Source organism: Nicotiana tomentosiformis, chromosome 1, assembly GCF_000390325.3.
Source record: "Nicotiana tomentosiformis chromosome 1, ASM39032v3, whole genome shotgun sequence".
NCBI lineage: Eukaryota > Viridiplantae > Streptophyta > Magnoliopsida > Solanales > Solanaceae > Nicotiana > Nicotiana tomentosiformis.
The window spans coordinates 34,677,596-34,749,684 of NC_090812.1; the positions used below are offsets into that span (position 1 = coordinate 34,677,596).

Sequence of the window (72,089 nt, forward strand, 5' to 3'; positions counted from 1 at the left end):
TCTCCATGAATTTATTATACTTCTCATCCTTCTGATATTTGGTCAATCTCTGTGGGAATGGTGTTGGAGGTCGCTTCCTTCCTGTGATTTGAGTCTTATCTTGCTCAGGCACTACTTCTACTGTTGTTTATTCTGCTACCTCAGTCTCCTTCGCAACCTCTTTTTCTTTGCTTATTCTCTCTTGTGCATGTTGTATCATCACCTCAGTTAACCCTATTGAATCATCTACCTCAATGGGTACTAGCACAAGTGTTTCAGTTGGTCGGCTTTCGCGAGCAATTTCTTGCTCTAGATCTAGGTCTCTACCATTTCTTAGACTCACTGCCATCAGTTGTTTCGGGCCCTGATCTTTTGGATTAACTTGTGTATCTGTCGATAATGTCCCTTGGGGGCGATTATTCAGAGCCATTGATATCTGTCTTAATTGAATCTCAATACCTTTTATCGCTGATTCATGTGCGTCCACTCTCCCTTGCATTTTACCATTGGACCCAATCAGTTGTTGCAACATTCCTTTAATTTCAGACAACCCATCTTCTTGTATCACTATTTATTGTTGTTGAGGTTGTTGATAGGCTAGCTGCTGATTTTGCTGGTTGTATCCCTGTTGCCTTTGGTACGGCACAACTTGACCCTGTAGTCGCATAGCTCCAGGATTGCTGCTATTATTGTACTGTTGCTGTGCTGGTCTATATTGTTGATTCTGTTGCCCCCAATTCTGACCACCTTGCCTCTATCCTCCATAGTTGGCCACATAGTTCATATCTTCCTAATAGTGTTGGTTGTCACTTTTCGCACTCCAAGAGCATGCATATGGTTGGTTAATGCATGGTGTACATAAGCCCCCATTAGTCGTGTCAACTATGTGTACATGCTGCTTCTGGCCCGATTCAACGATCTTTTTGGTGAGGATACTCATTTGTGTCATCGGAGTGGCTATATTTTTGGCTATGGAGTTGTTTGGGTCCAAAGCCACTGAGTGAACTACATGAGTGATCGTAGAGTCTCTTGTCATCCATCCTGAGTTTTGAGCCATTTTATCAAGTAGGATCTTGCATTCTCTGAATGATTTGCTCAAAAATGCTCCACCTGCTGAAGCATCAGCATTGGCCTTTAAGTTGTCTGCCAATCCCATGTAGAACCTCTGCCCCAACATCTGATCTGGAATTCTATGATGTGGACACTTAACCAGCATACCCTTGAACCTCTTACACGTTTCTTGTAGTGTTTCTGTTGGTCTCTGCTTGAAGCTCAATATCTCATCAATTTGTTTGGCAGTCTTATTGGGTGGGTAGAACTTGTTCAATAATTGCTTGACTAATTCCTCCCAAGTAGTAATGGAGTTTATGGGGAGTGAATTAAGTCAAGTCTGAGCCTCTCCCGTCACCGAGAATGGAAACAATAACAACTTTATTGCTTCTGGTGTCACATTAGTTTGCCTTTGCGTGACACATATCGACAGGAAATTTTTCAGATGCTGCTGAGGATCTTCAATGTAAGACCCTGAGAACAGTCCCTTGTTCTACAACAAATGTAGTAAGTTGTTTGTGATTTAAAATGATTCCGCTTGTATCTTAGGGACTGCAATTACGGTTGCCAGATTTTCGGTGGTGGGTTGTGCCCAATCATACAATGTTGGTTCTGGCACAAGAGGCACCACACCCTGATTGTTCGGGTCATTCGCATTGTTTCTGTTGTTTGGATTTTCTATTACGTCATCCATGTCTAGTTCGATTCATTCTGTTGAGTTTTGTTGATGTTTGCCCTTCTTGCTTGCACGATTCAATGCCTTGAAAACTTTTTCAGGATCTGATAATGCTTCAAACAATTCACCAATTCTTGAGGAGTTTCTAGGCATGCACCTGTAACACCCAAGATTACAAACGTTAGAATTTCAATGTGTTTAGTTTAAATGAAGAAAATTGACTACACTAAGAATTCTAGCACTTCTTTAGCTGCGATTAATAACACCGTCATTCCCCGGCAACGGCGCCAACATTTGATCACACCCAACTATGCCTTATAAAAAGGACTAAGCGGTCGTTGCAAATATATTCCGGTTAACAAGTCCGGAGTCGAATCCCACAGGGAATTAACCTATTAAGCACAACTACTAGACTCGCATAAATTCATGCAATCAATATTCAAAAATATTTAAATAACAAATTGGATGTTTACTAACTAAATATCACGTAATGAAAATACAGTAATTAATAACTAACTACGAACAGGCTGTAGACAAGAATTGGAATGATTTAAGGTTCTAATTTTTCTATTGTCAGAATCCTTTCCGCTACGTTTCCTATAAATTTGCCTAAGTTTTCTCTACCGATCATGAGCTCTCTGAGTGTCGTAATTCTCTCCTGAGTAACTACCACAATTTACTAGATATATTCTTCCGAATTACGCTAGCTAGCACTAAGTTACGGCTCACTCGGATCGCACCAAGGTTTCGTTATTCCTAATCTCACCTTAAACCCTCCGTATTGATTCCTCATATACGTTAGGAGTGATGTTGTTCAACAACTACCTAAATATACACTCTCTTCCGAGTAATACATACTAACTAGGCACAGTCGATTGAGAGCTTTTCAACCAACCACAATAATAACGTAGTTGAACAAATAGAGAAAATACTACGGCAAATCTATATTAACGTAACAAGAAAATCATCCTCCAATAGGTTCTATCAAAACCCTAGATTAGGAGTTTAGCTACTCATACTCATAGTAACAATATCCCAAGTATTTTGCGTAAATAAATTACAAAGTAAAGATGAAGGAATGTAGAAATCGATGATTTTATCTCCCAACTGGTGTTCCACGAGCTATTCTTGCCTCCGGTCGCAAAAACTCCCCAAAAGTGGTGTTTTATGTCTATTTATGTGTAGAAAAAACCTAAACGATATAAGCCAAGTACTAGTCAAAACAGGAGACGAAATAAGCCTTCAAAATCCGGATCAGGCTCGCCTCCGACCGTGCCTCGCGAGGCACAACGCGAGATGCACCTCACCCCAGACCATGCGACGCCTACTCCCACGCGAGCTCGACCTCGCCTTATCCCTCGTGTTGCCTGCTCCCACGCAAGCTCAAAGGCTTGCCTTGCCAGCTTCCACGCGAGCTCAGATGCTTGCCTCGCTAGCTTCTTCATCTTTTCACTACTCAATTCATTCTTTCTTCTTTCCACTATTTTCGAGCACACTTATTACTTCAAATATTCTTTTTGCTCTAATTTCATCTCCATTGTACCTACACATAAAATAAACTCCATTACGCGCAAATAAAGTGTAATTTAACATTAAAGCACATAAAATATAAGGTAAATAATATACTAAAATATGAAATTATAGTCACACATCAGTAGTCCAATTCTGTCTTTATTTGTTCACTTTTGACAAGACCAATCCCCCGGTTTAGAAGTAGGCTTACACCTAATGCACAACAAACCGTCACCGCAATCAACGTCTGATCCGCATGGTCTATTGCACGTTGTTTTTTACCAACTTGAACAAGTTTCAGCTCAATCACTCCAACATCCATAGCTATAATGTCTCGCATTGCCATTACTTGCACTTTTGGTGAGCCAACTGCATATATAGCCAGTACTATTAATCATAAGAATAATTTAAAAAAAGAAATTCAAAAAAGACACATGCTTGTATAAATTTAAATGGTGATGAAAAAAGGAAGGTAAAGTTATCAACCGGTAGTTGCTGAGGTATACAGAGGAAACCGACAAACCGTACCAAATCGATAATTCGAGTCAAACCGAAAAAAAAAAACCGACTATGGTTTGATTTGATTTGGTTTAGTGTTAGAAAAAAAAAACGACCATAATTGGTTTGGTTTGGTATTAACTAAAAAAGTCAAACCGAAACCAAACCAACCAGACATTACATGTATACAAGTTTTAAAACTATTTTATACATAAAAATAATTATTGTAATATAATGTATAAATATTTTTTTAAACTATTTAATAGTTCTCTCTTTTAATGTATTATTTCAAGCTTAGACATAGAACTTTTGAATGATCAAATATGTTTTATAATCCATAAAAGTTAGTAACTCAAATAAAGCCCAAAGCAACAACAACAACAACAACCCAGTATAATCTCACTAGTGGGGTCTGTGGAGGGTAGTGTGTACGCAGACCTTACCCCTACCCTGGGGTAGAGAGGCTGTTTCTGATAGACCATCGGCTCCCTCCCTCCAAGAACTCCCCACCTTGCTCTTGGGGTGACTCGAACTCACAACCTCTTGGTTGGAAGTGGAAGGTGCTTACCACTAGAGCAACTCACGACAATAGTATTGAATATTTATTTTTTAGTTTTGCATTGGTTTAGATAGTGAAAATGCATAAGTTACTTTTAATATTATTTAGTCATGTAATTAATACTTAATACTTATTAGTCGTACTTATTTTAACATCACTTAGTACTTTTAGATTATGTTTATTTTTATTATGGCTTATTAATTAACAATATTTATCTTATGCGATTTGTTGAGTATTTTAGTATAATCATGACTCATCTCACATTATTTTGTATTATTTTATTGGGTAACATCTTTTATATATATATATATATATATATATATAGGACCTAAGAAATATTAGAGTACAAATTATAAATTTTATGCTATGAAGATTTTGTCGGAAAAAACCCCGAAAAACTCGAAAAACCCGAGAAAATATAAAAATCCGAGAAAAATCGCAATTGAAAAACCCGACTTTTGTTGGTTTGGTTTATAAATTTAAAAATCTGAGACAATTAATTTGGTTTGATAATTGAAAAATTCGAACAAACCCGCGCTATGTACACCGAGGACGGTAATCAAGAAAAACTCAAATTTCAGTTGTGGAACCATTTGTGATGCTATAGATGAATGGGGAAGAATATATTTTATGGCAGTGTTGCTATCTCTTGATTAATAGTTGCATTTATAGACACCCATTATAGTAAAATATTCAATTTTACTTAATATCTTTAGAGACAAAAGTATCTAGTGGGACAGAGGAATCAATCCTGCACAAGTCATCACGTTAACATGCAATGCTTTGATTTAACAAATTTCTCACCATTTTCAATGCTATAAATTTCAGGAGAGTTTATGAGTTAATTATTCTAAAATGGGAAAAAAAATCCCTGGAATCATCCACCAGAGATTCCAGGGAAGTTTATTATGGGATAGATGCTTTGAATATCTTGTCAATATAACAAGTGCAAATTTAATTTAATTAAATCTCGATTATTTGAAGAAAATTGCATCTATAGGTAGGTATTTCAGAAAATAAAAAAGCATTTTAAATTCTAGTTTACAGGTGATATGAATAATCCTCAACTTAAAAAATCTTTTTTGGGGGAGGGGGTAATTACCATCTTTAATCGCTTTGCAAAGCATAACTCGAAAAGAAGAAAAACTTGTATCCTACATGGGATACACTGACTTGTTCCCTCTCCCCTCTATTATCTTGGTTTGTATTGTTCTTGAACTGTTTTGAGTACAAGTATTCCATGACTTTACGTCACAGTTGTTATTATCATTCTTACGTTTATGATAGGAAAATAACAATTTGTTGCCACTGATATGGCATTCAATGGATCGCTTTCCTAATGACAACTCATGAACCCTTCAAACTCCTTACGCAATTTGAGACGAATTCAAGAAGAATATCCCTTAGATCTCCAGTTCTTTATTGGACATCTGAAATTGCAAACAAAAGAATAGGTAATAAGCAGCAACACGATTTCTTTTTCACAACCTAAATTGGTGCACAAGGAAACGAAAAAAAGGCCTAGGGGAAGAGGCGGGGACAATGTAGCAGAAAAAAGCCTGAGGAATAATAACTCTTTCCTTTTCTGAAACAATTGACTATAGATCACCTAGGAACTTTAATAACCAAAACCCAGAGAATTGAGTTGAAGATGGGAACCTGGAAACTATCTATTTAGCTCTTTTGATAGATTGGTATAGACACTCCTGATTCTTCTGCCAGCTTTTTGTAAGCATTTTGCAATCTCTGTGTTACAGGTCCCACTCGACCGTCACCGATTATACGTCCATCAATCTTGACAACCTGTACATGTAAAAACAATCAAGATGGGTAAATCTAAGTTGCATGCCAGAATATCTTATACTAAGTGACATGTCAAAAGGAAGGTAAGATTCAGAGTCCAGTATAGAGAATTGGAACACTTTGAGTGATGAGGATAAGTGACAATAGTGAAATCTCTTTATCATTATCAGCAAGGTATTACACCAGAGATGCAATAGCATGCTCATTATTGTTATTTGTTAATGATCCTGGGTGGAAGGTAGCTATTCAGACAGAAGACAATAATGATCCAGGGATTTATTTATAACCCAGAGACTCAAATAATCCACTTTGAAAGGTCAAACGTGTGTGAATTGGGATCGACACCTAATTAAAAACCAAGCCAAGGTTCCTCAGGCACTAAAAGAGACAACCTTTAGCCTCAAAACATATTAATTCAATGGATGAAGGAAACTTGAAAAGGAGACAGAACCAGTTCTGCATACTGAGTCAGCCAGATGACCCAAAAGTTTTAAATCAATCAACGACTTTAACATACCGGGCTAAGTTCCCCCATAGTTCCTGTTGTCCACACCTGCAAGAAGTGCAACATTCATATTAAGAGGAAGCAAAAACAGAAAAATGACAAGAATCATCAACAGTGAAAACCAATAGTGGTGGTGATGGTGGTCATATTTCACAAGTAAAAATGAAGATCACGACGAGAGAAGCTTCTGCTTAACACAAACATTTCTCAAGACAAAGATAGCAAGAAACTAAAACCAAAGAAGAGGGGATCTCTAAAGCAAGTAGTATGACCGATAATACAACAGAAGAAGCATACTTGTGCTGGAATTAACGTTGCTAAAAGGGGTTCTCCAAGCATGGGCACAATCTCAAATTAATGATTTAAGAGTTGTTAAACAGCGCAGTGCAAGAAAATCCTAATTGCTTCAAGTGAGAAAACAACAGAATGAAGAGAACAAGAAAGTGGGCATTTTCATGTATAATCATGGTGTGCCATAAAGTGCGAAAACTTAATTTTCCTGAAAATGCTTAGATCTTTAACTCATTAATGTCAAGCATAAGAATAAGGAAGCTTGTATTTTGAATATCAATGAATTCAAGTAAGGAATCCAAATTGAAACTAGATAAGATGAGCGTCTGAATCATAGATCCCATGGAATGGTTAATGCCCTCATGATTCATGAATCATACATTTGGTAAAGTGGCTCCCTAGTCCCTCAACATAATATACACACTACAAACCTCATTTAATAATTATAAATATTAACAAAATATGACTCAACAAATGATATTATGACACTTGGCACCAGTATCATTGACTTTGAGAAGAAAGGTTGGAAGCAAAACACTGGGCACAATGATATTGTAAAAATTGTTGATGTACATAATATTGAAATTAGTGAATTTACCCCTACATAGATATAACCTCTTTTTACTATTTGTATATGTTTTTACGCAAGTATTTGCACAGAGATGCACAATAAAGAGGTTTTCACCTGATTTTTATATTCAAAACCAAATATGCGATGAAACTGCAAACAAGAAAAGGGCCACAGGCTTCCTCGTTATGGGGGTGTCGTGGTTGTACATTGATAGATTATCAATGCTACCCAAAACATTATTGCAATACTGCTGCTTTATTCAATTATAGTAAAGATGTCGTAGATGCTTTAAAAAAGGTATTCAAGTTAAAGTAAAGTTTGTTAGGAATGGTTTCTCCAGACAACGGAGTAGGTTGAGTTGTGTGATGAGAAGGATGCATACACTAAATGCTCCCTAAAACTAAATTCTTCATTTGATTAATTTCTTAAGAAGTTGCCTTGGACACATTACAAGCATAATTCACAAAGTGTGGAGCGAGTCTTGTAAGAGAAAAGATGTTAGGTAATGTTTGCAACAAATTTCCTAGGTTTGCAAAAGAACAAACTCATAGTTAAGAGTATACACCTCATCGGCAGTGTGAAATTCTGATAAGCTAATTCGTCGCTCCTCTAAAACTAAATTTTCCTTCAGCACAAGCTCCATGACCTGAAAAAGGGATTATTGATCATCAGATAACTCTACAAATTAATTACTTCATCAAAAACTAAAATGCCATGTAATTTAGACCCATGCCACTCTGGCTGCATTTGTAAGTTGTAACAATTAATAAACACAATGGATGGTTTTCAACAAAATTATTTTTGATCCTAAAATCGAAGCGTCATCTCGAAATAAATTGGGAAAGTAATGTAATACCAAGAATCCATCACTAAGACATCTTCGTATCATAAGCTGGTCGGCAGCAAACAGAGATCATTTCCCAAAGCAGTGCTTCCAAACAAAATATTATGTAATGTGGATTAACATGGTAAGATATTTTTGGTTTACTTGATGGTAGATTGAAAATTAGATTTACAGCTCAAATAGTTCAGGGGCACTAATTGTGCCAAAATCCATATTCTTCTGACAGGAGAGAAACGAGATGGATTTTCAGAACATAATTACTCTAATGAAAAGAAAGGGTGGGGGGGATTTTTTTCTTTCTTTGTTTTTTTTTTAAAGTAAGTTTTATTATGACTATCAAGAAAGTACTGCAAGAGTACAAAACAGGAGAAAGTCAACACTTTCTCAACATCTACGTCAAATACATAGAGTCCAAAAAATGAAAAAGCTTCACATCTTCCATATCCCTACCCTTGCGCCAAAAGAAAAGACTCCGTAAACATCTATCTGTCATATAAGAGAGTTGTTGTGTTTTTCCTTCAAGTATCTTTTGTTTCTTTCTAACCAAATAGTCTACATAATACTTAACCTTCAAGTAAGAGAGTTGCTGTGTTTTTCCTTCAAGTATCTTTTGTTTCTTACTGTGTCTCAGATCTGTTTCTCCTTTTTTTTTTTTTTTGGGCCCGGGGGGAGGGGGGGGGGAGGGGGGGTGGAGGATGCGCAACCATTTATAGCCTGAATCTGGAAAAGACTGGGTTCTGTTCCAGTTTTGGTCAAGAACTAACTTTGTATATGTTAAATGCACTAACACGACTGCGCACCTTAAAGAAAATAAAAAAAGGTAGTTTCGCATGATAATACATGATCCATACTGTTTGTTTAAAAAGGGAGAGAGAGACGACAGAATTTTGAACACAACAGAATGATTTATATCAAATGAGAAATCTTCTGAAACTTACTGTTGCTCTTGTTATGCCAGGAAGGCAATAATCAGCATGAGGTGTCACCACGCGCCCTTTCTTCACTAAGAACTGCAAAGGGTAAAAACAGATTTTATCGAAGAGAGGAAATTGACAAGAAACGCAAGATTTGATGGTTGGTAAAAAGCAAAAGAAATACTCAAACCATTAAAAGGTGAACTAAATGACCATAGAATTGTATGATAACACTTTTGAGTTTCGTGGTTATGCCACCAAAAGCAGGAAGAAAGTACAGAAGAAAAGGAGAATCTGTTGGACAATACATGCAATGAGCTTCCCCAAAGTGTGGGTTGCCTCCTGAGGGATATAGACTGGGAACCTAGAGTAAAAGGAACTATAGGAGGTGAATGAGCTTACTATATTTGTAGCATTAGTTTCTGACACATAGCCATCTTTATCAAGCATGACGGCATCATCAGCCCCAGCATTATTTCCTTCTATCTGCACCAGATGAGAAATTGAAGTCAAATACAGTCAGGAGACCATGCAATAAATCATACAGTGTGGTAGTGCGACAAAGACAAGAAACAACTGCAATTTCTAAGGTATGTGCCCCCACCCCACCCCACCCCCACCCCTTTTCCGGACTTCTCCAAACAGGAGTTGCATTATTCTTCCTCCGTCTCAGTTAAAGTAAAAGAACTTCACCATTGAAGTCTAAATTTTTTTACTTACCATGACATTTTTGATTGACATTTAAGAGTTTCATAATCTTAATTAGGGAGTGGGATAAGCATTTCATGTACTTCCAACTTTCCAACTGATCCAACAAAATTTTGCTGGATAACCAATCAATTTGACTCCAAAAGCAAATTTGCTATGATTTTTTTTATTAAGTGAAATTGGTATGTTCTAAATGTTGCGGAAGCCGAATATATATAGAGAGTGATTAAATCACAACTACTATATCTAAAGGTAGCTAATAAATAATAAATGAGACAATAATAAAAGGAACACCAGAAATTAACGAGGTTCGGCAAAATTTAATTTTTGTCTAGTCCTCGGACACAATCAACTCAAACTTTATTTCACTCCAAAAATACAAGTGAAATACTACAAGAGAGAAAGAAGATCCAAATGACTTACGAGATAAGAAGGCAAGTGAGATATGTTTACAAATGAACAAAACCCTTGCTATTTATAAAAGGGAAATTGCCTTAATAATGTTATGCATGACATCACATTAAGTGTGATCATACAATGTAAATGCATGAAAACATGCATCTATCAATTTCTTCCTAAAAGGAGGCTTCAAATGTTCACACTGGTTCACATTAATCTTGTCAAATACAACAAATCTACACCTTGGCAAGATTTAACTTTTTCAATTTTCTCTCACTGATAAATTTTGATTGTGTTTTCAACTTCAATCTTCAAAGCTCAACAATGTTGATCAAGTTCAAACAATGTTGAAACTTGATCGCAGTCACTACTTTTGTTAGCATATCAGCAGAGTTGTCTGTAGTCCGAATTTTCTGCACCATGACTCCACCTTCTTCTATAATATCTCGCATAAAGTGATATCGAACATCAATGTGCTTCGTCATTGCATGATAAACTTGGTTCTTTGCTAATTGGATAGCACTCTGACTATCACAAAATAGTGTGATGCTTTCTTGACCAATACCAAGCTCTCTAAGCAACCCTTGAAGCCAAATTGCCTCCTTAACAGCCTCCGTAATTGCCATGTACTCTGCCTCAGTAGTAGACAAAGCAACCATTGACTGCAAAGTACACTTCCAACTAACTGGTGCATTTGCAAAGTGAAAACATAACCAGTAGTTGATCTACGCTTGTCCAAATCACCCGTATAATCTGAGTCACAATATCCAACCAGATACCGACTATCTTCCTGCTAAAAAATCAATCCAACATCTACAGTATTACAAATGTACCGTATAATCCATTTCACAGCTTGCCAATGTTCCTTTCTTGGATCATGCATATACCAGCTTACAACTCCGATAGCATGTGAAATATCAGGTATTGTGCAAACCATTGCATACATTAAGCTACCAACGACATTCGCATATGATACTCTTGACATATACTCTCGTTCAGCTTCATTTTTCGGCAACATAGCATTACTAAGCTTAAAGTGAGGAGCAAGCGGAGTGCTAACCGACTTTGTGTTGTCATTCATGCCAAATCGATGTATTACTCTTTTCAAGTATTCTTTCTGAGATAGATAGAGTTTCTTTGAATGTCTATCTCTTTTTATCTCCATGCCAAGAATTTTCTTCGCCTCACCCAAATCCTTCATCTCAATCTCCTTTCTCAGTTGAATCTTCAACTTCTCAATTTCCTCTTGACTTTTGGAAGCTATCAACATATCATCGACGTATAGGAGAAGATATATGAAGGACCCGTCTTCAAGCTTGCGCAAATACACACAATGATCGTATTTGCTTCTTTTGTACTTCTGTCGCAACATAAACTTGTCAAATAGTTTGTACCATTGTCTAGAAGATTGTTTCAATCCGTACAACAATTTTTCAAGTTTGCACACCATATTTTCCTTTCCAGCAACTTTGAATCCTTCTGGCTGAGTCATATAGATTTCCTCTTCCAAGTCTCCATGTAAAAATGCAGTTTTTACATCTAACTGAACTAGTTCCAAATTCAACTGTGCTACCAAAGCCAACAAAACTCTAATGGAGGAGTGTTTCACAACTGGAGAAAACACCTCATTATAATCAATTCCCTCCTTTTGAGCGTACCCTTTGGCCACCAATCTTGCTTTGTAGCGAACATCTTCTTGGTTAGGAAATCCTTCTTTCTTTGCAAATACCCATTTGCACCCAATTGCTTTCATGCCCTTCGGGAGATTCAATTTCCATGTGCGATTCTGCATTTTTTCATTCATGAAAATCATCCACTTATCTTCTTCTGAACTTTGGATTGCGTCTTTATAAGTGGTATGAACACCATCAGCTACAATTGAGGCTGCACAAGCCACTGTCTCTATGAGACGAATAGGTTTCTTTATTGTTCTTTTTGGCTAGCTGGTTGCTATTGATTCAAGTTGTTGGGGTTCCTGAGTTGGAATCTCCTCTTCCACTGACTCTTCTTCCAGGGAAAAATCTTCCATTGTTTCCTTGTTTTCTCCCTGTGCTGGGAAAATTAATTTTCCTTCAAACTCCACCTGCTTTGAAGCACCATCCGTTTGTTTGGCATCTTCAACTGTCACCTTATCTGTTATGGCAGATTCATCAAAGGTAACATCTCTACTGAATATAGTTTTTCTTGTCTGTGGACACCATAAACAGTATCCTTTGACTCCAGAAGTAATCCCGATAAATATAGCTTTCTTTGCTCTCGGATCCAATTTGACTCTTTCACATGATAGTATGCAATTGAGCCAAATACATGCAAAAAATTATAATCTTCAGCAGGTTTTCCATACCATTTTTCAAATGGTGTCTTGCCTCCAATAGCGGCAGATGGTAGACGATTAATGAGGTGGCATCCATATGTTATTGCCTCAGCCCAAAATTCTTTGCCCAAGCCAGCATTGGACAACATACACCGAACCTTCTCCATCAAAGTTCGGTTCATGCGTTCTGCCACTCCATTCAGTTGTGGTGTATTTCTGACGGTGAAATGTCTCAAAATGCCATCATCTTCACAAATCTTATTGTAAAGATCATTTTTGTATTCTCCACCCTTATCTGTGCGGAGACACTTTATCTTTTTGCTTGTTGGAGTCTCTATCAACGCCTTCCATTTGAGAAAAATTCAAAGTACCTCATCTTTGGTTTTCATAGTATACACCCACACTCTCCGGGAAAAGTTATCAATAAAGGTTACAAAATAGTGTTTCTCACCTAATGAAGGTGTATTGGAAGCACCCCAAACATCAGAGTGAACATAATTCAAAATACCTTTAGTATTATGGATTACTGTTTCAAATTTAACCCTTGTCTGTTTCCCCTTGACACAATGCTCACAAAACTCCAAATTGCAAGTCTTTACTCCTTTTAACAATCCTTGATCTGATAAAATTTTTAAGGAATTTCCTCCGGCACGTCCCAAGCGCATGTGCCATAGCTTGGTTGCTTCTGCCTCCTTGTCATCAATGGATGTCACTGTTGCTGTCCCAATAACTGTACTACCGTGATAGTGGTACATGTTATTATTTCGCCAAATTCCCTTCATTACCACTAGTGCACCAGAGCATATTTTCATTACTCCATTTTCTGCAACGACTTTGAGCCCCTTTGACTTTAGGGCTCCTACAGAAATGAGATTTTTCTTCAATTCCGATACATATCGAACAGATTCTGTTAATGTTCTGATCAATCCATCATGGTTCCTTAATCGGATTGAACCAATACCATATGTGGTAAGAGGATTGTTATTTGCGGTGTGAATAACTCCACATTCTCCTTTTTGAAAATCAATGAACCAGTCTCGGTTGGGACACATATGATAGCTACAAGTTGAATCCATCAACCATATGTCAGATGGTTTGAATGGCTCAGTTGTAACTAGTGAGAAATCAGAGTCGTCACAATCAGCTACATTTGAATCCATGACAGCCTTCCCATTGTTAGGTTTGGCCTTGTTTTTCAACTTTGGACACTTTTTCTTCCCGTGCCTCTTTTCTCAGCAAAAGGCGCATTCATCTTTGCTGGGTCTGGATCTTGACTTGGATCTTCCTTTCTTCGTTCTCATATGATTTTGAGAACGACCTCTCACGACCAGTGCTTCTCCTTCTCCACTCTTTAGTTTTTCTCTCTTTCTTTGTTCATAGTTGTACAAGGCAGAACAAACTTCTTTGAGAGACACTTGATCATTCCCATGAAGTAGAGTAGTTTCGAGGTGCTCGTACTCATGGAGAAGTGAACTTAATAACATTAAGGCCATATCTCCATCACTAAAAGTCACGTCCATATTCTGCAAATCTGTCGCCAACTTATTAAAGCTGGTGATTTAAAGCTGGTGATATGATCATTCATTGTAGTACCAGGAACATATGTGAAGCGTAACAGCCTTTTTTTCATGTAAAGTTTATTTTGACTGTTTTTCTTCAAGAATTTATCCTCCAATGCATTCCACAATTTACTTGCAGAAGTTTCTTTTGTGTATGGGTACTTCTGGTCTCTTGCGAGGTAAGATCGAATGGTACCACAAGCAACGCGGTTGATAATCTTCCAATCTCCTTCTCTGATATTGTCTGGTTTCTTTTCTTCCATGGCAATATCTAGCCCTTGTTGAAAAAGGACATCAAGAACCTCACCTTGCCACATCCCGAAATGTCCTGACTCGTCAAAAATTTCAACTGCAAACTTCGCATTTGACATAATTCTTGTCATAAGCGAAGATGCCAACGACGTATTACTGACACCCGATGTGGACTCTTCATTTTTATTATCTCCCATTTTTGCTACAGATACTATTTATTTGCTGACAGTACAGAACACCAAAGTAATTCTTTTCTGATGTGGAAGTTCAGACTATGTTGCAGCCACAGAGCATACTAAGATAGAACCTTGGCTCTAATACCAATTGTTGCGGAATCTAAATATATAGAGAGCGATTAAATCACAACTGCTATATCTAAAGGTAGATAATAAATAGTAAATGAGACAATAAAAAAAGGAACACCAGAAATTAACGAGGTTCGGCAAAATTTGATTTTTACCTAGTCCTCGGACACAATCAACTCAAACTTTATTTCACTCTAAAAATACAAGTGAAATACTACAAGAGAGAAAGAAGATTCAAATGCCTTAGGAGATAAGAAGGCAAGTGAGAACCCTTGCTATTTATAGAAGGGAAATGGCCTTAATAATATCATGTATGACATCACATTAAGTGTGATCATACAATGTAAATGCATGAAAAAATGCATCTACCAATTTCTTCCTAAAAGGAGGCTTCAAATGTTCACACTAGTTCACATTAATCGTGTCAAATTCAACACTTAATATAACAACTATGCTTCAGTCCCAAACAAGTTGGAGTCGGCGATATAAATCCTCACTTTTTTCTTTAAGCACAACTCATATCATCATCATTACCAAAACAGAATAGAAGTGAAAGCAAAAAATAAAGTTAATACATACATATATATACATATATATACATACATATATGTGTGTGTGTATATATATATATATATATATATATATATAAATAATAATAACAATAATTATAATATTAGAGTTTCCTACCAAGTCTAAAAACTTATTCCCAGTTAGTAGGTATCACATATATGGATCTTTCTCTTCCATTGTGCCTATCTTTAGCTAAATCTGCATTGATTCCAAGGATTTTTAGGTCATTCGAGACAACTTTCTTCCATATGATTTCAGATCTACCATGTCCCCTTTAACACCTTCATTTACCATATTTTCACACCTACCGTCCGATATATTTGTAGGTCTATGCAGGACATAACCAAATCATCTCAAGCGACGTTCTCTCACTTTATCCTTAATGCATGCTATTTGCACCTTCTAGTGAATGTCGTCATTTTTAATCTTATCTAATCTTGTGTAGCCGCACATCCATCTTAGCATCGGCATATGTGCAACACTCATTTTGTAGATATGTCGGACTTTAGTGGTCCAACATTCACTACCATATAACATAACCGGTCTATAGTTCTATAAAACTTACCTTTCACTTTGGTAGGCAGCCTTCTATCACATAACACTCCGGTAGCACTTCTCCATTTCAACCATTAGGTTTTAATCTTATAAGTAACATCTTCATCTATCATTCTAATCTCTTGAAACGAGCCTAGATATCTAAATTATTTGTATTTTGTCACTGCAATCCTATCTAATCTCACCTCAATTTCGCTATTCTCATGCCGACTAGACTTGCAGTGCATGTACTTAGTCTTACTTTTACCCATCCTAAAACCCTTATTCTCTAAGGTGCTTCTCCATATTGCAAGCTATAAGTTCTTAATACGAAGTATATAAATTAAAGAAGAGGTAAGATAAGAATCTGCAAGTAGATATAAGATAAAGCACAGTCAATATGAATTTCACGATCACAATTACGACTTGCTCAGAAACAATAAAAAGAAAAAGGGTAGCCCGGTGCACAAGGTATCCCGCGTTCACGCAGGGTCCGGGGAAGGGCTGCACCCTAAGGGGTGTGATGTAGACAGCCTACCCTAATGCAAGTATTAATGGCTGCTTCCATTGCTCGAACCCGTGATCTATAGGTCACACGGAGACAACTTTACCGTTGTTTCAAGGCTCCCCTTCTCAGAAAGGGTAGGAAAAAAAGATTATGTGAATACTCAAAGTATAGATTTGCATAGCTCAAACATAGAAGAGAAAAAGATACCTTTGCGAGAATGTTGTTGAGAAGGTTGTTATGGTGAATCTTCGAATCCAAATTCTGCCGAGTACAAAACAAGTCATTGATTTAAAACAAAAGGTAACCCAAATATAGATTTATTATTATAAAGGCTCAAAGCAACATAATAGCTCAAGGAATTATATGTCACCTTCCTCAATCTTTGGCTATAAGAAAGTAGCATTAGCATAGAAAGTTATTCAACATCATTAGGTAGGAAGCATAGATCACTTAGATACCTTAACCAAGGATATGACATAATCATGAGCTGAAAACCATGTTACTTGGACTCTCCAAAATGCTGCCACCCGTGTCCGATCCTCTAAAAATGCACTAATTTTGGAGGATCCAACACTCACCCGGCGACATTTTTGAAGTGTCCGAGCAATATAGGCTGAAATTACAATCCTTGGCCAACATCATCTTTTGGGGTTCTGTACATGGTTGGGAAGGAAGCACGTTGAATCAGGGCATCTTTTTGCAGTAACACATCGTCATCCTTACTTGGACTTAATATCAAGTTTGTTCTGAAGGTACTATAGAACATGGTATTGCTAAAGCTAATAGGGCATGATTTTTGAAAAGGGGCTCACGTCTTGGACGAACAGGTACCCACAAGATGATGGTGAAGTTTAGATAAACTAAAAACAGAGGAGAATAACACAATGTCAGATTTTCTCCCTTTCTTTTCTTTTTCCTTAATTCAGGCTAACTGAAGTTCCTCAGGAGACCTCAACATGATAATGCTTTATGATGGTTATCTCGACTGTAGCAGACAAAAAGTCACATTGTCACTTACCATTTTAAGACATGATCACTATTAACTAATCACAGTACCATTAAACCAAGTTACCCGACCGATGAGCGGATAAGCTACTAACTCCATTAGAGAATACAGGAAGCACAAAAACAGGCTAATTGACTTTTTCTTTTTTCAAAAAAATTATAAGAAATAAACAACTGACGGCAAAAATTGTCTCAGTGGAAATGGAGCCTGACATTTGCACTTAAAGATGCTACAGAGTAGTAATCTGATTTGGTTATTACTTAAGAACCAGCGACTTTAACTAATTAAGCATGGAAGGAGAAACGTATAAATTTTTAATCTGGGGTGATATACAGCATATAAAATTGCAACAATTTGATACTGGGTTTAACAAAAATGAACTCGAGTCTTTTCCTAAAGTTTCAGGGTTAAACTCTCCCTCTCCCTGCAGCAAAAAACAAAGGATTGTGGGAATGTTGAGTTATCAACAAAACCACAACTTGCCTCAAAAATGCTCTGTCAATTGTATAAAAGTCTATAGATAAATGGAAATTGATTTAGCAATATGGGTATAAAGGAAATGAATTTTTTTAAATAAGAAAAGAGGATGCATGGAAATAACATAACAATCTCATGAAAATACTATGTTCAACTGGAAGCAATATCTTACATTTGGTGAATTACGACGAGTGGTTGCCGTCACTAGCGTTATGCCCTTTTCATTGTCATAGACTGGAGGTTTCCATTCAGCAAGAACTTCAAAAGAAGGTGTAATAAAAATATGAGAAAGAAGGATGGATAAATTAGAGTTTAGCTACACCAGTAAAATACAGAAAGCAGACATTTAGTAATTTGATCTTTTTTATTTTACTTTTTATTGACAAGGAAAAATCAAGGAGGCAAATGGACACTGGTTTGGAGGAAATTATTCCAAGTTCTAGACAATTCCATACTTAAAAAGAAAAAGAAAATACTTTAGCTACAAAATACATGAAGATTATGACTACAAATTGCAAGATAAGGACTTGGCACACAACAGGACAATATTATGACTAACTGTAAGGAACAAGACTACACAGAAAATATATTCACAAAAAGAACACAGTTTTTAGTCTGCCTTAAAATGAGTTTACCAAGATATTTGACAAGTTCAGGCAACTATAACTTAGATACATAAAATCTTTAACAAGTATAGTATATAATGAAATGATTTTCATTCTTACAAGACGACAGTATAGGCTGAACCCTGACATTGTTCATGCAGAGGAACAACGAGAGAGTTTAAAAGCAGGTATTCAAACTATAAAAATATAAACAAAAGGCATCTTACCAATTAAAGTACACCCATATCGATTGAATGCAGGGCTCATTCCTGAGGTTACCTAATGATAAGAACATGAAAAAATATAAGGTGAGAGTGAAAAGAGAACTAGATAAAAAACATAAATGCGATTAGAAGTCCAGTCATGGGTTTAATCAGATTTAGAAAATTACTACTGAGTACAAGAATAGATAGATTAATAGCAATTCTTAAGATTACCTTTTTACCACGTGTCAAAGTTAGTCGGATATGTGCATTATCAAACATTCCATTTGTTAAAAGAGTCTTGAAAATAGCTTCTTTGACCTGCAAATTCTTGCATGAAGTCACAAGTTGTACAAATACTAGATTTCGTGAAGTAGAAATCAACAGCTCAGGATACCTAGACCCAGAGCCAATCAGGGAATCCCACAGCATTTTTACCTCTTCACGAGTTGGTACATTGCTGAAAGCTAGTGCTTTCGCGGAGTCGAACAACCTGAGAAAAGAAAACTAAAATGTAAGCGAGGGATGGAGTTTGGAGTTGCCAAATATTCATGCATAGCCCAATGAAGCTGTTTTACTTTTTCTTTTCTTTTTTTTTTGGGACCGGGAAGCTGTTATGCATCAGACATATACCACAGCAAACTGGATTTACAAAGAGCAAGACAAAGTGTTTCATAGGCAAGGCTCATTTTTCTGATTCGGATGAAAAAACAAACTGATATTCTTTTTACTACATCTTCATTGATTAAGCATATTTCATCTCATATGCTGGTGGCAGAATAGGTCACTATATTGACGAATCTTATCCTTATGACTTGTTATCTCATTTTCATAATTGTATTTGCTTTATACATTAAGGCGTGCTTTGACAAATCTGATTCTCAAGGTATGCAGTGCATTATCTTTGGAGCTACTCATTCACAGAGAGCTTGTCCATGCTTCATCTTCTTTAGACATTTGATGCTATTTCCTTCAATCCTGCCCCCCGTTATAATGTCCATAAAAACCATCCAAGCCTTAGAGTTTCGCTCTATATTTTACATCTAGACACCAACTTCTGAGCCATTGGAATAGTCGCTACAATAGTTAAACTATGAAAAAGAAGAAAGCTTCAGTCATGTCACCACCTGGCCATACACGAAAGCTACTTAAGTCAACCACATTGTAGAGGTTTGAGATATATGAGGAAAATAATAAAAGGAAAAAGAGAATAAATAGATAACTTAATGATAATGGTTACACCTATTTGATATATATGAGATAAATCCACATACTAAAAAGGGCAGCCCGGTGCACTAAGCTCCCGCTATACGCGGGGTCCGGGGAAGGGCCGGGCCACAAGGGTCTATCGTGCGTAGCCTTACCCTGTATTTCTGCAAGAGGCTGTTTCTACGGCTCGAACCCGTGACCTACTGGTCACATGGAAGCAACTTTACCTACTGGTCACATGGAAGCAACTTTACCACTTACGCCAATGCTCCCCTTCAAGATAAATCCACATACTATATCTAACTAATTGGGATGTAATTTAAAACTATTTGTTGTAACTTGCCTATCTAAATGCTCCTCAAGCTTAAATAGCTTCCCACTGTACACTCGAAGCCCCTCCCATACTGCATCACCACCTTGGACAACTGAATCAAACACTGAAACCTAGAAAATGTAAAGCAGTGATCAGTAATTTAGAGCTAGTTGAGCAGGAAAGCAGAAAGAAGAGAAAATTTTCAAATATCATCAGTAAACTTCGTTACAATTTTACCTTGGCAGTCTCACGGGGCACAATCTCATCACCAACCCATGCAAGCAGCTTCTCATTAGCAGGAACAGGAAGACTGGGATGAGGTAAAGTTGAGTTCAGGATATAAGAAGATCGTCTTGTGTGACGCTTAAGCATGTTGTAAAAGGGTAGGCTTTGCTCCAGCAAATCATATAATGATGTTGGAAATGGCTGAAAAGTTTTAGAAGGAAAAGAATATAAGCAAATGTCTTTCATGGGATACTCCGATATTTAGATATTCTTCATAATTTATTAAGAATGGTGTAGGGAAGAAGATAGCTGTGAACAACATTCGAAACGATTTGAGAATAAGTAACATGTTCAACTTTCATGTGATTAATTTTGCAAAAAGACACATCATGTCACATTGCACATGCAAAAACGGCAGATAATTGGCAGGCATGGGACATGAAAGAGACTTAGGCTAAATAGTTTACCCCACTTCAAATTCACTCAGCGCTAATAGATAACTGGCAGTCAAAAGTATGAGCCGAGGGCTAGTAATGCCAGCAAAAAATCACATGGCAATCATACTTGGTCATACAAACTGAAGTAAAGAGGCAAGTGTCCCCTCTTCTTCACATAGTAACCTAACAGACTAAAGATATTTTTCAAAATGTCACTATAATACCCTGTTCGATCATTACCAAATATGCAAAACCATGTAATAGCAAGTAACCAAAGATCTGTGAACCATATACCGTAGGGTATTTCTTTGCTGGAGCAAAACCTGTTGACTTATGCACACTTTTATACCACCATGGTGCCCATATGCCATCAAATGATTTTGGCCCAGCTTCCCACCTGAAAACACAAAGTCACGTTGGCTTCTTCCTTTTTTTTTTCTTTTTTTTTTTTTCTTTTTTTTGGGTGTAAATATACTTAAAAGTTATCAAAATTTTAAACTACCATCTTCATTCTAAAGAAACACATGAGACAGAGGGGAGGGAAGTCTGTCCAAGTTGTAGGTTCCTCCACGAATACAGTCATAAGAGAGTCACCAAAAATTACCGGGGGATATGCCATTTCCAAATAAAAGATGTAACTCCAACCGCAGATACATGGATGGACATGTGGTAGGATGGGGCAACGTTTGGCTTCCCGGTCCCCCATTTGCCATGCCCTGCATATTTCTTCTTCGTCGCCCGGTCCAAATGATTTCTTCATATCTTTTGCTGACTTAATGTCCTCTTTCTTTCTTTTTCCTTTTTAAGGAACTTCCATCTTTCTTCTAATGACTCGCCCCAACAAACTAGCACGTCTATTTTTCACACAGTGTTCATAAAAGATCAGCATTCAAGAATCAATTAAAACATTAAAACTAGCCATGATATGGCAGTATAATATGATTGGATACTATAAACTATTTTCATGACAAGTAACACCATCATGACCAAAAAGACCGCGCCTTCTTGAGAAGCTTCCCTGCACCCACATCTCCCTGGAGACTTATTCCCCACCCCTTGCACAGCACATCTCCACTTCCATCTGCACAAGCCTGGGTAGGGTTCAAATCTCAGAAAAGATTAAAAAAAACACCATGATTTTTTCCCATCTACCTAGAGCCTGGTGGGTAGAGTCACCCGGTACCTTTGCTAGTGGAATGTAGCACGTACCCGGTTGAATAGTCAAGGTACGCGCAAGCTGACCTGAATACCATCAATTTCAGGAGGAAAAAGGCTGGGCAGGATTGTCACCTGCATTCTCCTCAATATCGCAATCTCTATCTAACTGAGATGCCTGCAGAAACCAAGAGCGAGCAGCAAATGTATTCTTCCCTTTCCATATAATTTGCCAGGGTTCACATTACCACAAGAACCGCCTCTTGAACTCCTTTTAACCTACTCTTGGCTCTTTGGGAGAAGGCTGAGTGTATGGGTTAAAATGTATCCAAAGAAACCTCAATCCATTATCAGCACGGGTTGGTCAAACGGTAGGGGCAATTATAGCCAGGTTTGGAGTATTCTAAGGAGAAGTTAGTTGTGGCCTGTGGGAGGTGGAAGGCCACGTATGAATAAAGGGGAGTAAGCAAATGCTTTTCAAAGTATGAGATTGGGGTATGCCAATATCTATGGGACCCACAGGAAGAAAACAGCATGACAATATGAGTAGTGGTTGTTGGCTATATGAATCTGCATTTCCATTGTGGTGGAAAAGTAAACTGCTACAGATCCAGCAAGATGAATATCTTTTTCTAGTCAATAAGGTAATAACTCCGGAGAGAAGATTATCTAAATAGTTGATGTTGTTTAACTCCAGAGAGATGAGTTTTTTCTTATAAGGTAACATAATTTCAATAATTGAAAATTTTCCGCATACAAAATGTATACCAAAAAGTAGAGAATCTACACAAATATCAGCAACTTTCGCAAATTTTGCTTACCTGAGCATTGAATCTTGAAATGGAATGTCAAGGTCTTCACAAAGGCCACGGAGGGCCGCCTGCAGAAAGACAATTGGCAGAAAGCTTCTTAAAAATGTTCAGTTGTGTGACTTAATAACCAACCAAACAAGTAATCAAGGCACTCAGCTGTGCGATCATTCCTCATGTAAAAACTTGCGGAAGGTACTTCTACTCTCTTTTCTTTTTCCTACTCTCTTTTCTTTTTCCTACTCTCTTTCAGTTGGCATAACAGGCCACCACATTTAAAACATAGATGATTTATCTTGTGAAAGGCGTAAACCAGGGGAAGTGACGGAAAAAAGTTGGACTAGATAAAGAAAATGATGAGCTTAAAGTTACTTAATATTTATGCCCACTTTGCGTCTTTGATTTGGTTGATTCGATAGAGATTTGGTCTGATTTGGGTCTAATATGTTGTCATTCAATGCAGGTGACGCAGAGGGGATCAATGGACGAATAGTGCAGTAAGTGGGAGGAAAACTTGAGCAAGAAGAAATTCTTGTGTGCGGCCGCGCACGAGCGACCCCCAACACGCACTTGAGCGCGCAAGTGCTACAGAAGTCTGCCAGAGGTGCGCGGCCATGAGCGCGGTCATACTCCCAGGTGAGCGGCCGCGCACGTCCGTCTCCGGGAATTCAACCCAGGCCTATTTTTGTAATTTTGGAGGCAGCCTTTTGATTTGATATTGTGATTTGATTATTATTTGAGGGTTTGCTTTCTGTTAGTTGCTTGAATTTGTTGAACGAGTTTTGAATTAAATTACAAAGTTATTTGGGGTTTCACTTAATCGGAAGAGAAGTGTTTCACCTATATGAAGCCTAGCTCGTCCCAAAACAAGGCATCTCGGATTTTGGAGAGAAGGAGGCAAGGAAACAACGGAAACTTTGAATACTTCATCTAAGTCATTCAATACGAAAGTTTATTTGAATTCGTGGGTTGTAATGTTTTCTTGTCCTCTTAATACTCTTTTGATGAACAATTTTTCCACTATGGAGTAGGCTTTATTAGGGTTGTTGACAGATATTGTGATTTGATTATTATTCGAGGGCTTGCTTTCTGTTAGTTGCTTGAATTTGTTGAACGAGTTTTGAATTAAATTACAAAGTTATTTGGGGTTTCACTTAATCGGAAGAGAAGTGTTGCTGCAATTATCATTGTGTTATCTTGTTTGGCTTAATCTCACGATTCTCATAGGTAATCGAAAGAGCTTGTAGAGTTATTAATTGACCCAATTTAGAGGAATAGTCGAGAGACGTTCTTCGTAAGATCATTTATTCAACGTATTTTTTGCATAGGTTCATAGCACTTGTCATTAGGTTGTTAACGGAATTCTTATTCATTCGGAAGAAGAATTTGAATCCTTAAGATAGCCAAATCATCTATTGAAATCGAATAATAGTTGATCACATATCTTGCCAAAGCCCTTGTTTCTCACCTTGATATTCAATCGTTGCTACTTAGTCACTAAATTTCCATTATTCATTCACAATTGAGAATCTTAGTTTTTACTCTTAAGTAGTTAATAACTCAAAATCAAAGGTTTATTTTCTTGAATAGTGTTAAGCTGAAGATTTCTTTGAGCATTATTTAACCCAATTCCTGTGGAGACGATTTAATATTATACTATCTTTGACTAGCGAGCCTAAGTTTTATACACCGGTCTTGCGCTCGTCAGAAGACTGACCATTGACTAACTGCACTAGAACTCTGCAGTACAAACTTTTAAAAATGAGGTCTTAACATTGCTTCAATAGCAGTTGACCAACTAGTCATAATTGGTGGAGGCGCTAATCCTGCCCTACACAGTTCAAATGAATTAAGTTTCACACAGCAAAACCAAATGAGAGCAGAGAGGTAAATTAGACCTAAGCTTACTATAATGAAAACACATTGTAAGCTGTGTTTAACCATATAGCTATACATTTTAGATCCACAACAGTTCCTTTCCTCTTTTTCCACAATTCAAGGTTTTTGCATTACTCCAATAGCGTTCATGTTCATAAATACCTATATATCTACACATAGAAGGGACTACCAATGAATGCAGTGGTAAAATGACTGAGCAGCCACAATGAAGTTGTGACTATAGCCCTAATGAGCAGCCCTCTATAAACTTTCTCATACCATGTACAAAAATGTCCAGCTGGCAATTTTGTAAGTCAGTTCAAAGCAATAATCAGTTATTACATGTTACAGCAAGACTAATTTAGCTGTGATTAATACCTTCTTACTTTCAGTAATTTGGGTATCACTGGCCAACGGACCATATTTTTCTAGTATCTAACTTTGTCAACATTCCCAACTAGGATGAGAAGAATCGATAACCATATTTTCATAAACCAATAACAAAAGGAGATTATGCTTCAAACTGAATAATGCTACTGGGACAACAAACCTCAGGATTTTCTTGAATATCTGCAGCATCAATAACTGGTGGGGGCTTTCCTAATTCAGATAGCTCGCTGTATATGGAGACCAGCTCTGCCAACCCCAGCTCAACAAAGGATGGAGGCACAACCTTATCAAAAGATGGCTACCAGCATATCATATGAAAGGTAACTTAGTCAAAGCAGAAATTAAACTTTTACAGGACATAGAAAAAGAAAAATAATAAAAATGAAAGAAAACAGAGATATAAGATGAGCGATGTTCACAAAGTTAATTGAATTTTCTGGTAGTGATGCATCAATGTTGGGATTTTGCAATAATTTGATTATTCTAGTTCAGCAAGAATAAAACAAAATAACAGAGATTGAGTAAATTAGGAACTTATAACCAACCATAAGCAACAAGACTTGAACTCAAATTTACCAAGATATCAAGGGGATTCCTTATCAGGATGAAGTGCTTTCCTCTCTTCATCAATTCATTTGTCAAACCTGGCACACGTTGTTTGGCTATATGCTGCAAGAAGAAATAAGGAATAGTGAGAGAATTTTAATAATAATCCAACTATAAATATCTATTGCCAAAAACTGCCTGCTGATGTTAAGAAAGGGAAAAAGTATGATGTTCTGCTTCTATAATGTTATAATAAAGCTGCCCAAATCCTGTGTCTCCTTTTACAGGATAGATGTGTAAATTAAACTTCTTTCCCTTTCTAGATCAATGACTATTATGGGGAAAGACTACACTAAACTATTAATCTGCACCAGGTGTCTAAGGCACTACCAAAACAATTGACCTGAACAAGGTGTCTACAGCAATATGTAGTGTTTGAAACTTATCTTTGGGTCTTCATCTTATTCATCAGAAAGCTCGAACCGAATTTGTCAAGTAATAGAAAAAGATAATATATAACTATTAACTACTCCAGATAGTACTTCTGGCATAAGGATGGGTTTTACCTTATCAAAAAAAATAATAACAGCAAAGAACTCAAGTCTTACACAAAACCTACAATTTCCTAGCATTAGACCGCGTCGGTACCTAGGAACAGTGTTATCTTTGATGATAAATCACAAAAGGATAGAGTTTGGGAAGAATAAGAACCAGAAGAGAGGGGACTACATATATCAAAGCTGGCTTGAATACCCTTCCGGCTTAACACTCGGTCGCTAAGTCTCAATCATACAAATCATATGTTGCCTAAGTTGTCACAAACATAATTTGAGGTTTAGCAGCAAGCAGATTCAAAATTGGATTTATCAACTTTAGATGAGAGGTTTGAATTACGCATTTCCACTGTTTTTCTAAAAGTAAACCAAATCCATCATGATGTGTCTTGTCTTATGATATGGGATTAGAAGAATGTGAATATGAATGAAACTCAAAAGGGTAAAAAAACGATAGATCTAACAAGGAGAGATAAAGAACAAATGATAACTTCATTCTTACATACAGCTACGGGCTGCTTGATTACCTTACAATAGCGCAATCATAACTTTATTCTTACATACAGCAATGGGCTGCTTGATTACCTTACAATAGCGGTACTTCTTTACTCCGGCACCAAAGATGACCTCCTTCACCACTTTATTTCCATCATTGTCCTGCTTATTTCATATAAAAGTTACTCAAAGTCAAGATATAGAGAACTTATTGCCATATAAGTATTATGTAACCATATTCAGAAACACCAACATTGCTATACTTGGAGTAACAAATTGCAACTTAGCTCTGAATAATAACAATACTGGAAAAGGATAGAAATCATGAATGTGGTAATCATCTTACATACCATTTTGGACCTAAGTTCTTCCTTGTAAGGTCTATCTGCTCCAGTCACCCGCAGAAAATTTGCATACAGTGGTTCATCAAGAACTTCGATGTCATTTCTCTGTAACACAAGAAAACACTCTTATGTCAAAAGGATCACGGATAACAAATCCATCAAAACTATGCTAGTTAATTAAGCAAAGATATGAGTGTCGAGACGACCTTAGGATTCTTAACCATCAATTTCAAGCAAATATAAGACGGAGTTACTTTGACATTCTATATTTTACTAAATATGTACCAATTCAATAGGAGTATTATTAACGCTGGAAAAAAGGTACCATTTACCTACACAGAAAATTGGGATTAGAAAACGGGCGTTCCAAAGAGTAATTATTTTCTTTTGCAGTGTTATAACTTATTTTTAATGACGGTGATGGTGTCTAGGACAGCTTGCGGTCCAAAGAGTAATTATTTTCTTTTGCAGTGTTATAACTTCTTTTTAATGACGATGATGGTGTCTAGGACAGCTTGCGCACACCATGACTTTTTCACCAGGTATGTACTACCTCACACCAGTAGAAGTAGCGGGTAACTCTATTCACCAAGGCTTACACAAATAGGAATAAATCACCTAATGCTTTTCTTTTTTTTCTTTTTTTTTGGGTCTCTGCTGCAATTACTGAACCCAGTTCTCCAAGATTCCCAGTTCCTGACCACTAGGCCACACCAGAAAACAAACTTTCCAAGCCCCATTCCCCATCATCCTCCTTTTGATGGGAATTGAGGGGGATCACTATGTATAGCAAGACTGATTAACACAAAGCATTTATATGAATCATCATAATGTTGGAGAAAGTCAACCAATTCAAGAAATAGAACAACCCATTATTTAAACCACTGCAAAATATACAAGAACCGACATTTATTTAAGAACCAAAAGATACTCCTCACCTGGGCAAAAGAGTACATGAGGCTGGTACTTAGAGACCTGGGTGCAGACCATGAATGGATCACCTCAATTTCTTCTCCCATTTTTTCAAGAATTACACAACTTGCTTTTCGATTGTATCTTTAAAATGATACTAGTACTACTACTAGCAGTTTAGTTTTCTTGGGTTTAGCAGCAAAAAACGTAAGTACACATGTTGCTAAAGAGGACAAGAAATGTGGTTAAATGATAATGACAATTTGTATTATCTCCTTGCCCAAAAAAGAACAAAGAATTGACGGGGTTTGGTATTAGAGAAATCGTCAATGCATAGTCCTTATCGGCAATTTTTGAAATTTGGCATAGGGGGCTGGAGGAGGTTATAATTAACCTATAAAAAATACTAGATTCTTGATTATTTAAGAGAGAAATATATACACGGCTTCTTAAGTTATTATATAGACCAACACTTTCCTCCTTTCAAGTTTCAAAAGGTTGAAGAATAATATGAATCCCCGTTATTTCAAAATACAAAATTTGCACTCATAATGTACTCAACAAATCATTTTTATTTATTCATTGTGTAAAAATTCTTTTAACACATTAGGCTATTTAAAATCAATTGAGTGTAAATGCAGACAATAAATATGAAACTACATAAGTTTATGCTCTAGTGGTATTAATGTATCTTTGTTCTTTTCCTCCCTATCCCTCTCATGTTTCTCTGTGTAATAAGGAAATTATAAAATAATGTTATTAGTATAATGATGTCAAAAACTTTGGGACGTTAATCTAAGATATATCTTCTTATTTAAATGTCATATAGATTGAGATAGAAATAGTAAACAGTGCTTCGTCCATTACACAAAATCCAGTTGAACAAGTTTGCTAATGCACAAGAAATAATAGACAATGTTTTGTTAAATAATACTGCATGTTTCTTAGCCAGAGGCGGATGCAAGGCATTTGTACCGGGTTCAACTGAACCCAGTATTTTTAGCGCAGAGTATAAATTTATGTGTAAAAATTTAATAATATTGCAATAGATAGCAACATGAAGTCATAACTTTAAAAATACAATGAGTTCAATGCTAAAAAAATTTCCGGTTGAAACCATAAAACTTAAATCTCAGATCCGTCTCTGTTCTTAGCCACACAAGATATAAATATATAGTAATAAATAAACTCTACAGTCTTATGCTACGTAATGACACTGTGTTTTGTCTGATTCAGAAAGTTGCTTAGCCACGAGTTCCACTTTAATATCCAATTATATCGATTGCTTGCATTTGTTTCACGCCAAGTTTTGTAGCAAAATGCTTGATCGCTTCTATTAGACTACTCATTAGATGATGTCAGATGATGTCAAGTATTAAATACTATTTACTAAGTTATTTCTTTTATTAGATCCCTATTGATCTTATCTTGTTATATCTTGCTCCAACTAATTACCGAACATGTGAACTAATACTTCATCACTCCCTTCCCTCTCCTGTCCCAAAAAATAAATTACCAAATAAAAGTATAAACTTTTGTTTCAGTCTTTAAGATTAGCTTAAAAATTATTTGATTGATAATCTTGATTTTAAACATGTTGAATTATTTATGTCTTCTTTTTCGTCTCACAAGATCTTGACTTGCCAAAAAAAATTTCATTCTTTCAAAGAAATGTATTATGTAAACAGCAAATAAGTACATGCTATGCATAGTAATTTTCACCTTGTAGTCTCGTGATCGAAATAATCAGATGTCATGAGGTGTCATATGAAGATGGGCCAGTCCTGGACGTATTGCAAGATGGGCCATCAAGTGGGCAAAGAGGTCTGCCAAGGAGGAACAAAAGAGGTCGTGTACCAGTCCAAAGATTAGATGATTATGTTTGGGAGGCTGGCTAAGAGGTGTAGAAGGCAACAACAACAGCTCATCATAATATCACTAGTGAGGTCTAGGGAGGGTAGTGTGTACGCAGACCTTACCCCTGTCCTGGATTAGAGAGACTGTTTCCGATATACCCTCGGCTTCCTCCCTCCAATAACTCTCTACCTTGCTCTTAGGGTGACTTGAACTCACAACATCTTGATTGGAAGCGGAGGGTGCAACTAGAGCAACTCACTCTAGTTATGATTAGGAATTGGGACCACTACTGGTATTAATAGCAGTAGTGCGCACAGAATAGGACAGGCAAGAGTTTGTTAGAATATCCCCTTCCTCTGTTTGTGGCTCTATCCTCCCCCTATCCTTTCTTTCTGTCATTGTTATTTCCCTTCCAGTTGTTTGTTGGCTTTTTCTCTTAACTTGTATTGCATTTTCATCATCAGGAATCAAAGTTCCATTTTGATTGCTTAGTCTGTTTGTTAGATCATAACATTTGGTGCTTTCATTGATTTTATCTACCATGGTAGATACTAAGCTTCCTGTCAGTTCATCATCTGAGGTCGTGCTGGACTCTCAAACGGCAAGCTCACCGGCAGTGACGGAGTTCCGTGCTGTGGTCGAGGATAACCAGCGGTTTATGAAGGAAATGTTCTCTCAATTCGCTAACCTTACAGCTAACTTCCGACCTCACGCCGACGAAGTACCTCGGCAGTGTCCAGCTGAGGGAGCGTTACCTCCACCTCATGCAGGGAAAAATCATCCCACATTACACCATAAACCACCTCCAGTTGAGATAGGTCGTTTTGATGGAGAAAACCCAGCGGCATGGGGGTGTTCAGGCGGAGCGCTATTTTGATTTTTACAACATTGCTGATGATGAAAAACTCACCATAGCTTCGTTTTACCTTGATGGAGATGCTCGAGATTGGTACCGTTAGCTTCACCGTAATAAGCAGTTGGTTGACTGGGACCATTTCGCCGACAAGCTCCTCATCCGCTTTAAAAAGCATATGGTTCTGGGTCCGGCCGGTCGTTTATCAAAGCTGCTACAGACTTCGACGGTCGCCGATTTTCAGTCACGTTTTGAATCTGGCCAGCGGCTCAAAACATGAAGGTGTAATTCGAGTTGTACCACTTTCCATCCAAGGCTATAATTTGGTGCTAGACTTTTATCTGTCCTTCTATGGTGCTGATGTAGTGCCTGGGGTCTCTTGGCTTGCTACTTTAGGTCCTGTGATTACAGATTATAAGAGCAAGTATTTTGAGTTTTCTCTGGATGGGTGTGTTATAGTTGGTCTGGGGATCCACCCCTTGATGTCCAGCCTGTGCAACTACAAACCATTAGGCGTTTGGCAGAGGTGGGCGGGATTGCCTATTATTATCGTCTTGAGCTGGTTAGCAATCAGGAACCCGTGCAGCCAACGTATCCCAGTGATCTTATGGCCGTGTTGAAGTAGTTTACAGAGGTATTTTGCAAACCCCATGGGTTACCACCTCCCCGACCCCAAGATCACGTAATTCATTTGCAACCTCAGGCAGGGCCGGTGAACGTGAAGCCATATCGTTATCCCTACTTCCAAAAGCAGGTGATGGAGCAATTAGTCTCAGATATGTTGAAGGAGGGAATTATTAGGACGAGCACCAGTCCTTTCTCTTCCCCGGTGTTGCTAGTCAAGAATAAGGATGACACATGGCGATTCTGTGTAGATTATAACTCACTCAATGCCATTACTGTTAGGGACAGGTTCCCAATTTCGACAATAGACGAACTATTTGATGAACTTCATGGGGCTCGCTATTTTTCAAAACTCGATCTGTTATCTGGCTACCACCAAATTCGGATTCGTCCTGGGGATGTGGCGAAAACTGTGTTTAGAACGCACGAGGGGCACTATGAATTTTTGGTAATGCTTTCTGGATTGTCCAACGCCCCGTCTACCTTTCAGGCAATTATGAACTCAATATTCTGGCCACATCTCTGGAGATTCGTGTTGGTTTTCCTTGACGACATCCTCATTTACAATGGCTCATGGGAATTGCATTTGGAACACTTAGCCACTGTCCTCCAGCTCCTCAAAAATCACAAACTCGTGGCCAAAGAGTTTAAGTGTCTCTTCGGGGAAAAGAAGATTGACTATCTGGGCCATGTTATCTCAGAAAAAGGGCTCTCAGTGCAGAGGCGGAGTCAGGATTTGAAATTTATGGGTTCAAGATTCTAAATTTTTTAAGTTACTGTATTTTAAATTAATAATTTATACATGTTCAATGAATATTTTAAAATAAATACATGTTTTGGACCAAAGCTACTGGGTTCGGCCGAACCCGTAGGTTCTACTCTCCCTCCGTCCCGGTCTCAGTGGATCCAATCAAGCTACATGCCATTTTACATTGGCCCATTCCAGGGAATATCAAGGAGATTCATAGTTTTTTGGGCCTTGCCGGGTATTATCGAAGATTCATCTGGCAGTATGCATCTATTGCAAGTCCTTTGATAGATTTGCTGCGTAAGGAGACTTTCAAATGGACTGAGCAAACCCAAACAGCCTTTGACACACTTAAACAAGCCTTAGGCTCGACACCAGTTCTTGCTCTAACGGATTTTTTGATGGAATTCCATATTGAGACTGATGCTTCCGGGTCTGGAATTGGGGCAGTATTATCCCAGAGAAACCACCCAATCATGTATTACAACCATAAACTATGCCCGAAGATAAGAAATGCTTCCACTTATCATCTCGAAATGTTCGCTATCACACAAGCAGTCAGCAAATGGAGGCAATATTTGCTTGGACGGCATTTTATTATCTACACGGACCAGCAAGCTCTAAAAAATCTTACTAACCAGGTGACACAAACGCCCGAAAGCAATGGCTTAGCAAGCTCGTGGGCTATGATTTTAAGATCCTCTACAAACCTGGGAAGCATAACATAGTTGTTGATGCTCTGTCTCGCGCTCCTGAAACTTCCTTTTTGGCCTTCTCTGGACGTACCTTCGATATTGTTGCCGACTTGCAGCTCGCTAACCAATCCATTCTGAATTATTGGATATACAAAAACAAATTCAGGAGGCTCCCGAATCTGTTACTGACTTTGTCTTTCGTGAGGGGTTGGTGCTATACCGAGGGCGCTTGGTTATACCACCTGATTCTCCTCTACGGTTACAGCTCCTAGAGGAGTTTCATTCATCCCCTGTTGGAGGATATGCCAGTATATTTCGCACCTTCCATAGGCTCTCTGCTAACTTCTTTTGGAAATGGATGCGCAAGGATGTACAAACTTTTGTGTCTGCGTGCCAAGTATGCCAGCAAATGAAGGACTTATTTCGACAACCAGCGGGTCAATTGCAACCACTGCCGGTGCCGGATTTGGTTTTTGAGGAGATTACCATGGATTTCATAACCTGCTTGCCTAGTTCAAAGGGTAAGGCTACCATTATGACATTGGTGGATCGGCTATCCAAATATGCGCACTTTGTGGCACTCCCTTCCACTTTCACAGAGCAAACAGTAGCTGCAGCCTTTGTGGCAGATATTATACGCCTTCATAGACATGCTAAGGTTATTATAACTGATCGAGATACATGATTCATGAACTCTCTTTGGAAGGAGATCCATAGACTTCGGGGCACAAATTTTCAATGAGCACAGCGTACCATCCCCAAACTGATGGCCAATCGAAGCTCTAAACAAGTACGTCGAGCAATATTTAAGGTGCTTTGTGGCGGACATGCCGCATGAATGGTTCGCTCTTTTACATTGGGCCGAATACTGGTACAATACGGCATACCAAACTTGTAAAATGTGGCCTTATTTTTAGGCTTTTTATTTGTGAGCCTTGTTGGCACATTTGGAGCCTTTTTATTTAAGGCCTTGTTGGCCAAATAAATGGCCTTGTATTTTGAGAGGATGTGGCCAATTGTTGGCCAAGCATTTCTTTCTTCTCTTCCTATATAATGAGGACTCTCTACTCATTTGGAAATACACCAACAAGACTTCTTCATTTCTTTTTTCTTCCTTTCTTCCTTTATTAAGAGTATTTTGTATGAGAGTTAGTGTTGGGAAGCACTTGTGTGAACCCTTTCTTTGGAGTGATCTTGTGAGATTATTCTCTTAGGGTATTTGGGATTAATTAGAGTGTTTACTCTAATTTTGTACTCTTATTGTTATAGTAAATTGCTCCTCTCCGCTTGTGGACGTAGGTCACTTTGACCGAACCACGTTAAATTTGTGTCTTCTTTATCTACTTTAATTGTCGTTGTTATCAACTTCCATTGTCTTTTTATTGCCATTATATCGTTGTCTGGCTATATTCCGCACTATCCGGGTTCCCGATCCTAACAAATTAGTATCAAAGCCGGATCTAACCGGGTTAGTTTCAAGAGCCAAAATGACTCTAACAAAGACCTATGTTGAGAAATTTGACCGAAGTGCAAACTTCGGAATATGGCAATTAAAGATGAAAGCTATCCTAATTCATGATGGCTTAGACTTGGCGTTGCAAGGAAAGGAGAAGAAGCCGGATAAAATGACGGATGAGGAGTTTGCCGTCATAGACAAAAGGGCAAAAGCAGGTATAATTTTAAATCTCTCAAATGAAGTTTTACGTGAAGTTTCTGTAGAAACCACAACCAAAGGCATGTGGAAAAAATTGAAAACCTTATATATGAAGAGGACGGTGGAAAATAGACTTTACCTGAAACAAAAGCTTTATACAATTCGTATGGGTGAAGGTACCTCTATTCTCTCTCATCTTGACATCTTTGATTCCATTCTTATTGATTTGAGTAATATAGATGCTGAAATTAAAGATGAGGATCAAGTCGTGTTACTGCTTTGTTCTCTACCCCCCATCTTTTAAGCATATAAGAGATACTATGCTTTATGCAAAGGATAATATATCTTATAAGGATATTAAATGTATCTTAAAATCAAAAGAACAAATAGATAGTGATATTACTAGGGAAGCTAGTGGAACTCAAGCGGAAGTTGGCTTGTTTGTTAGGGGCAAATCCGACTCCTTATCCAGATATAATAATTTACAGTGTCGCTATTGTCATAAGAAAGGTCACAATATCTCTGAATGCTATAAATTGAAAAATAAAGAAAACCATAAAGAAAGAAAAAATGAGCACAAAAATGCTGACACCGCCGAAGCTAGTGTAGCAACTGATGAGATTGAGGGAACTATATTTTTAGCAACTGAAACTAGTTTCAGATTAGACAATGAGTGGATTTTAGATTCCGGTTGTTCATATCATATGTGTCCTAGCAGGGACTTGTTTTCTACATATGATTCAGTTGCAGGTGGAGTTGTCCAACTGGGTAACAATGTTACTTGTAACGTTATTGGCAAAGGTACAATTCGGTTCAGAATGCACGATGATGTGGTGAGAACTCTCACCGATGTTAGATATGTTCCCGATTTGAAGAAAAATCTCATATCTTTGAGCACTTTAGAATCCCTTGGGTGCAAATTCACTAGTGAAGGTGGAGTTTTAAAAGTTTTTCAAGATGCTCTTGTGATCATGAAAGCACACAGATCTGGTTCGTTGTATACTTTATTGGGCTCCACTGTTATAGGCCCTACTGCAGTTTCGGTATCAGACAACTTGTCTGATTTTGATGGCATTAAATTTTGACATATGCCCATTGGGGCTTTTGCGGTGAAGGTGATGCAAATTTACTATATCAGCCAAAATTAGGACAAGGTGGAGATTTGTAAAATGTGGCCTTATTTTTAGGCTTTTTATTTGTGAGCCTTGTTGGCACATTTGGAGCCTTTTTATTTAAGGCCTTGTTGGCCAAATAAATGGCCTTGTATTTTGAGAGGATGTGGCCAATTGTTGGCCAAGCATTTCTTTCTTCTCTTCCTATATAATGAGGACTCTCTACTCATTTGGAAATACACCAACAAGACTCTCTTCATTTCTTGTTTCTTCCTTTCTTCCTTTATTAAGAGTATTTTGTATGAGAGTTAGTGTTGGGAAGCACTTGTGTGAACCCTTTCTTTGGAGTGATCTTGTGAGGTTATTCTCTTAGGGTATTTGAGATTAATTAGAGTGTTTACTCTAATTTTGTACTCTTATTGTTATAGTAAATTGCTCCTCTCCGCTTGTGGACGTAGGTCACTTTGACCGAATCACGTTAAATTTGTGTCTTCTTTATTTACTTTAATTGCCGTTGTTATCAACTTCCATTGTCTTTGTTATTGCCATTATATCGTTGTTTGGCTATATTTCGCACTATCCGGGTTCCCGATCCTAACAAATTGGTATCAGAGTTGGATCTAACCGGGTTAGTTTCAATAGCCAAAATGACTCTAACAAAGACCTATGTTGAGAAATTTGACCGAAGTGCAAACTTCGAAATATGGCAATTAAAGATGGAAGCTATCCTAATTCAGGATGGCTTAGACTTGGCGTTGCAAGGAAAGGAGAAGAAGCCGGATAAAATGACGGATGAGGAGTTTGCCGTCATAGACAAAAGGGCAAAAGCAGGTATCATTTTACATCTCTCAAATGTGGTTTTACGTGAAGTTTCTGTAGAAACCACAATCAAAGGCATATGGGAAAAATTAAAAACTTTATATATGAAGAGGACGGTGAAAAATAGACTTTACCTGAAGCAAAATCTTTCTACAATTCGTATGGGTGAAGGTACCTCTATTCTCTCTCATCTTGACATCTTTGATTCCATTCTTATAGATTTGAGTAATATAGATGCTGAAATTAAAGATGAGGATCAAGCCGTGTTATTGCTTTGTTCTCTACCCCCATCTTTTAAGCATATAAGAGATACTATGCTTTATGCAAAGGATAATATATCTTATAAGGATATTAAATCTATCTTAAAATCAAAAGAACAAATAGATAGTGATATTACTAGGGAAGCTAGTGGAACTCAAGCGGAAGTTGGCTTGTTTGTTAGGGGCAAATCCGACTCCATATCCAGATATAATAATTTACAGTGTCGCTATTGTCATAAGAAATGTCACAATATCTCTGAATGCTATAAATTGAAAAATAAAGAAAACCATAAAGAAAAAAAAAATGAGCACAAAAATGCTGACACCGCCGAAGCTAGTGTAGCAACTGATGAGATTGAGGGAACTATATTGTTAGCAACTGAAACTAGTTTCAGATTAGACAATGAGTGGATTTTAGATTCCGGTTGTTCATATCATATGTGTCCTTGCAGGGACTTGTTTTCTACATATGATTCAGTTGCAGGTGGAGTTGTCCAACTGGGTAACAATGTTACTTGTAACGTTATTGGCAAAGGTACAATTCGGTTCAGAATGCACGATGATGTGGTGAGAACTCTCACCGATGTTAGATATGTTCCTGATTTGAAGAAAAATCTCATATCTTTGGGCACTTTAGAATCCCTTGGGTGCAAATTCACTAGTGAAGGTGAATTTTTAAAAGTTTTTCAAGATGCTCTTGTGATCATGAAAGCACACAGATCTGGTTCGTTGTTTACTTTATTGGGCTCCACTGTTATAGGCCCTACTGCAGTTTCGGTATCAGACAACTTGTCTGATTTTGATGGCATTAAATTTTGACATATGCCCATTGGGGCTTTTGCGGTGAAGGTGATGCAAATTTACTATATCAGCCAAAATTAGGCCAAGGTGGAGATTTGTAAAATGTGGCCTTATTTTTAGGCTTTTTATTTGTGAGCCTTGTTGGCACATTTGGAGCCTTTTTATTTAAGGCCTTGTTGGCCAAATAAATGGCCTTGTATTTTGAGAGGATGTGGCCAATTGTTGGCCAAGCATTTCTTTCTTCTCTTCCTATATAATGAGGACTCTCTACTCATTTGGAAATACACCAACAAGACTTCTTCATTTCTTGTTTCTTCCTTTCTTCATTTATTAAGAGTATTTTGTATGAGAGTTAGTGTTGGGAAGCACTTGTGTGAACCCTTTCTTTGGAGTGATCTTGTGAGGTTATTCTCTTAGGGTATTTGGGATTAATTAGAGTGTTTACTCTAATTTTGTACTCGTATTGTTATAGTAAATTGCTCCTCTCCGCTTGTGGACGTAGGTCACTTTGACCGAACCACGTTAAATTTATGTCTTCTTTATCTACTTTAATTATCGTTGTTATCAACTTCCATTGTCTTTGTTATTGCCATTATATCGTTGTTTGGCTATATTCTGCACTATCCGGGTTCCCGATCCTAACAAATTGGTATCAGAGTTGGATCTAACCGGGTTAGTTTCAATAGCCAAAATGACTCTAACAAAGACCTATGTTGAGAAATTTGACCGAAGTGCAAACTTCGGAATATGGCAATTAAAGATGGAAGCTATCCTAATTCAGGATGGCTTAGACTTGGCGTTGCAAGGAAAGGAGAAGAAGCCGGATAAAATGACGGATGAGGAGTTTGCCGTCATAGACAAAAGGGCAAAAGCAGGTATCATTTTACATCTCTCAAATGTGGTTTTACGTGAAGTTTCTGTAGAAACCACAACCAAAGGCATGTGGGAAAAATTAAAAACCTTATATATGAAGAGGACGGTGGAAAATAGACTTTACCTGAAGCAAAATCTTTCTACAATTCGTATGGGTGAAGGTACCTCTATTCTCTCTCATCTTGACATCTTTGATTCCATTCTTATGGATTTGAGTAATATAGATGCTGAAATTAAAGATGAGGATCAAGCCGTGTTATTGCTTTGTTCTCTACCCCCATCTTTTAAGCATATAAGAGATACTATGCTTTATGCAAAGGATAATATATCTTATAAGGATATTAAATCTATCTTAAAATCAAAAGAACAAATAGATAGTGATATTACTAGGGAAGCTAGTGGAACTCAAGCGGAAGTTGGCTTGTTTGTTAGGGGCAAATCCGACTCCATATCCAGATATAATAATTTACAGTGTCGCTATTGTCATAAGAAAGGTCACAATATCTCTGAATGCTATAAATTGAAAAATAAAGAAAACCATAAAGAAAGAAAAAATGAGCACAAAAATGCTGACACCGCCGAAGCTAGTGTAGCAACTGATGAGATTGAGGGAACTATATTGTTAGCAACTGAAACTAGTTTCAGATTAGACAATGAGTGGATTTTAGATTCCGGTTGTTCATATCATATGTGTCCTTGCAGGGACTTGTTTTCTACATATGATTCAGTTGCAGGTGGAGTTGTCCAACTGGGTAACAATGTTACTTGTAACGTTATTGGCAAAGGTACAATTCGGTTCAGAATGCACGATGATGTGGTGAGAACTCTCACCGATGTTAGATATGTTCCTGATTTGAAGAAAAATCTCATATCTTTGGGCACTTTAGAATCCCTTGGGTGCAAATTCACTAGTGAAGGTGAAGTTTTAAAAGTTTTTCAAGATGCTCTTGTGATCATGAAAGCACACAGATCTGGTTCGTTGTTTACTTTATTGAGCTCCACTATTATAGGCCCTACTGCAGTTTCGGTATCAGACAACTTGTCTGATTTTGATGGCATTAAATTTTGACATATGCCATTGGGGCTTTTGCGGTGAAGGTGATGCAAATTTACTATATCAGCCAAAATTAGGCCAAGGTGGAGATTTGTAAAATGTGGCCTTATTTTTAGGCTTTTTATTTGTGAGCCTTGTTGGCACATTTGGAGCCTTTTTATTTAAGGCCTTGTTGGCCAAATAAATGGCCTTGTATTTTGAGAGGATATGGCCAATTGTTGGCCAAGCATTTCTTTCTTCTCTTCCTATATAATGAGGACTCTCTACTCATTTGGAAATATACCAACAAGACTTCTTCATTTCTTGTTTCTTCCTTTCTTCCTTTATTAAGAGTATTTTGTATGAGAGTTAGTGTTGGGAAGCACTTGTGTGAACCCTTTCTTTGGAGTGATCTTGTAAGGTTATTCTCTTAGGGTATTTGGGATTAATTAGAGTGTTTACTCTAATTTTGTACTCTTATTGTTATAGTAAATTGCTCCTCTCCGCTTGTGGACGTAGGTCACTTTGACCGAACCACGTTAAATTTGTGTCTTCTTTATCTACTTTAATTGTCGTTGTTATCAACTTCCGTTGTCTTTGTTATTGCCATTATATCGTTGTTTGGCTATATTCCGCACTATTCGGGTTCCCGATCCTAACAAATTGGTATCAGAGTTGGATCTAACCGGGTTAGTTTCAATAGCCAAAATGACTCTAACAAAGACCTATGTTGAGAAATTTGACCGAAGTGCAAACTTCGGAATATGGCAATTAAAGATGGAAGCTATCCTAATTCAGGATGGCTTAGACTTGGCGTTGCAAGGAAAGGAGAAGAAGCCGGATAAAATGACGGATGAGGAGTTTGCCGTCATAGACAAAAGGGCAAAAGCAGGTATCATTTTACATCTCTCAAATGTGGTTTTACGTGAAGTTTCTGTAGAAACCACAATCAAAGGCATGTGGTAAAAATTAAAAACCTTATATATGAAGAGGACGGTGAAAAATAGACTTTACCTGAAGCAAAATCTTTCTACAATTCATATGGGTGAAGGTACCTCTATTCTCTCTCATCTTGACATCTTTGATTCCATTCTTATGGATTTGAGTAATATAGATGCTGAAATTAAAGATGAGGATCAAGCCGTGTTATTGCTTTGTTCTCTACCCCCATCTTTTAAGCATATAAGAGATACTATGCTTTATGCAAAGGATAATATATCTTATAAGGATATTAAATCTATCTTAAAATCAAAAGAACAAATAGATAGTGATATTACTAGGGAAGCTAGTGGAACTCAAGCGGAAGTTGGCTTGTTTGTTAGGGGCAAATCCGACTCCATATCCAGATATAATAATTTACAGTGTCGCTATTGTCATAAGAAAGGTCACAATATCTCTGAATGCTATAAATTGAAAAATAAAGAAAACCATAAAGAAAGAAAAAATGAGCACAAAAATGCTGACACCGCCGAAGCTAGTGTAGCAACTGATGAGATTGAGGGAACTATATTGTTAGCAACTGAAACTAGTTTCAGATTAGACAATGAGTGGATTTTAGATTCCGGTTGTTCATATCATATGTGTCCTTGCAGGGACTTGTTTTCTACATATGATTCAGTTGCAGGTGGAGTTGTCCAACTGGGTAACAATGTTACTTGTAACGTTATTGGCAAAGGTACAATTCGGTTCAGAATGCACGATGATGTGGTGAGAACTCTCACCGATGTTAGATATGTTCCTGATTTGAAGAAAAATCTCATATCTTTGGGCACTTTAGAATCCCTTGGGTGCAAATTCACTAGTGAAGGTGAAGTTTTAAAAGTTTTTCAAGATGCTCTTGTGATCATGAAAGCACACAGATCTGGTTCGTTGTTTACTTTATTGAGCTCCACTATTATAGGCCCTACTGCAGTTTCGGTATCAGACAACTTGTCTGATTTTGATGGCATTAAATTTTGACATATGCCATTGGGGCTTTTGCGGTGAAGGTGATGCAAATTTACTATATCAGCCAAAATTAGGCCAAGGTGGAGATTTGTAAAATGTGGCCTTATTTTTAGGCTTTTTATTTGTGAGCCTTGTTGGCACATTTGGAGCCTTTTTATTTAAGGCCTTGTTGGCCAAATAAATGGCCTTGTATTTTGAGAGGATATGGCCAATTGTTGGCCAAGCATTTCTTTCTTCTCTTCCTATATAATGAGGACTCTCTACTCATTTGGAAATACACCAACAAGACTTTTTCATTTCTTGTTTCTTCCTTTCTTCCTTTATTAAGAGTATTTTGTATGAGAGTTAGTGTTGGGAAGCACTTGTGTGAACCCTTTCTTTGGAGTGATCTTGTGAGGTTATTCTCTTAGGGTATTTGGGATTAATTAGAGTGTTTACTCTAATTTTATACTCTTATTGTTATAGTAAATTGCTCCTCTCCCCTTGTGGACATAGGTCACTTTGACCGAACCACGTTAAATTTGTGTCTTCTTTATCTACTTTAATTGTCATTGTTATCAACTTCCATTGTCTTTGTTATTGCCATTATATCGTTGTTTGGCTATATTTCGCACTACCCGGGTTCCCGATCCTAACAAAACTTCTGGTGGGATGACGCCTTTTCAGGCCCTTTATGGTCGAGATCCTCCAACTTTGGTTCGCTATGCTCTGGGGTCCAGCTCGAATGAGCTTATTGAGCAGTATATGTTGTAAAGGGATATTATGATGGATCTTTTAAAGCACAATCTCACCAAGGCTCAGCATAAAATGAAGGAATTCATAGATAAGAAACGCTCCATGGTCGAATTTATTGTTGGGGAATGGGTTTTTGTCAAGCTGAAACCATATAGGCAGAATTCCCTAAGATTGCAGAAACATCAGAAGTTGGGACGTCGATTCTTTGTCCCGTTCAAGGTGATCAAACGAATTGGAGAAATCGCCTATAAATTGAATTTTCCAGAGGAAGCGAAGATACATCTAGTCTTTCACATCTCAATATTGTGCAAGTGCGTAGGAGTTCCTGATCATCAAATTACCCCACTGCAGTTACATGACTCTCCACAGAAGAACCTTGAGGACAAGGTTCAATCTGGATAGATGAAGAAGCTACTGAAGCTATTGGGCCAGTCTAGTACGTATTGCAAGATGGGCCATCAAGTGGGCAAAGAGGTCTGCTAAGGAGGAACAAAAGAGGTCGTGTACCAGCCCAAAGATTAGATGATTATGTTTGGGAGGCTGGCTAAGAGTCCTTGGTGTACAAGGACTGATTAGGAATTGGGACTAGTAATAGTATTAATAGCAGTAGTGCGCACAGAATAGGACAGGCAAGAGTTTGTTAGAATATCCCCCTTCCTCTGTTTGTGGCTCTATCCTCCCCTATCCTTTCTTTCTGTCATTGTTATTTCTCTTCCAATTGTTTGTTGACTTTTTATCTTAACTTGTATTGCATTTTCATCATCAGAAATCAAAGTTCCATTTTGTTTGCTTAGTCTGTTTGTTAGATCATAACATGCGAAAGTTAGTAAAACAAATCTTGAACGATGATAAATCATACAACAAAAGTGAAATATACCAAAAGAGACACAAACATTTAACGTGGTTCGGTCAATTGACCTACGTCCACATATGGAGATGAGCAATCCACTATATAAAAAGATAGTATTAAATATTGAGAGAACAACCTCACGAAGAGACAAACACAAGTGACACACTAATATTTGTCCCGAAAAGTTCTCCCCCGAAACAAGCCTCGCAAACTCCTTATGGCTACATTGTGGATGCTATTGAATCAGAAGGAAGGATCTCAATTTATAGAAATCCAAACATATTTCTCATAGAAAAAGGACTAGACAAATATAGAAAAATTATAATTTCCTTCGAGGAAAAGAAAAACTCAATTATAGTAAATATGTTTCTCTTTCTCCAAGGAATAGGAAAATCAAATATGGTAAAACAATCAAGACAAACACCTAACATCTCTTTCCCTATTTATCCTTTAAAAAAAGTACATACTACGCACAATAAAGCTAATAAACATGATGATCCATTGATAGACAGGCCAACGGGGCGAAGCTTAGAGTTCAAGAAGTTTATACCAATGTATAGTTTGTAGATTTTTCGAAGAAAACCGTTAATTGTGAAACTCTAATCATTGCAGTTGAACAAGTTAGATCCATTTCACATTGTATTTAAAGGAGTCTGACGACATACTATTCTTTATAACATTATTATTAGGTATATGTTGTTCACCATATCTATCAAACGAGCTATTTTCTAGGCAGAATACATAGACAGACACTTTAACTATCATAGAAATTCCACTTGAACACCTCAACTAATCTATTTTCCACCGGAACACTTTTACTCTACCTTTACTGCACCATTTTAACACGTCTGATCTGAGCTTATAAAAAAAATTCACGCGTGTTATTACGCGCTACCAGCATGAATAATTTAACCAATGAAAAATTTCCATATTTTTTACAATGCCACATAGACTTCTTTGCCGGTAAAACCAAATATAATTACCCTCTTCTTAATAACCCACTCATTTTTACACATTCCTAAAGACAAACGGCCATAAAAAACCTGAGTCCCAAATTCGATTCCAGTAAAATCCGTCCAAAGCGATGCATGTCCATTGAGTCAGCTTTGCTTTCGTTCGATATTCAGTAGTAATCAGTGTTATAGATTGATATTTGTTCGATTTACCTTCTGTGTTTGAAGAACCATCATCAATCTGAAGTGCTGAAATGTTGAAGTGCCGCTTGATACTCATCATTAAAGTGCTAAAAGGGTAAGTCTTTTTGGTGTTTTGTATTATAGTCATTTTAGTAGTGGGAATTCGTGAGTTTGGACTGATTTGGGATCACAATTAGGATTTTTTTAAAGAAATTTGGAATATTAAAAAACAGTGATGTCAGACTTTATTACTGTTAATTTTCACCATGGTGGTAACTTTACCCTTGACCATAACTCGAAATATGTGGGGGAACAGGAGGTGTTAATAGCTGATATTGACAAAGATCTCTTTTTAATTCCGGAACTATTATATTACACTAAAAAATAGGATATGCTACAGTGGGTGGCTTCTATTACCAAGACCCGAAGAATAAGAATTTTGTCTATGTGGATAATGGTGCAAAATTATTTAATATTGTGTGTAACCTAGAAAATACAGATGAGATACATCTGTATATTCATCATATTGTTCTAGACCTTGAGTTAGTGGATGATGTGGCACCTACTAGACTTATTGGTAGTCCAGAAATAGGTGTAACTGAAGTGAATGGTGTATCTGGGGAAACAAACATAGAAGGGAGGGAAGATATTTCTGCTGAAAATGAAGTGAGGGAAGATGTTTATGCTGAAACTGAAGTGAGGGAAGATGTTTTTGCTGAAAATGAAGTAAAGGAAGATGTTGCTACTGATTTAAATGGTGTGGGGAGGGAGGAGGTTGTTAGGGAAGATGTTGCTGCTGATTTAAATGATATGGGAATGGAGGAGGTTGTTAGGGAAGATGTTGCTTCTGATTTAAATGGTGTGGGGAGGGGGGAGGTTGTTAGGGAAGATGTTTCTGCTGATTTAAATGGTGTAGGGAGGGAAGAGGTTGTGGAAGGTGATGTTACGGATCTTGATGGTGCTATTTCAGATCTGGAAAGTAGTAGTGACTCAGATTTTGATGTTGTACTAGAAGAAGATGATAGTGATGCTGATAAAGAGTTGATAGCTGTCAGGAATGAAAAGAGAACAAAGCTAAAGGCTAGAAGAAGGAAAAAAACCAACTGTTCATGTAGAAGTACCTCTAGGAAAAGGAAAAATAGATAGAGGTTTTGAAGATATTGGCAAGAACAAGGCAGACAAATATGCTAGTAAATTAGGGGGGATGAGGACTGTGTTGATAGTTCTGATATAGGTAGTGATGATTTTGATGATGAGCTAGATGTGGAAGCTGAAATTGGTGTTGATTTGCCAAGTAGAAGGAAGAGTACACATTTAAGATATGATCCAGATTGTGTTGTGGCTATTTTTGAACTTTGCATGATATTTGAGAATGTCAATCAATTTAGGAAGGCAGTGACTGACTATGCTATTGAATACCATGCACAGTTGAAACTCAAACCCAATGAGCCATCTAGGGTGAGGGTGAAATGTAAATTTAAGATTTGCCAGTGGGAGTTGTTTGCAAGTATTGATAGAGATTCAGGGAATTTTATAGTTAAGAAGTATCATCATATTCACAAGTGCACTCCAATGAACAAGAACAAACTTTCTAATTCTAAGTATATTGCTAACAAATTCAGAGATAGGATCACTTTTCAGCCCTATATTAGGATTTGGGAAATACAAGAACTGGTTAGAGACAAATTGGGTTTATATGTCGGTAGAACCATCTGTTACAGGGCAAAATAGATAGTTCTTAGGACGTTTATGGGGGATTGGAAGATGACGTTTACTAGATTATGTGACTATGTTGATATTATTACACAAACCAATCTTGGTATCACTTGCTTGGTCAAAACTAACAGAAATTCAGAGCCTAGAAAGAATCTGTTTAAATATTTCTATGTGTGCTTTGATGGTTGGTTGGAAAGATGTAGGAAGATCATTGGATTTGATGGGTATTTTCTAAAGGGAGCATGTAAGGGTGAATTGTTGGTACCTATTAGGAAAAATGGGAATCAACAAATGTATCTCATTGCATGCGCTGTGATAGACAATGAGTCAAAAGCATCTTGGAGTTGGTTTATAAATAACTTAATATCTTATTTGGAGTTAGGAGATGAAGCTGGATTAACAGTTATGTCTGATATGCAAAAGGTATTTTACTTCATCTCTACTTTTTGTTTTAAAGTTCTACTTCATATCTACTTTCTATTTTAACTTTCTACTTTATCTCAACTTTCTAAGTCATCTCTACTTTATGTTTTAAATTTCTACTTCATCTCTATTTTGTAGGGTTCTGTTTGATTCATTTCTATTTTTTGGGGATTGGTACCAAGCATTCAAGAGTTACTACCAAATTGTGAGCAACGAATGTGTGCTAGGCACATATGGTCTAACTAGTCAAAAACCTGGAGAGGTAAGGAGATGAGAAAGAAATTTTGGATGTGTTCTAAGGCTAGTTTTGAGGTGAAGTTAAAAGAAGAACTGGCTACTTTGGGAAAGCTTGGAAAAGGTATATGTGAAAATTTATTAAAGTATAACAAAGAGTATTGGTGTAGAGCTTTTTTCCTTGAATACTCCGAATGTGATATTGTAGAAAATAATATGTGTGTGACCTTTAATTCTTGGATATTGGCACCTAGGCACAAGTCTATTATTAGTATGTTAGAGGACATTAGACATAAAGTAGTTAGGAGACATGTTGATATGATAAAGTTTGCAGAAACTTGGATTACAAACATTTCTCCTCTGGCAAGGGTGATTCTAGAAGAAAATAAGGAGTTCTCTAGGAAATGCAAAGTTTTGTGGTTTGGAACTGATGTGTTTGAGGTTGATGAGTATGAATATAGATATATAGTAAACTTGATGAGAAGAACATGCACTTGTAGATCCCGAAAGTTAAGAGGGATCCCTTGTGCACATGTAATATGTGCAATCTATCACCACGAAGAAGAACCATACAATTATATGGATCGCTGGTATAGAAAGGAGACATTTCTTAAGGCATATCAATACTTTCTTGAACCAATCCCCAACATGAAGACGTGGCATGACACTAATAATATGGTAATTGAGCCTTCTGCACCAAAGTCAATGCCAGGCAGCCCCCCCCCCCCCCCCCAAAAAAAAAACAAAAGGGCCAAGAATGAGCCTAAGAAAAATAAGTATGGCAAGCTCTCTAAGCAAGGAGTTAAGATGGCATGTTCAAAATGTCATCAAGCAGGCCATAACAAGTCTACCTACCAATCAAGGTAAGTTGTAATATTTTTCACCTTTTTTATTCACTTCAAATGCTAACTTATATATGTGTTATAATTAAATTTTTTTTAGGGTTGAATGGGAGAGTCTACAAGTAGACAGTCAACTCAAGCAACTCAACAAAGCCAAAGAAGTCAAGCAACTCAAGAATCTACAGCAACTAATACAAGTAGTGGCAGAGGAAGGGGAAACATCACTAGATTTGGCAGGGGTGCATTTTCAAATGCACCTCCAGCAACTAATACAGGCAGAAGCAGTGGCAGAGGAAGGGGAAACAACACTAGATTTGGCAGAGGTGCATCTCCAAATACACCTCCAACAACCGCTCCTAAAAACTTACTGTTGGGGTTAAAAGAACAAGGGGGAGAGGTATTGAATCTGCACCACCATCTGATGGACAGAAGAGGCCAAGAAATGTTGGTTTTGGATGTTACACCAAGCCTACAACTGGAATGACTGTCATTAATGTAAGGACTGCCTATTCATAACTTCAACATGTTATTACTACCATTTTTTATGACTAATCTATATGCTTTTATGTCAATTTCAGCCTGGTAGTTCAGGTGAAAGAGTTGTATCATTTGGGACTAAGGTTGTGAAGGATACCAGTGCAGTCAATATTGATATTGGTTTTAAACCTCTTGGGCTTAACTTTAAAGGAAGAAATGCTATAACTACTTCCCAGCTACAACAACTAAGTGCAAACAGGAGAAATCAAATAGGATCTTCATCAACTACCTCTTCAGTTGCAAGTCCAACCCCTCCAGCGCCATAGTTGTGTTAGGATTATGCTATTTTGAGTTTGAGTTCATGTATCTTGCTAAGTATCTTGACTTGGATTGATTATTGTGTCTTTTTTGGGTCACTAGTTGGCACTACTTTAAGGTGTAAACACTTTAGGTGTTTGGAATTGTGACTGGTGTTGTAAACACTTTAGTTGTGAATGCAATTTAAATGATATTGGTAGCCTCAGTTTAAAGCATTCATGTATGTGCTTTTATGAAGCATTCAGTTTAAAGCATTCAATTTAAAGCATTCAGTTGGTAGCCTCAGCAACCTTTTGCATCAATTATGAATGCAATTGCAATGCTTTTTCTGCATAAGTTGAACTGTATGTGCTCGGTAAATCTGGAGGATGGTAGGTGTCACGACCCTAAATTTCCTCCGTAAAATATCGTGATGGCACCTAGTCTCTAAGACTAGGTAAGTCTATTAATGCGGAATAACGGAATATACATTGAAATTTAATCCTCAACAGTCGAATAAATAAGAACTGCAAATTTAACAATTTCAACTCCCAAAACCTGGTAGGAATAAGTCACAAATTTCTAAGAATTTATTCTCAATGTTTCTATACATCAGAGTCTAAAGGAAATAAGGAAGACAATATAATAAGATAGAAGGGGACTCCGGAGTCTGCGGACGCTGGCAGATATACCTCGAAGTCTCTTCGTATGACTAATTCACTGATGCCTGGTCAGATAAGATGTACCTGGATCTGCACAAAAAGATGTGCAGAAGTGTAGTATGAGTACACCACAGCGGTACCCAGTAAGTGTCAAGCCTAACCTCAGTAGAGTAGTGACGAGGTCAGGTCAGGCCCTACTGGAATAATAAAAGACAGGGAGAAAAGGTTAACAATATAATAATAATAATGAGAAAGAGGATAAATCAAGTAAGTAGTATGTCACAATTTAACTACACAGAATAAGGGCAATTAACACCTCGCTGAAGGAAAACAGAAATTTGAAACTTTAAGAAAAACACAAAAAATAACCAAAGGCAATGCAGCCATAAAGAAATATCCCAAATCATAAATAAATTCACAATATCTCATTGCTTTATATCACCGCGGGAGCCTTCAGATTAAACTTTAAAGAAAATATTTTTTCCGAAATAGCATCCCACGTTTTAGCCACCCTTATCATACTGCATGACTTCTAGTAGTTCCCCTACTAGCCACGCGTATCAAGCCACTCTTATCTCACCGTATGCGCTTCAGCACCCAGACCTTATACCACCGCATGCGTATCAACATCACAATATATCACAATTTGCACCTCAAGTGCCCAAATATCTCAACTTACCAAAATAAATCAACAACAACAATAATATTCTTCCACAATAAAGAGCTCACGACTCAATCACAATGAGTACAAAAATCTCACAAAATACTCAGCAAAAATAATATTTCACAAATTTAACACCTTGTCTAAATATCAAAAATTTAAATGTAAAATACTTTATTTTTAATAATATTTAAATTTAAGAAATACATCTTTCAAATAATGCACAGAACAAAGAAACAGAGTTTCAACTAAACAAGTAACACACTTAGCAGGAACAGGTCAGGCAAATTTAAGATACGAAAATATATTAAGGATGATGAATATAACAGAATAAAATAATTTAATTAATATGCAACAGTGTTCTACACAATTTAAAGATATAATCTTCCATATTTAGCCCGTGTACACACTCGTCACCTCGTGTATACGACTTTCAACACATCAACATTTTCATATCAATACCAATCCTTAGGAGAATTTCCCACACACAAAGTTAGACAAGTCACTTACCTCAAACAACGCTCAATCAGTCAAGTAATATGTTTTTTCCTCGATTTTCCAACTCCGATCGGCTCGAATATAATCATTATTAATTCGATTTAATCAATACCAATTATAGAAATAAATTCCATAAGAAAATATAATTTTTCTAACAAAATCCGAAATTTAACTCAAAAATCGCCAGTGGGGCCCATGTCTCAGAATCCGACGAAACCCACAAAATCTAATAACCCATTCAATTACGAGTCCAACCATACTGGTTTCACTCAAATTCGACTCCGAATCGACATCGAAATCTCAAAAATTCGTTTTATGAAATTTCTACAATCTTCCCCAAGTTTCCTATCTCAAAACAGTAATTAAATGATGAAAACAATGATATATTCGTGTATATTGACCAAATGAATCACTTACCCCGATGTTTTTCCTTGAAAATCTCTCAAAAATCGCCTCTCCCCAAGCTCCAATTTGTCAAAAATGAAAAATGGGACGAAATCCCCTTTTTATAACTTAAAGTTTATGTCCCAGCGCTGCCCTCGATTTCCTGCCCTCAATTTTCAGCCCTCGATTTCCAACACTCGATTTCCTGCCCTCGATTTCTAGCCTATTTACAGACTCGATTTCCAACCTCGAGTTCCAGACTATTTCCAAACTTGATTTCCAGCCTATTTCCAGGCTCGATTTCCTGCCTATTTCCAGCAGAAAAACTTTCAGAAGTTGTTTAAGTCCAAATTTTGATCCGTTAACCATCCGAAACTCATTCGAGACCCTCGGGACCTCAACTAAATACACCAGCAAGTCCTAAAACCACAAATCATACCCCAATTCAAGCTTAAGGAACTTAAGAATTTTCAACTTCTACATTCGATGCCGAAACCTATCAAATCAAGTCCAATTGACCTCAAATTTTGCACACAAGTCATAAATGACATAACGGAGCTATAAAAATTTTGAGAACTGGATTCCGATCTCGATATCAAAAAGTCAACTCCCCGATCAAACTTCACAAAAATTCAACTTTCGCCATTTCAAGCCATATTCCACTACGGACTTCCAAAGAATTTTTTGGACACTATCATCAAAACTCTATTCCGAGGTCATTTACACATAAGTCAACATCCGGTCACTATTTCAACTTAAACTTTAAACCTTGGAACTAAGTGTTTCAATTCATTCTTAAAACCTCACCGGACCCAAACCAATCACCCCGGCAAGTCACATAACAACTGTAAAGCATAAATTAAGCAGTAAATGAGGGAATGGGGCTATAACTCTCAAAACGACCGATCGGGTCATTACATTCTCCCCCCTTAAACAAACGTTCATCCTCGAACGAGTTTAGAATTATACCTGAAGTGGTGAAAAGATGAGGATAACAGCTGCGCATATCATGCTCGGTCTCCCAAGTCGCCTCCTCGACCGGATAACCCCTCCAATGTACTTTCACTGAAGCAATGCTCTTTTATCTTAGCTTTCTAACTCGTCTGTCCAAAATGGCCACTGGTTCCTCGACATAAGATAGATCCTTGTCCAACTGGACTGAGATGAAGTCTAATACATGAGACGGATCGCCGTGATACTTCCGGAGCATGGAAACATGGAACACTGGATAAACTGCAGAGAGACTAGGTGGTAGTGCAAATCTGTAAGCCACCTCTCTAACTCTCTCAAGAATCTCAAAAGGTCCGATATACCTCGGGCTCAACTTGACCTTCTTTCCGAATCTCATAACACCCTTCATAGGCGAAACCCGAAGCAAGACCCACTCACTAACCATGAATGCAACATCACGAACCTTCCGATCCGCATAACTCTTTTGTCTAGATTTAGTTGTACGAAGCCGATCCTGAATCAATTTAACCTTTTCCAAAGCATGTTGAACCAAGTCCGTACCCAATAGTCTAGCTTCGCCCGGCTCGAACCAACCCACTGGAGACCGGTATCGCCTACCATACAAGGCCTCATACGAATCCATCTGAATGCTCGACCGGTAGCTGTTGTTGTAAGCAAACTCCGCAAGTGGTAAGAACTGATCCCAAGAACTCCCAAAATCTATCGCACACGCACGAAGCATATCCTCCAATATATGAATAGTGCGCTCGGACTGTCCGTCCGTTTGAGGGTGAAATGTTGTACTCAACTCCACACGAGTACCTAACTCCCGATGTATGGCTCTCCAGAACCGTGATGTAAACTGCGTACCCCGATCAAAGATGATAGATACCGGTAGGTCATGAAGCCTAACAATCTCGCGAATGTAAACCTAAGCCAGCTGCTCCGAAGAGTAAGTAGTAACCACAAGAATGAAATGAGCTGACTTGGTCAATCTATCCACAATCACCCAAACTACATCGAACTTCCTCTGAGTCCTGGGAGCCCAACAATGAAATCCATAGTGATCCGGTCCTATTTTCACTCTGGAATCTCTAACTTCTGAAGCAATCCACCCAGTCGTTGATGCACATATTTCACCTGCTGACAATTTAGGCACCGAGCTACATATTCCACTATGTCTTTCTTCATCTGCCTCCACCAATAGTGTTGTCTCAAGTCATGATACATCTTCGCGGCACTTGGATGAATGGAGTACCGCGAACTGTGAGCCTCCTAGAGAATCAACTTATGCAAACCATCTACATTAGGCACATATAGCCTACCCTGCATCCGTAATACACACCGTGCTGAACTGTGTCCTTAAGGACAAGCAGATGAGGATTATCATACTGACGCTCCCTGATACGATCATATAGAGAAGACTGAGAAACCACACAAGCCAAAACTTGGCTCGGCTCGGAAACATCCAATCTAAAAAACTGGTTGGCCAAGGCCTGAACATCGAAGGCTAAAAGTCTCTCTACTACTGGTAAGTATGCTAAGCTGCCCAAACTCTCCGCCTTACAACTCAAGGCATCGGCCACCACATTGGCCTTTCCGGGATGATAGAGAATGGTGATATCATAATCCTTAAGCAACTCAAACCACCTCCGCTGCCGCAAATTAAGATCATTCTGTTTAAACAGATGTTGTAGACTCCGGTGATCGGTATAAACCTCACAATGGACACCGTACAAATAATGCCGCCAAATCTTCAAGGCATGAACAATAGCTGCTAACTCAAGGTCGTGGATCGGATAATTCTTCTCATGTACCTTTAACTGTCTGGATGCATAGGCAATCACCCTACCGTCTTGCATCAACATTGCACCAAGACCAATGCGCGACGCATCAAAATACACAATATAAGACCCTGGACCTGTAGGCAATACCAATACTGGAGTTGTAGTCAAAGCTGTCTTGAGCTTTTGAAATCTCTTCTCACATTCCTCGGTCCACCTGAACGGAGCACCCTTCTGGGTCAGTTTTGTCATAGGTGCAGCAATAAAAGAGAAAGCGTCTACAAATCGGTGATAGTACCCCGCCAACCCAAGAAAATTCCGGATCTCAGTAGTTGATGACGGTCTGGGTCAACTCTGCACTGCTTCAATTTTCTTCGGATCTACTTGGATCCCCTTGTTCGTTACCACATGACCCAAAAATCCTACTGAACCAAGCCAGAATTCACACTTTGAAAATTTTGCATACAACTTCTTTTCTCTCAAAGTCTGAAGCACAATCCTTAGGTGATGTTCATGATTCTCCCGATTTTGGGAATACACCAGAATGTCGTCAATAAACACAATGACGAAAGAATTAAGATAGGGCTGAAATACATTATTCATTAAGTGCATAAATGCTGCTAGGGCGTTGGTCAGCCCAAAAGACATCACCAAGAACTCGTAATGACTATACCGAGTCCTGAAAGCAGTCTTCGGGATATCTGGTTCTCGAATCTTCAACTGATGATAGCCTGAATGCAAGTCCATCTTAGAGAACACTCTAGCACCCTGAAGCTAATCAAATAGGTCATCAATACATGGAAATGTATACTTGTTCTTCACTGTAACCTTGTTCAGCTAGCGGTAATCAATACACATCCGCATAGAGCCATCTTTCTTCTTCACAAATAAGACAGGAGCACCGTAAGGCGATACACTAGGCTGAACAAAACCCTTATCAAGCAGCTCCTCTAACTGCTCATTTAATTCCTTCAATTTTTGTGGGGCCATATGATATGGTGGAATAGAAATGGGATGAGTGCCTGGTAACAAATCAATGCCAAAGTCAATATCTCTGTCGGGTGGCATACCCGGAAGTTCCGCTGGAAAGACATCAAGAAAATCCCTTACTACAGGAACTGATTCCACGGTAGGAGTATCAACACTAACATCTCTCACATAGGCCAGATACGCATTGCACCCCTTCTCAACCATTCGTTGAGCCTTAAGAAATGAAACAACCCTGCTAGGAACATGATCCAAGGTACCTCTCCACTCTAGCCGCGGTAGACCTAGCCTAGCCAACGTCACCGTCTTGGCGTGACAATCAAAGATAGTGTGATAGGACAACAACCAGTTCATGCCCAAAATAATATCGAAATCCACCATACTGAGCAATAATAAACCAGTTCTGGTCTCAAAACCACTAATAACAATCAAACACGACCGATACACGCGGTCAACAATAATAGATTCACCCACGAGTATAGATACATAAATAGAAGAACTCAAAGAATCACGGGATACGCCCAAATACGGGGCAAAATAAGATGACACATAAGAATAAGTGGAGCCTGGATCAAATAAGACTGATGCATCTTTATAACAGACCGGAACAATAGCTGTGATAACAGAATCGGATGCAATTGCCTCCGTCCTAGCAGGAAGGACATAAAATTTGGCCTGGCCTCCCCCTCTAGGGCGACCTCTACCTGTCCGACCTCCACCTCTAGCTGGCTGTGCAGGTGGAGTAGCAACTGGTGCAGTGATCATAGCCTGAGAAGCCTTAGGGGCATGTGGAATGGGTGGGGCATGAGAAATCTGTGGAGGTGCATCCCTCTTAAGTCTTGGGCAATCCCTCATTATATGACGAGTGTCGCCACACTCAAAATAAGCCCTCGGAGGACGTGGCTGCTAGGACTGGCTCGGACCTGATCGACTGGACTGCCCGCTGAAAGACCCCGTATAGGAGGTACACTAGATACTGGCGGTGCATAATACGGAACTTGAGGTCTGGGAGTAGCTAGAATACCGTTGGAAGATGAAAGTGCTGAATGAATAGGACGACTCACATAGCCTCTACCACGACGGGTTGCAGCTGGGGCACGAGAACTGTTATACATGCCAGAATTTTGGAGTCTCTTAGCTTCCCTCTCTTCTCTCTCCTGGATCTGCATACCCTCCAATCTCCTAGCAATTGACACCACCTGTTGGTATGTGATGTCCATCTCTAGCTCTCGGGACATACTGAATCTGATACTAGGGTGGATCCCCTCAACGACGAACCCGCTCTCGAATAGTAGCAACTAAGGTTGGTGCATGCTTAGCCAAATCACTGAATCAGACCACATACTCTGACACGATCATAGAACCCTGTCACAACTTCTCAAACTCTGCGCGCCATGCATCTCTAAGACTCCGAGGAACATACTCGCTCAAAAGAATATCTGAAAATTGAGTCCAAGTGAGTGAAGCTGCCTCAGCCGGACTAACCAACTCATATACCCGCCACCACTGGTAGGTCGCTCCTCTAAGCTGGAATGTCGTGAAAGAAACCCCACTGGAATCCACAATACACATAGTACGGAGGATACAGTGACATTCCTCAAGAAAACCCTGAGCATCCTCTGAAACTAAACCACTGAAAGTGGGAGGGTGGTACTTCTTGTACCTCTCGAGCCTGAGTTGCCCCCTCTGAAACTGCTGCCCTAGCCTCGGGCCGAATAGGGACAACTGGTTGCACTGGTATAACCTCTAGATCATGGTCAACTTGGGCCCGTGGTTCTGGAGTACGGGCGGCGGGAGTCTGTGCTCCTCCACCGGCCTGAGATGTGGCAAGAGCTAGTGGAATTAACCCTGCCTGAGCTAGAGTGCCAAACATGCTCACAAATTGGGCAAGAGTCTCCTGAAGTGCAGGAGTAGTAACAGGCGTCTCAGGTGCCTGTTCTCTAACTGGAGCTACTGGTGGTTCCTCTCAGTATCTCATGCAGGTGCTCTGGCTGCACCACGCGGTCTTCCTCGGTCTCTTCCTCGGCCCCGGCCTCTTGCGGTTCTAACAGGGGGCACGGGTGTCTAATCATTAGATCCAGTTGTGTGTGTCCTCATAATCTGTGAGAGAATAGAAAGACAATGGTTTAGAACTTCGAAGTCAACAAATGCGCACGATAAGGAATCAAGAAGTGAACATTTTCCTAACAGTTACATAACCTCCCGAAGATAAGTACAGACGTCTCCGTATCGATCCACGAGACTCTACTAAACCTGCTTGTGACTCATAACACCTATGAATCTAGAGCTCTGATACCAACTTGTCACGACCCCAAATTTCCTCCGTAGGATATCGTGATGGCACATAGTCTCAGACTAGGCAAGCCTATCAATGCGGAATAACGAAATATAAATTAAAATTTAATCCTCAATAGTCGAATAAATAAGAACTGCAAATTTAACAATTTTAACTCCCAAAACCCAGTAGTAATAAGTCATAAGCTTCTAAGAATTTATTCTCAATGTCTCTATACATCAGAGTCTAAAGGAAATAAGGAAGACAATATAATAAGATAGAAGGGGACTCCGGAGTCTGCGGACGCTGGCACATATACCTCGAAATCTCCTCGTACGGCTAATTCAATGATGCCTGGTCTGATAAGATGTACCTGGATCTGCACAAAAAGATATGCAGAAGTGTAGTATGAGTACACCACAGCGGTACCCCGTAAGTGCCAAGCCTAACCTCGGTAGAGTAGTGACGAGGTCAGGTCAGGCCCTACTGGAATAATAAAAGACAGGGAGAAAAGTTTAACAATATAATAACAATAATGATAATGGGGATAAATCAAGTAAGTAGTATGTCACAATTTAACTACACAGAATAAGGGCAATTAACACCTCGCGGAAGAAAAACAGAAATTTACAATTTTAAGGAAAACACCAAAAAAAACCAAAGGCAATGCATCCATAAAGAAATATCAACAAGGACACTCCCGAGGTACCGCCTCGTAGTCCCAAATTATAAATAAATTCACAATATCTCATTTTCTTATATCACCGCGGGAGCCTTCACATTAAACTTTAAAGAAAATATTTTTCCCGAAATAGCATCCCACGTTTTAGCCACCCTTATTACACCGCATGACTTCTAGTAGTTCCCCTACTAGCCACGCGTATCAAGCCACCCTTATCTCACCGCATGTGTTTCAGCACCCATACCTTATACCACCACATGCGTATCAACATCACAATATATCACAATTTGCACCTCAAGTGCCAAAATATCTCAACTTACCAAAATAAATCAACAACAACAATATTTTTTCACAATAAAGAGCTCACGACTCAATCACAATGAGTACAAAAAGCTCACAAAATATTCAACAAAAATAATATTTCACAAAATTTACCACCTTGTCTAAATATAAAAAATTTAAATGTAAAATACTTCATTTTTAATAATATTTAAATTTAAGAAATTCATCTTTCAAATAATGCACAGAACAAAGAAACAAAGTTTCAACTAAACAGGTAACACACTTAGCAGGAACATGTCAGGTAAATTTAAGATACAAAAATATATTAAGGATGATGAATATAACAGAATAAATAATTTAATTAATATGCAATAGTGCTCTACACAATTTAAAGACATAATCTTTCACATTTAGCCCGTGTATACACTCATCACCTCATGTACATGACTTTCAACACATCAACATTTTCATATCAATACCAATCCTAAGGAAAATTTCCCCCACACAAGGTTAGACAAGTCAGTTACCTCAAACCACGCTCAATCAGTCAAGTAATATGCTTTTTCCTTGATTTTCCGACTCCGATCGGCTTGAATCTAATCATAATTAATTCGATTCAATCAATACCAATTATAGGAATAAACTCCATAAGAAAATATAATTTTTCTAACAAAATCCGAAATTTAATCCAAAAATCGCCCCGTGGGGCCCACATCTCGGAATCCGACGAAACTTACAAAATCTGACAACCCATTCAATTACGAGTCCAACCATACTGGTTTCACTCAAATCTGACTCCGAATCGACATCGAAATCTCAAAAAATTATTTTATGAAATTTCTACAATCTTCCCCAAGTTTTCATCTCAAAACACTAATTAAATGATGAAAATAATGATATTATATTGAACAAATCCGAGTTAGAATCACTTACACCGATATTTTCCTTAAAAATCTCTCAAAAATCGCCTCTCCCAAGCTCCAATTTGTAAAAAATGAAAAATGGGACGAAATCCCCTTTTTATAACTTACTTTTTATAACTTAAAGTTTCTATCCAGGCACTGCCCTCGATTTCCTGCCCTCGATTTCCAACCCTCGATTTTCTGCCTTCGATTTCCAAACTCGATTTCTAGCCTATTTCCAGCCTCGATTTCCAACCTCGATTTCCAGCCTATTTCTAGCTTCGATTTCCAGGAGAAAAATTCTAGCAGAAAATTTTCTAGCAGCTGTTTAAGTCCAAATTTTGATCCGTTAACCATTCGAAACTCACCCGAGGCCCTCGGGACCTCAACCCAAATACTCAACAAGTCCTAAAACATCATACGGACTTAGTTGAAACCTTAAATCACATAAAACAATGCTAAAACCACGAATCATACCCCAATTCAAGATTAAGGAACTTAATAATTTCCAACTTCTACATTCGATATCGAAACCTATCAAATCAAGTCCGATTGACCTCAAATTTTGCACACAAGTCATAAATGACATAACAGAATTATCAAATTTTTCAGAATTGGATTCCGACCCCAATATCAAAAAGTCAATTCCCCAGTCAAACTTCCCAAAAATTTAACTTTCGTCATTTCAAGCCAAATTCCACTACGGACTTCCAAATAATTTTCCGGACACGCTCCTAAGTCCAAAATCACCATACGGAGCTATTGAAATCATCAAAACTCTATTCCGGGGTCGTTTACACTTAAGTCGACATCCGATCACTATTTCAACTTAAAGTATAAACCTTGGAACTAAGTGTTCCAATTCATTCTTAAAACCTCATCGGACCCAAACTAATCACCCCGACAAGTCACATAACAACTGTAAAGCATAAATTGAGTAGTAAATGGGGTAATGGGGCTACAACTCTCAAAACGATCGGTCGAGTCGTTACAGTAGGTTGCGATGGTTGTTTGTTAAGACTTATCAGTTGAGTTCATGTTACAACTTCAACATTTCAGCACTTTGAATTCCACATTTGAACCAATACATAAAAGGCAATTGTAGAAAAATTCTTCATTTCATTGAAATAAGGCCACATGCCACAATTACATTCAAACAAACTAGATACACCCAAAATATATCAACCACCAGTACAAATACAAAATAGAGCAGCTAAGACACAAAATACAACAACTACTCCAACCATGAGCAAAACCACAACAACTTCAACGATCAACGAACACAGTAGCAAATCAAAATAATTAGCATTATTACTATAATAGAAGCCAATTTCTTCCTCCATATTCTTGCTCGAGCCCTTTCTTCTTCAAAAACTTTGACCCTGTTCAATAAACCCCGAATAACCCTATTCGCTTGGCTAGGAAACTCGTCATCAACTCACTTAAAATAATTACATCCCCTTTGTCCTTCAAACAAAAAAATTGATTCAAACTAAAATCGGGGACAACATAGTAAAAATAATTAATTGTAGTTAATTATCACTTACCTTTTCAATTTTGCATCCATAGAACATCCTTCCAGGATTAGATGGAGACTGAAGTTTTCAATTGACATTCATGACCACACCGGCATGAATCGACTCTTAGTGTGAGAGACATAATTGAGAGCTTAAGCCAAGATACGAACACTCAGGCGAGACTACGTTCAATTTGGAGAGAAGAATAGAATTTTTAAACCAGAAAATCAAAAAAAGGGTAAAGAAATAGGGCTGGATTTAAGGAAAGGGTGAGGAACTAATGAAGGTTTAATTATATAACAGGGAAGGGTGTATTTTACCGTTTGTATTGTACCGTTGAAATAGTTTTTGTCAGTATATTTTTAATGTTCACGCGCTCAAAAGTTATTTGCCATGTCAGTTGGACGTGTTAAAATGGTGCAGTAAAGGTAGAGTAAAAGTGTTCCGGCAGAAAATGGCTTAGTTAATAAAATAAAAAACATAAATTTGACACTCATAATTTATGGAAAAAAACATTTGGGTCTGCTCTTGACTAATCATTGACGAAAATCAATGTCTGCCTAGCAGCATCCTTAATGAATGTAACTACTTTTATTTTGTGAGTTGCTGGAGATTTGAAACTTATCCTTTTATGCCTTTTTCAATATAATGAGACCATATTCTAAGAGTTCAATTCTGAATTTTGTTGCATAAATTCAGCTCTCACCTGTCTATGCCGAGCAGGTGCTTGTTGAAATGCTTCTTCGAAGTTGACCTGAGGCCTGTGGCGGAGGCAGCGAAGGGGGTTCAAGAAAAAAAAGATCATAGCTAGTGGGAATTGAACGTATGACCTTTTAAAGATTTTGAACCCCTTGACCACTAAGCTATACTTTTGGAATGTGCCAAGGGGTTTCAAAACTTAATATATAGAGGTAAAAATCAGATTTTGCCTTATATATACAGTGTAATTTTTCGGCGAAGGGGGTTCGGATGAACCTCCTCCGCCCCCCTAAATCCGCCCCTGCCTGAGGCAATACTTTTCTTTTTTTGGCTTCTGACAATGCTGTGCTTTAGTTTACTTTTGAGAATGTTACATGCATTTCCATCAGTACATTCTTTATCTACTTGCTGCAATACTAGTTCTAAACTGCCTCTAAATTATACACTTTCAGGAAAAAAACGTGCAGGAGCCATTTTAGTCGGTAATAGTTATCACGTTCATTATAACTATGCACTGAGTGTTGCCTACAAGTACAAAGTATAAATCGAAATTACATTTTCTCTTGTAGCTTTTATCTTATGGGTAGGCAAACTACTTTGTTATCATATGTAAGAAGCAACAAAGATGAATCATGAGAGGTAAGGAAATATGGTAACTCAGAGTGGAAACAATTAGAAGTAATAGTAAGAGCATACTGCAGGGAAGTGTTACAGGATGGAGGAATGAACAGGACACTGTGTCTTTGTTCAAGCAAAAGGACTGCAATAGAATAAGAAGCAAAAACCTTTCTCTGCAATCATCTTGTGAACTTAATGACTGCCTCTTGATTTCCCCGCTGCCTTCTTCCGAGATGCTTCGCTAATGCTTTTACTAGTTCTCCCGTCTTGATCTTGCTGCTGAAATATCCTTAAAATCAATCCATCAATTAGTTTGTTGTACGACTGTTTCCACCTTTTAGAGAATAAAAGTGGTAGAAAGATGATGCCAATACCAACAACAAATCCTAACATAACGCTGACATAAACCTCCGTCATTGAAAATAATTTCTCCTCCTCAAATTCTGGCTCTGAAGGTGCCACTGCTGAATTGTTTTTGCAAGTTATGTTCAGCGGAAACCCACATAGCCCCTTGTTTCCTATAAAAGAACTTTCTGCAAAGGTTTGAATTTGGCTGCCTCGTGGTATCATTCCTACCAGTTCATTATATGATAAATTTAAGAAGGAAAGAAATGTGAGGCTAGCAAGCTTTTCTGGGATAATACCACCTAACTTGTTTAATGAAAGATCCAGTGATCCCAATTGCTTCAAATTTCCAACTGCTGGAGGGATTTGACCTTTGAGATTGTTGTGTGAAATATTGAGAAGATAAAGTGATTTGAGATCTCCAATTGTCTCTGGTATGTCCCCCACAAAATTGTTACTTGAAAAGTCAATAGAGGTGAAGAAAACAGGGATCTTTTCCAATGTAACGTTTTGTCCTTTAAGAAAAAGACCGACTGTGTCCTGGTAGTAAATTGGCCTGATAGACATAGACTCAAAGTGCAAGTGATCAAAGCGTGAATGCGCTACAGCTGGCTCAACAGTCATTGCATTTAGCTCCAAGAATGAATTTCGGGGCAGAATGCCCCCTAAATTGTTGGAAGCTAGGTCGATTATCTGAAGAGCTGTCCAATTGGAACTCCCTCTAGAGCAATCAATGTTCCCATGGAAACCATTGGAACGTAATGCAAGTACACACAAATTGGATAAGTTCCTCAACCAGCAGGGGAAGGTATCCCTGATCTTGTTGTTTCCCAGATTTATTAGCTTAAGATTTGTGCAATTGGACAAAGAACGAGGAAGCTCACCTGTTAAGTAATTCTGACTGAGGTCAAGGCTCTGTAATTGACAATTATGAGAAAACTCTCGAGGTATATTTCCTATGAGATTGTTCTTTCCCAGGTTCAGTACTTTCAGCGTGTTGCTCTTTTCTGCTAAACATGGCGGTATTGTGCCATTCAAAGTATTGTTAGACAAATCAAGTACTTCAAGATAGCGCGCATTGCAGATTGAAGAAGGAATACTGCCAATAACTTTGTTGTTTGCAATTGAGAGGAACCAAGCAGTTACAAGATAATTGCCAAAGTCAGGCGGTATCATAGTAGCAAAATTATTGTTGGAGAAGTCAATATAAGCAGCTGCACGTGGTGGTAATGGAATAACCCCAGTGAGTAGATTTGAATGCAGATCAAGGAAATTTAGACGGCCAAATCTATAAGGTTCTTGAAAATGCGTGAATTGATTGACAGAAAGATTCAGAAAACGGAGAAGTCCATCAGTGATCTCCACCAACCAGTTTGGTATTTCACCAGTAAGTTTGTTGTTTGAGAGATCTAACATAGACAATCTGGATTGGTTCTTGAGGAAGGAGAGATTCTGCAGATTGCATGATCCCATCATTAAACTGTTCAGCTGGGGGAGCAAGGAAAGTTCCGATTCACTTATATTTGTGTCAACTGAAAAACTGTTGTGGGAAAGATCAAGATTTACGAGCTTATTAAGCTCTGTGAACTTCTTCAACTGCACAGTACCATTGAAATTGTTGGATGAAAGTTCAAGATCTAAGAGATCGTGCAGCTCAAAAAAAAACTCAGGTATTGGCCCTTCCAATTTGTTGGCACTCAAGTCAAGATCTGTTAGTGGAGAAGTCACATTTTGTAGTTCAGTTATTTGGCCAGAAAATTTGTTGTTGGACAGATCTAAACCTGAAAGTGAGGGGAGGTAAAACAATGATGCTGGAATGGGCCCAGAAATAGAATTGTTACTCAAGTCGAGTCCTTCAAGATTCTCAAAGCCTTCCCAGTCGGATGATATTCCTGTCAAATAATTTCTTGCTGAGTTAATATAACTGAGGTTTTTGGACAGCTTAAAAGATGGAAATGAACCCGTGAAGCTATTCCGGTCGAAATCCAGATAAACAAGTTTGGTTAATTTTACCATAGAAGACGGAATTGGACCTTTAAAATTACATAAACTAAGGTCAACTTGTGACAATATGCTAAGGTTCTCAATGGACGTGGGTATACTTCCTGAGAATCCTGTATTGCTTAGAACCAGAGTTTGTAGAGATCCATTTGAAGGAAATTCAGGTAAAGAACCTCCAAGCATTTCATTTTGTGACAAGTCAATAGTCTGCAGAGTTGGTACCTGGAATATCTTCTGAGGTGCTTGTCCTATCAAGTTGCAGGATCTTAGACTCAAGACAGTTAGATTGGATAAGTCCAAAAAGAAGTCTGGAATTGGAGCAGATAAATTGTTCCGGTCAAGACGGATTAAAGATAGAAATTTAAGATTTGCTAACGGATGGATACTGCCTGAGAACAATTCATCAGTAAGGTCAAGACCGATAACTTGACCTGCACCATTGCAAGTGATGCCCTGCCATTGACAGCAGTCAATCCTCTGATTCCACTTCACCAGCTTGGTGGATATTTCAGAATCATAAGTAAGATTAGTTCTGAGCTGCAACAGCAACATCTTCTGATCCTGAAGACATTTACTAGAATTAGCTGCCACTACTTCATTAATTCTACAGCAGATGGTGAGTAGTTGGATCAAGACAAGCTGAGAAAACATTTGACTTCTCATTTGGACTGTGGACAGAGAAGGAAAGTTGAAGCTTTTGCAGATCTGAAACGTATAAAATAGCAAAAACTTGCATGAGGATGCGGACTCATCCTCGTGCGAATAAACAACATGGATTCTTTTATCGATTTAACTGCTTCTATATTATCTTTTGGCTTACAGATCAATTATTTGCCTACTAGTTAATTTACACGCGCGAATATATATATATATATATATATATATATATATATACACTTTGTAAGTGTTGTTAAAATGGATTAAAAATCAAATCAAAGAATAAATATATAGTGCAAGATATACATATAAAAATAAATAAATATAAGGATATGCTAAAACAATCATTCATGTGGATAAGCTTTTCTCGGTTTTATTCCTTTTACCATCCAAATGAAGAACCATTATAAAATGGGTATATCTAAGTAGTAATTTTTGGTCCTGCCCTCAATTAACTTCTTCATAATATAATTTTTTCCTCCGCTCCACTGAAATGTCCAAGTATTTGACCTTCCATTGATTTATCGAAAAATATTACATATTAGTACTTTCTACACTTTTTCACAAGCACGTGATTGTATGTCATGTTCGAATTGCTTACCAATTGAATAAAAATTTGATTTCTTCGAAGTAACTTATTAGTGGTAACTCTATAATTTTAACAACTTCTTTGAAAGTAGAAAAATACTTCATATTGCCTGCAAAAAATATTGACATAGGAGATAAAAGGTATCCCATATTCTTAATTGAATATAAATATATTAATCCCAAGTCTAGAGAAATAACCAAAACTCAAAGTATTATTTTTTTCAAGCATAATGCACAAAATATTAATATATTATGCTTCTCTCACGACACATAAAATTCATGATAAAATGTCACTAATCTTTAAATAATGTCTAAATGTAAACATCACTTTTTCCTATTATTTCAAGAATATTTTTAAATATTAGTATAAGCCTAAGACATGTCTTTCAATCTTAAAAATAATATTCAACATATTTTCATGTATATAATTATTCAAGTTATATGTATATGTCAATCGATAAATTTCTTTTGGTAACAGAGGTAACAAATATAACCACTAACCATATGATATTACTATCATGCATGAAGTTTGAATTATGCAATACAGATTACTACTTTATAAATACATTTAGCCTATTTCTTAGAGAAGTTAAGTTATAGTAGGTAAGATAGGAAAACTTTAACTCTATCAAGGAATTCAACTTTTAATTCTTGAGTACTACAGGTATTGTATTATGATGAATCGTGGACAAAACCTCAGGGAAGGTATTGAACTATCCCCAAGTGATGCGGCGATTATGATGCTCGAGTTTGGGACAATTCAAAGTAGTTCATTTTGCAGGATATCTTGTGTGTTTGCTGCAATCTTCAATGTGGGATATGTGAGATGATACTCAAGTATCGATCCAAAAAAGGTAACGATTTTAATCTTGATATGATAATAGTCATCACGTTAAAGCAATTAGTGGGGGAAAAAAAGCGACAATAAAACCGGTTCAATTTCATTACACTACTCACTCTTTAATTTCCTACCCTTGTGTTTTATGAAACTTAGTATCTGCAAAATTTAATGTTAGAGTAAATATTTACTATGTGTGATCTCAAATATATATCATATTTGTGTGCATGAAGTAATCTATAGTTATTTTCAAGTGTGAAATATATGATATGAAGCATTTCATTTAACAAAAAAAAAAAGAGGGGAGATTCTATAACGATGCCTGGCAAGAGATTGGCTAAGTCAATTATTGCTTGGAGAGATATTGGAACGGTTGGGGGCATCAACGTTAGGTTTTGAAACTCCTTCTAATACAAAAGACAATCCAACAGGAGGAAGACGTTTGCGCAGTAGTATAAGACTTTTAATTAAGAATATTTGGCAGAATGGTTAAGGAATATGTTTATATTTCTCACGCAAAGAATAGGAATCTGGAATGGGCAGGCAATTGAGATTTAAAATGATAAGCATTTCTTTTATAAAACAAAAAGTTATTAAACTAAATGTTGTGTCAAATTGAAAGGGGTTAGTTATTATAGTAACAGACACAACCATTTAAAGAGTCACTTCCTTCTTTCTCTTTTTAAAATAGCATTTAAATGGGAAAAATCAGAAAAAATAACAAAAAGATTGAGAAAAAAGATAAATAGAATTCCTAATTTATGATAGTGCCACATAAGGGTGGCAAGTGGGCCGGTCTAGGCCCGGGACCGGCCCGGGATCGCGGGCCAAACGGCTATTTTTTTTTTAAAAAAAATATAGCCGTTGGGCTGTCAAAAATAGTTGTTGGCTATTTATAAAATAGCCATTAAAATAGCCATTTAACCCCCCAACTTTGTTTTAATCCCAAACTTTTTATAATTATACTTTTTCCCTATTTTTAACTATAAATACCCCATCATTCTTTCATTTTTTCTTACAAAATCATCAATCTATCACAATCTCTCTCTAATTTTTTTCTATAATTGCTACTATTGCTTACTTTATTGTTATAATTTGTGAAACAATTGTGAAGTTGGTGAATTGAAAAATTTGTGAAAAATTATTAGAATTTTTTTTAATCCTACTTATAAAGGTTTTCCTCGCACAACCGTAAAAAGCGATATTTATAAATATAAACATGAATATGAACAATATTTGCGCTATTTATTTACTCATATAAATTGTCGTGTTGCTATTACAACTGATATTGGTAGAAGTGGTAACGACTGTGATTACCTTATTGTTACCAGTCATTGGATTGATGAGGATTGGATAATGCAAAAGCGCATTATTTCTTATAGAATAATTAATTCACGTCACACAGAGCAGTTTATTGCTAGCACAGTTAAAGATATTTGTAGATATTTTTGCATTAGTGATAAAATAATGTCAATTTCAATGGATAATGCTACTAGTAACACAAATGCTATAGCTTTGCTTACCACTACGCTAAATCCTACATTTAGTGATATTTTTCATGTTAGATGTATTTGTCAAGGATGCGATGAATTTGGCCTAAGAGAAAGAAAGGTTCCTAAACCTTGTCCAACTAGATGGAATTACATGTATAAAAGTTTGGTTGTTGCATATGAATATAGAAACCCCATAAACTCAACATTTAATGCACATGTAAGCGATGACCAAGCAACTTTTCCGCCACCACCAACGGAAATTCCTCCGGACCTTGATAGATTTATGAAGTTTGTAAGAGATACCATGTAACTTGTATGAACAAAAATTAGTATGTATTATGTAACTTATATTTTGGCACATCTTGATTAGTTTCTTTTTCTTCTCAATGGTGGTATTAGCATCTTGTTGTGCTCATTCCATAGGGGGATGAAGACTAAGAAAGATATTGCCATATTTTTTTATGTTATAATAAAATTACAAGGCATATCTCTTTATAATATTTTTGTTTTTAGACTTAGATATTATTTTTAACATCCTTTTGTCTTTAGACTAATATATATATATATACTATACTATACTATACTATATATACATCTTATATATAGTATATAAGTTGTATATATAGCTTATCGAATATACCTTATATATATATATATATACATTTAATATATATACTATACTATATATACATCTTATATATAGTATATAAGATGTATATATAGCTTATCGAATATAGCTTATATATATACATACTATATATACATCTAATATATATACTATACTATATATACATCTTATATATAGTATATAAGATGTATATATAGCTTATCGAATATAGCTTCTATATATATATATATATATATACATCTTATAGCCCACTTAGCCCGCGGCCCGGGACCGTTTAGCCCGGGACCAAACGGTCCCGGGACGGTCCTTAGAAAAAGCCCGTTTAGGTCCGGGACCGTTGGCCCCGTTTAATTGGGGCCAGCCCGAGACCGTTTGGACCGGCCCACTTGGCCCGTTTAGGCCCGGAACCAGCCCACTTGCCAGCCCTAGTGCTACATCACCGGGCCAATGTCCCTCAATTATATAAATATATAGATTTTAAGAGGGTGGGAAAGAGACATATAAGTACAAGAAGATGATTAATTTGTATTAATTAACTGCTATTAATAAGGGAGAACCGCAGGAGCTTCTTGACAGAAAAGTCCAAACATCTCAATTTATGCCTTAATACTCTTCCTTATCTATTTTAGTGGACAAAATAAGCACACCTGACACCACTTACCAGGAACACGTGTGAAGAGATATTGAAATAGTGGAACCCCTTATATTTGCCATTTACACGTCCTACCATGATCCATGGGCCCCACTTAAAATTTGTTACTCCTGCACATCATTTTACAATTTACATTACTTTGCAATAAAATCGATAAATCGCACCAAACTGATAATTCGAATCAAATTGAAATTTATTTTTGATATGGTTTAGTATTGAAAAATAAAATCCGATCACAATTGATTTGGTTTGGTTTGGTTTTAAATTAAAAAAGTCAAATCGAAACCAAACCAACCCGATAGTACATTTATATAATTTTTAAAAATATTTTATACATATAAATATTTATTATAGTGTAATTTATAAATATTTCTTAAACTTTTTCACAGTTTTATCTTTTAACGTATTATTTCAAGTTTAGACTTAATATTCTTGAATGGTAAATAAATTTTATAGCCGATAAATATAGTAAGTCAAACAAAGTTCAAATCAATACTAATACTAACAAAAGAAATTCAGTTCAATACTAGGAATGACGATAGTGTTGGATAATTATTTTAGTTTTACATTGGTTTATAATGAAAATGCATAACTTAGTTTATCTTTTTCTTTAGTGTTTAGTTATGTAATTAATATTAGTCTTATTAGCTATACTTATTTTAGCATGACCTATATAGTAGTATTTTTAGATTATGTTAATTTTCATTATGTCTTATTAATTAGCAATATTTTTTTTATTTTTTTATTATTTTATCTTTGTTATTGAATATTTTAGTATAATGCTATGACTTATCTCATATTATTGTATTAGTTATTTGGAAAACCCATTATATAGTTGTATTTTACTAGGACCTAAGAAATATTTGGAGCACAAGTTACATATTTTATGTTATGAAGACTTTACCGGAAAAAACCCGAAAACCCGAGAAAAATCGAGATTGAAAAATCCGACTTTGTTGGTTTGGTTTGGATTATAAATTAAAAAATCCGACACCATTGGTTTGGTTTGATAATTGAAAAATCTAAACCAACCCGACCTATATACCCCTACTTTGCACATAAGTATACTATGTGAGCCCCACTTTAATTTATTCTCACATTCAGTACATCAATTAAAAATTACACCAATTATGTAATGTTAAAGTGTGTAAATATTTATTGTCTTAATATTTTATATTGATATAAGAAATAAGAACAAACTGAATATTAACTACTAATCATTTTTCATGAGTCAATTTTACTAAGTTCCAGAATTTGATCAAACTTTGGATCGCATTTTTCAATCTGTGAGTTCAAAAGAATCAGTGTTCTTTTCCACTTGTATTTTCGTCCACTCTACGGTAACTAAGTGGTTAAGTTAATAGTATGGAATAATAGATTTTGATTTATGTCAAGATTTATCTTCATAAATTAAGATTAACTTCTAGCTTATCTATATCAAGCTTTATCTTTATATATTTATTTCTCCATTGCTATTGTCTTCGACATAAACAAACTCGATATAATATTATTCTTTTTATAAGAAAAGCAAATTAAAGGAGATCAAACTTTGTTATTTTGTGAACTGATTATAGAAAAGATAGTTCTCCAATTAGAATATTACATTATTTGTCTTTTTTGCCTTCTAGACTTGGTAGGCGGTTGCCTACATGCATCCAGGGACTAATTGACACAGTTTCAGACAGAGGATGCTGCTCTAGTTTGGTTGACTTTTGGCATGTGAATAATCGTAAATGAAAAGGTTGTTTCCTCTTTTGTGTAATTGGCAAGTTTTCATAACTGCTCAGCTAACGAAAATTATCCTTGTGGAGCTTAATTAACAGAATCAAATTGAATTAAAATACTAATTAGTACATTCAGATTAAAAAATGTATGGAACATATCCCATCTGGTATAGTTAAGTTAATAAATTTGAAGCGTACAAAAATTGACACGTTGAGATCTCCAATACTGATATTTGTCCATTTTCCGATTGTAGTCATCAAATCTACTTAAAAGTATTGGTGAAAATACATGTATAATTGACAAATGAAAATTAAGATTTGAAGGTGAGATACAGATGTGTCGCTCGGGCAGTGGTAATACTTTTGGTCTGTGTTTTTTCAGCAGCACAACAATATACATGATTAAAGAATAAAGTTGGATAAATTGTCGATAAATCTAAAGCTCCACCACGATAATATATTTCATCCACTGTAAAACTCCATTTTTATGTTGGAACAATTAATTAGGATCTTCTCCTTCACTTATCACAATTTTCATACACCACTAAGAAGAAGCCTATTTATAGTCTACCCCAAAATAACTAAAAATTAGGCGAGCATAACAATATTAGCATCATAGATCTAATAGCTGATGATTCAGTAGACCTATTAGTTTGAAAAAGGTACGTATGTACGAGGTGGTCAAATTGACCATTTTTTGTCGAAAAATTATACTGTGTATATAGATAAAATATTAGATTCTAGAGGTGTATAACATATATTGAACACCTTTGTCGAATTTTTTTCCCCACTTCTTTCAAGTCTTCGCCCCTGCGTATGTAGTGGATGAAAACAAGGAACTCTCCGACTGTCTCTGGTATGCCTTCAATAAAACTGTGGGACAAGTTGAGAAGATGAAGAGATTTGAGCTCTCCGACTGTCTCTGGTATGCCTTCAATAAAACTGTTATTCGACAGGTCAATGGAGTTGAAGATAACAAGAATTTTTCCTATGGTGACTTCTCGTCCTTTAAAAGAATGAGTGACTGTGTCCTATTAATAAGCTATTGACGCTAATTCAGACTGAAAATGCAGATGATCAAGGCGTGGATGTGCTTCCACTGAGTCAATATTCATAGCTTCCATATCCAAGAATATATTTCTTGGTAGAATGCCACTGAAATTATTGGAAGCTAGGTCAATTATTTGGAGAGCAGGCCAGGTGTAATTGACCCTAGAGCAACCAATGTTGCCATGAAAATTATTGAAGCGTAGCACAAGTACGTGGAGATTTGAAAAGCTCTTCAACCAGTAGGGCAAGGTATCAGTTATCTTGTTGTTTCCCAAGTTTAACACCTTCAGTTTCCTGCAATTGGATAAAGACCGAGGAATCTTCCCTTCCAAGTGATTTTGCCTTAGATCTATGGTCTCCAAGCTACACTTCTCTGAAAAGTTTCCAGGTAAATTACCCTGACATTGTTTCTTCCAAAGTTCAGCACTTTCAAACTACGGCTGCTTTGTTTAGCTAAACATGCTGGTATTTTGCCACTCAATTTCTTGCTGGACAAATCAAGTACTTCAAGATTGGCCGCGCTACAGATTGAAGAAGGGATAGTTCCACTGATTGTGTTGTTTGTAATTGAGAGGAACACGGCACTTGCGAGGTGATTGCCTACTAGTAGTAAATTTATTGCTGGTGGTATAAAGCTGTACGTGGTGGTAATGGAATTTCCCCCGTAAGCAGATTCAAATGTAGATCCAGGGAATCTATATTGCGAACTCTGTAAGGCTCCTGCAAGTGTGTGAACTAATTACGAGATAGATTCAGATCAGTGAGACCTCCATCCCATATCCAGTTTGGAATTTCACCTTTGATATGGTTGATCGACAGATCTAACAACGTCAACTCAGATTGCTTCTTAAGGAAATTAATATTATACAGATTACAAGAGGCCAACCTTAAGATACTCAAATGGGGGAGCAACGCGAGTTCTGATTCACTTATATTTGTGTCAACAAACTGATAACCTATTGTAGGACAGAACAAGAGCAACAAGGTTCTTAAGCTTTGTGAACTTTTTCCACTGTACAGTACCATTGAATTTGTTGTAAGAAAGTGCAAGTTCTTGTAGATGGCATAGCTCAAAGAAAAACCCTGGTATTGGCCCTTCCAAGTTATTGCCAACCAAATAAAGCTTTCTTAGTTGAGAAGAAGTCACAAAATGTACTTCAGTTATTTGGCCAGTAAAATTGTTGGCGGACAAATCTAAGAACTGAAGTGACAGTAAGGAAAACAGTGATGCTGGAATTAGCCCAGAAAGTGAATTTTCACGCAAAATAAGGGCTATAAGATTCTCAAGGCCAACCCAGTGAGAGGACAAAATCTCA

At 37.3% G+C, this 72,089-nt stretch overlaps 3 protein-coding genes, 1 long non-coding RNA gene and 1 other non-coding gene across 6 annotated transcripts in view; 2 read left to right on the forward strand and 3 right to left on the reverse strand.

Moving 5' to 3' along the window:
- Nucleotides 1-1,166: 1,166 nt before the first annotated feature.
- LOC117277631 (small nucleolar RNA R71) lies at nucleotides 1,167-1,273 on the forward strand. The gene has a single exon (XR_004507945.1). It is a non-coding gene; the product is annotated as a small nucleolar RNA R71 (small nucleolar RNA).
- Nucleotides 1,274-5,281: 4,008 nt separating this feature from the next.
- LOC104099560 (branched-chain-amino-acid aminotransferase-like protein 1) lies at nucleotides 5,282-28,260 on the reverse strand. 2 transcript variants are annotated; one of them, XM_009606596.4, is made up of 20 exons: nucleotides 27,936-28,260; nucleotides 27,004-27,102; nucleotides 26,744-26,815; nucleotides 25,635-25,727; nucleotides 25,219-25,356; nucleotides 22,803-22,861; nucleotides 21,121-21,223; nucleotides 20,402-20,590; nucleotides 20,195-20,295; nucleotides 19,081-19,135; nucleotides 18,877-18,963; nucleotides 18,667-18,718; nucleotides 18,007-18,092; nucleotides 16,559-16,612; nucleotides 9,605-9,688; nucleotides 9,227-9,298; nucleotides 8,010-8,090; nucleotides 6,595-6,630; nucleotides 5,934-6,077; nucleotides 5,282-5,704 (listed from the first exon to the last, which is right to left on the reverse strand). In XM_009606596.4, exons 1-19 carry the CDS (start codon nucleotides 28,014-28,016, stop codon nucleotides 5,949-5,951), a joined length of 1,671 nt encoding a protein of 556 aa, XP_009604891.1. In that variant the 5' UTR covers nucleotides 28,017-28,260; the 3' UTR covers nucleotides 5,282-5,704; nucleotides 5,934-5,948. The 2 variants fall into 2 exon arrangements, with proteins under 2 accessions (XP_009604891.1, XP_070037067.1); XM_070180966.1 differs by lacking the exons at nucleotides 26,744-26,815; nucleotides 27,004-27,102; nucleotides 27,936-28,260 and adding an exon at nucleotides 26,686-26,739.
- A 30,841-nt stretch (nucleotides 28,261-59,101) lies between these two features.
- Nucleotides 59,102-60,606, forward strand: LOC138896191 (uncharacterized). The gene is made up of 2 exons (XR_011409435.1): nucleotides 59,102-60,078; nucleotides 60,204-60,606. It is a non-coding gene; the product is annotated as an uncharacterized lncRNA (long non-coding RNA).
- Nucleotides 60,607-60,812: 206 nt separating this feature from the next.
- Nucleotides 60,813-63,975, reverse strand: LOC104090214 (receptor like protein 22-like). The gene has a single exon (XM_070180973.1). The coding sequence runs from the start codon at nucleotides 63,804-63,806 to the stop codon at nucleotides 60,990-60,992; it is 2,817 nt and encodes a 938-aa protein (XP_070037074.1). The 5' UTR covers nucleotides 63,807-63,975; the 3' UTR covers nucleotides 60,813-60,989.
- A 6,782-nt stretch (nucleotides 63,976-70,757) lies between these two features.
- The window catches only part of LOC104101969 (receptor-like protein Cf-9 homolog), a 1,364-nt gene continuing 32 nt past the window's right edge, over nucleotides 70,758-72,089 (reverse strand). The window contains exons 1-2 of the mRNA XM_070194049.1: nucleotides 71,723-72,089; nucleotides 70,758-71,171 (exon numbers count right to left, since the gene is read on the reverse strand). The exon at nucleotides 71,723-72,089 is cut by the window's right edge and continues 32 nt beyond it. Of these exons, the coding sequence (XP_070050150.1) occupies nucleotides 70,758-71,171; nucleotides 71,723-72,089 (781 nt within the window). The remainder of the gene's footprint in view (nucleotides 71,172-71,722) is intronic.

Coding starts and splice junctions, on each gene's coding strand:
- LOC104090214 (XM_070180973.1), bottom strand. CDS start 63,806: ATGAGAAGTCAAATGTTTTCTCAGCTTGTCTTGATCCAACTACTCACC.
- LOC104099560 (XM_009606596.4), bottom strand. CDS start 28,016: ATGGGAGAAGAAATTGAGGTGATCCATTCATGGTCTGCACCCAGGTCT. Junction 25,728..26,743: donor AGAAGTACCGCTATTGTAAG/GTAATCAAGCAG, acceptor TTCTTCTTGCAG/CATATAGCCAAACAACGTGT. Junction 19,136..20,194: donor CTTGAGGAGCATTTAGATAG/GCAAGTTACAAC, acceptor TTCTTTTCTCAG/GTTGTTCGACTCCGCGAAAG.